General features: G+C 53.4%; 3 protein-coding genes and 1 non-coding gene across 8 annotated transcripts in view; 3 read left to right on the top strand and 1 right to left on the bottom strand.

Annotated features, from left to right (window-relative positions):
• COQ4 (coenzyme Q4) overlaps positions 1–5,220 on the top strand; it is an 11,801-nt gene extending 6,581 nt beyond the window's left edge. Inside the window, exons 5-7 of one of the 3 annotated variants that reach the window (XM_025359453.1) lie at positions 3,310–3,439; positions 3,997–4,090; positions 4,622–5,220. In XM_025359453.1, the coding sequence (XP_025215238.1) occupies positions 3,310–3,439; positions 3,997–4,090; positions 4,622–4,793 (396 nt within the window). In that variant the 3' untranslated portion in view covers positions 4,794–5,220. Of the gene's footprint in view, positions 1–3,309; positions 3,440–3,996; positions 4,091–4,621 lie in introns of those variants that run through there. The other 2 variants (XR_003115924.1, XM_025359454.1) reach the window with 2 other exon arrangements.
• Positions 5,221–12,648: 7,428 nt separating this feature from the next.
• TRNAR-UCU lies at positions 12,649–12,741 on the bottom strand. The gene is made up of 2 exons: positions 12,705–12,741; positions 12,649–12,684 (listed from the first exon to the last, which is right to left on the bottom strand). It is a non-coding gene; the product is annotated as a tRNA-Arg (tRNA).
• A 347-nt stretch (positions 12,742–13,088) lies between these two features.
• On the top strand, positions 13,089–33,904 carry SLC27A4 (solute carrier family 27 member 4). Of its 3 annotated transcripts, none has more exons than XM_025360543.1 (14): positions 13,363–13,425; positions 13,903–14,008; positions 15,079–15,245; positions 17,124–17,518; positions 20,795–20,953; positions 23,060–23,129; positions 23,232–23,323; positions 24,908–25,017; positions 25,295–25,504; positions 25,685–25,811; positions 27,445–27,582; positions 27,790–27,954; positions 28,042–28,188; positions 33,015–33,904. In XM_025360543.1, exons 3-14 carry the CDS (start codon positions 15,085–15,087, stop codon positions 33,170–33,172), a joined length of 1,932 nt encoding a protein of 643 aa, XP_025216328.1. In that variant the 5' UTR covers positions 13,363–13,425; positions 13,903–14,008; positions 15,079–15,084; the 3' UTR covers positions 33,173–33,904. The 3 variants fall into 3 exon arrangements, with proteins under 3 accessions (XP_025216327.1, XP_025216328.1, XP_025216329.1); XM_025360544.1 differs by having other exon boundaries at positions 13,364–13,425; positions 13,898–14,008; XM_025360542.1 differs by lacking the exon at positions 13,903–14,008 and having other exon boundaries at positions 13,089–13,425.
• A 9,252-nt stretch (positions 33,905–43,156) lies between these two features.
• Positions 43,157–63,953, top strand: URM1 (ubiquitin related modifier 1). The gene is made up of 5 exons (XM_025359518.1): positions 43,157–43,253; positions 49,838–49,908; positions 59,738–59,819; positions 61,187–61,235; positions 61,591–63,953. Exons 1-5 carry the CDS (start codon positions 43,219–43,221, stop codon positions 61,657–61,659), a joined length of 306 nt encoding a protein of 101 aa, XP_025215303.1. The 5' UTR covers positions 43,157–43,218; the 3' UTR covers positions 61,660–63,953.
• Positions 63,954–68,588: the final 4,635 nt, after the last annotated feature.

The following is a 68,588-nucleotide window of genomic DNA, read 5'->3' as shown; positions in this document are numbered from 1 at the left end:
GGCTCACTTCCCAGCTTTACAAGCCTGGATAAATCCTTTGACCTTGCTGAGTCTCAGATTCCTCATCAGAAGTAAGAGGACCTCACATACATCTTCCCAGGGCACTTATTGGCTTTGGTAATGGATGTTAAGGCCACTGGCTTTGGAATCCAACAGACTTTGTTTCAAATGCTGACTCAGCCACTTTACTAGCTGTGTGATCTTGGGCAAATTACTTTATCTCTCTGAGCCTTGTTTTCCTTTTTTGTTTCCTTTTTTTTTTTTTATGAGACTCACTCTGTCACCCAGGCTGGAGGGCTGTGGCACAATCTTGGCTTACTGCAACCTCCACCTCCTGGCAATTCTTCTGCCTCAGCCTCCCGAGTAGCTGGGACTACAGGCGTGCGCCACCACGCCTGGCTAATTTTTGTATTTTTAATATAGGCGGGATTTCGCCATATTGGCCAGGCTGGTCTCGAACTCCTGACCTCAAGTGATCCACTGGCCTTGGCCTTCCAAAGTGTTGGGATTACAGACATGAGCCACCACGGCCGGCCTTTGTTTTCTTTATCTATATCTGCAGTAATAACAGTATTTACCTCCAAGATTGCAAGGATGAAATACGATAATATCTGTAAAGGACACCCTAGGTGCCGGCACCTGGTGGATACTCTAGGATCACCTTCAGCTTCACACAACAAGCTAAAGCCATTCTTTGGGAACAGGAAGACCAGGCTGTTCCCACTCTGTATGGGTGCTACTGAGTACTCAGAGGTAGTGGGCAGGTAAGAGGAGGAGAGTTCTGGGGTCAGAAAAGTGCCCAGGACTGGCCTTTTATTCATATGTTCAAGAGATGTTCATTCATCCAGGCCCTAGATCAGGCTACTGGAGGTAAAAGAATAAGCGAAACAGAGCCAGTCCTGCCCGTGTGTAGCAGACAGGCTATTTTGATACTGTCAATAAAAATAAAATGTGAGTGGCTGGGTGTGGTGGCCGAGCAGGTGGATCACAAGGTCGGGAGTTTGAGACCAGCCTGACCAACATGGTGAAACCCCATCTCTACTTTAAAAAAAAAAATAGAAAACATTAGCTGGGTGTGGTGGCATGTGCCTGTAATCCCAGCTACTCAGGAGGCTGAGGCAGAAGAATTGCTTGAATCCGAGAGGAGGAGGAGGAGGTTGCAGTGAGCTGAGATTGCACCACAGCACTCCATCCTGGGCAACAGAGCGAGACTCTGTCTCAGAAAACAAACAAAAAGGCCGGGCGCGGTGGCTCAAGCCTGTAATCCCAGCACTTTGGGAGGCCAAGACGGGCGGATCATGAGGTCAGGAGATTGAGACCATCCTGGCTAACACGGTGAAACCCCGTCTCTACTAAAAAATACAAAAAACTAGCCGGGTGAGGTGGCGGGCGCCTGTAGTCCCAGTTACTCGGGAGGCTGAGGCAGGAGAATGGCGTGAACCTGGGAGGCAGAGCTTGCAGTGAGCTGAGATCCGGCCACTGCACTCCAGCCTGGGCGACAGAGCAAGACTCCGTCTCAAAAAAAAAAAAAAAAAAGAAAACAAACAAAAAAAATAGGCCGGGCGCAGTGGCTCACGCCTGTAATCCTAGCACTTTGGGATCACAAGGTCAGGAGATGGAGACTACCCTGGCTAACATGATGAAACCCCATCTCTACTAAAAAATACAAAAAATTAGCTGGGCGTGGCGGCAGGCGCCTGTAGTCCCAGCTACTTGGGAGGCTGAGGCAGGAGAATAGCGTGAACCTGGGAAGCGGAGCTTGCAGTGAGCCGAGATCGCGCCACTGCACTCCAGCCTGGGCAACAGAGCAAGACTAAATAAATAAAAATAAATAAATGTGAGCACGTAGGTAATGTTTAATATTCTGACAGCTACTTTAATAGCAAAAAAATTAATTTTTTTGCTACTAAAATTAAATTTTGCTATTAAAATTAAGGTGGAATTAATTTTTTGTTTGTTTGTTTTTTTGAGATGGAGTCTCACTCTGTTGCCCAGGCTGGAGTGCAGTGGAGCCATCTCAGCTCACTGCAACCTCCGCCTTCTGGAATCAAGCAATTCTCCTGTCTCAGCCTCCCAAGTACCTGGAATTACAGATGCCTGCCCCCATGCTTGGCTAATTTTTGTATTTTTAGTAGAGATGGGGTTTCACCATATTGGTCAGGCTGGCCTTGAACTCCTCAGGTGATCCGCCCACCTCGGCCTCCCAAAATGCTGGGATTATAACCATGAGCCACTGTGCCTGGCTAGAATTGATTTTAAATATGCATCTTGTTTAGCCCGATATATCCAAAGTATTATTTCAACAAGTAATCAATATTTTTAAATTATTGAGATTTGTACATTTTTTTCATACTAAGTATTTGAAGTCTTGTGCGTATTTTATATATTCAGCACATCTCACTTGGACACCTTTCTTGGCCACATGTGGCAAGCGGCTGCCATACTGGACAGTCTAGGAGACATTAATACTCACACGCACTAAACATCAAGGTACAATTATTCTGAGTGCCACGAAGAGGTGAATGATGCTTCCAGAGACCATAACATGATCCCACTTGGTCTGTAGGTTAGGGGCGGCCTCTCTGTGGTGGGGGGAAGGGATGGGGGACAGGGGACACTTAACCCAGGTCATGAAGGATAAGTAGGAGTTATCACAGTGAAGATAGGGGTAGTGGGAGAGAACACCCCAAGCTGGGAGCAGCTTGTGCTAGGATCAGGGTTTTTGGGGCTTCATTTTTTATTTTTAGAGACAATGTCTTGCTTGAGTGCAGTGGTATAGTCATAGCTCCCTGTAACCTCAAACTTCTGGGCTCAAACAATTTTCCTGTCCCAGCCTCCTGAGTAGCTAGGACTATAGGCACACACCACCACACCCGACTAATTTTTTTTTTTTTTTTTTTTCCAAGACAGAGTCTCTGTCACCCAGGCTGGAGTGTGCAGTGGTGCAATCTCGGCTCACTACAACCTCCGCCTCCTAGGTTCAAGTGACTCTCCTGTCTTAGCCTCCCGAGTAGCTGGGACTATAGGTGTGCACCACCACACCCAGCTAATTTTTGTATTTTTTAGTAGAGACAGAGTTTCCCTGTATTGGTCAAGTTGGTCTTGAACTCCTGATCTCAGGTGATGTGCCCACCTTAGCCTCCCAAAGTGCTGGGATTTACAGGCATGAGCCTCGGCCCCCGGCTAGTCACCAGAGTTTTCTAGTAGGGTATGAGTTTGGTGAGAGTTGTGACAGTGTCAGAGACAGACTGGCAAATGGGGCCCTGAGAACCATCAGGAAGGGTTCTAGGGGGGGCTTATGGTTGTCAGAGGGTCTCCCCAGACACCCGAGCACCCACCCGCTTCGTGGATGATGAGGAGCTAGCGTACGTGATTCAGCGATACCGGGAGGTGCACGACATGCTTCACACCCTGCTGGGAATGCCCACTAACATCCTGGGTGAGTGCCCCCAACCCTGACAGCCTGTCTCCCTGGGGTGGCTTCAGGGCCAGGGCAGGGCTTGCCTATCTCCACCACCCTCTGCATCACCTGGCTTGGTGCCTCAATTTCTGTTTTACTTAGTAGCATCTTTGCCACATGTCCCCCTTCTCCCTCCCACTGGCCCTCAGGGCTCCTGCACTAGTGTAGCAGCAGCCCATCTTCAAGACTCCTGATGTCTTTTGGGCTTTAGCTGCCTCCCTGCTCTGAAACCTCAGTAGCTCCCTAAGGCCTGCAGGAACCATCCTGGAGTGTTTAGCCTGGTTTATGGGGTCATGGGATCCTCTGCGCTGTGACCCCAGGCTTCCTTTCCATCCCTTATTCCCTTCTGTTCACTCTTGGGCCCTCTCCCGTACTCCAAGCCAAGTGCCCTAGGGCCCAGCACAGGCCGGGACTGGGCACAGCTGACCCTGGTAGAGATTAGGGAGGAACAGTTGCCTCTCTTTGCCCTGCTGTGAACACCACTGGCCTTTCCTTCAGATAGCTTGTTCACTTCCCAACCCATCCCTCACCCCCAGGGGAGATCGTGGTGAAATGGTTTGAGGCTGTCCAGACTGGCCTGCCCATGTGCATCCTGGGTGCTCTCTTTGGACCGATCCAACTCAGTGCTCAGTAAGTTTTCAAGTGGCGGCTGGGTCAGGGTTGAGGGTGGTGTCGGGACAGAACTCAGAGGGACAAGGGCTCCTAGAAGTAGGAAGAGCACACGGGCGCCTGCCCTGCCCCTTCTAGTTCTCCAGGAAGTAAGAGTAGAAAGAATGGAGCAGAGATGTGAAACTGGCCTGGGGCAAGGGTCTTCAGGTGAGCAAATAAAGCCTATAAGTTTCACAGGACTCTGGGGTCTCTTGGGCCAGGCCTAAGTGCATGGTCAGAATGATGAGCGTCAGTGGGAAGGCAAGTTGGTGTTAGATTCTGGAGTGAGGGAGCTATGATTTAAACCTGAGCTTCAAGATGTTCAAGATGAGTGGCTTTGGGTTTGAGATTCCACCTCACTGAGCTCTGTTGCCTCATCTGAAAAGCAGGGATAATAACTACCTCCTTCCGAGGTCTTTGTGAGGATGAACTGAGAAAATGCACAAGTGCTGAGCAGTCGAGTGCCTGGCCCCCAGGGACTTGATGTTTTCTTTTTCCTCTGCTGCCCCACAGGAGCCTGCAAGTGCTGGTCTCGGAGTTGATCCCATGGGCCGTTCAGAACGGGCGCAGAGCCCCGTGTGTCCTCAACCTGTACTATGAGCGGCGCTGGGAGCAGTCCCTGAGGGCTCTACGGGAGGAGCTGGGCATTACAGCACCACCTGTGCATATCCAGGGCTTGGCCTGAGTTCCTGAGCCAGCGGGGCCTGGCCTACCTCCCCCATCTACTGCTTCCCTTGGGGGCAGAGGGCTCCCTTGACTACCTTTGTTCCTCTTCTCTGAACACTGACCCTTGGACAACATTTATCATAATTTATCATAGCCACTGCTGAGTGGCCTTGAGGATGAACCCCGCAGGGAGCAAGCAGTACAGTGGCACTCCCAGGGGGACCAGCAGCTGTCCAAGGAGAACCATGCGTGAACAGTATCAGTCGTCTGGGCTCATGCTGGGATGTCGCAGCACTCCTGTTGCGACTCCTTCCAACCAGCCAGGTTTGCTGGGGGCCAGGCTGGGTGTCCTCACGGGAGTGAGGGCTACACCCAATTCCAAAAGCCCGAGAAGAGAGAAGTGGAGGGGGAGGCGAGTGTGTGAATAAAGGCTCCCATCAGGTCAAGTGTCTGCTTGTCCTTTCCCCCAGGGATGCCCCTGACTTTGGCACTCTTGCGACTTCCAAGCACTAGCGCAGAAGTTCCCCTCCCAGCCTGGGCTTTAGCTGCTTGTCCCTCTCCTCTGGCCGAAGTTGGGTGGACGTGGATTCAAATTCCCTGCTCCTCCCTGGTTTTTTTTTTTTGAGATGGAGTCTTGCTCTGTCGCCAGGCTGGAGTGCAATGGTGAGATCTCGGCTCACTGCAACCTCCGTCTCCCAGGTTCAAATGATTCTCCTTCCTCAGCTTCCGGAATAGCTGGGACTACAAGCGCATGCCACCATATCCAGCTAATTTTTTTATTTTTAGAGATGGGGTTTCACCATGTTGGCCGGGATGGTCTTGATCTCTTGACCTCGTGATCTGCCCACCTTGGCCTCCCAGAGTGCTGGGATTACAGGCATGAGCCACCACACCCGGCCAACTCCTCCCTGTTTTCCAGCAGAGGACTTAGGGCAAGTCCCTTCCCCTCTCGGAGTCCCCATTTCATCTCAAGAAAAGTGGAATCCTAAGGCGCTTACCCCCTAGGACTACTGTGGGGGTTTCTGAGAGGACATTCAGAAGATGGACTTCAGAGAAAGGACCCAAGGAGCAGGAGGTGGGGTTTTTTGTTCTTTTGTGTGTGTTTTTTTGTGTTGTTTTTTTTTTTTTTTGAGAGAAGTTCTTGCCCTGTCATGTAGGCTGGAGTGCGTGGCATAATCATGGCTCACTGCATCCTCAATTCCTGGGCCCAAGCAGTCCTCATCTCAGCCTCCCCAGTAGCTGAGGCCACAGGTAGACACCACTATGCCCAACTAATTTTTTAATTATTTATTTTTGAGACAGGGTCTCGCTCTTTTTGCCCAGGCTGGAGTGCAGTGGTGTGATCTCAGCTCACTGCAACCTCTGTGTCCCAGGTTCAAGCAATTCTCCCATCTCAGCCTTCCCAGGAGCTGGGACTATAGGAGCATGCCATCCTGCCCAGCTAATTTTTGTATTTTTTGGTAGAGATGAGGCTTCACCATGTTGGCCAGGCTGGTCTTAAACACCTGACCTCGTGATCCGGCCACCTCGGCCTCCCGAAGTGCTGGGATTATAGGCATGAGCCACCATGCCTGGCCGCCCAACTAATTTTAATTTTTTGTAGAATTGAGGTCTCTATGTTGCACAGGCTGCTTTAACTCCTGGGCTCAAGTGATTCTCCCGCCCTTGGCCTTCCAAATAATACAGATGTGAACCACTGTTTCCAGCCAATCAGGAGCTGTTTTCTTACTGTGTTCATAAGCACAAAAGGCTGCAGTTCATTTTGGAGTGGCAAAAAGGCATTTTCCTTGGGTAAGAGCCAAGGAACAAGGACCGGCTGGATGAAAGGTATTAGAAGAGTGGGTGGCCCTAGCTTGGGATTTAGAACCAGAGAAGCCCTAAGATGGAAGAGGCTTTAGCATTTTTCAGGCCAATTCCTCATTGCTTGAATAGGTGATTGATGGCCCAGAGGCAGGCAGAGAATTGCTTGGAGTAACTAAAACACAGGCCACAGGCCCCCTGGTACGTTTACCAGTGCCTCGGTTTCCCTATCTGATCAGTTTCTAACTGTACTATATGTCTGGCAGTACCATGCACTTGAGATGCATTATCGCATTGACACCTCAAGGTCACCACCCAAGGAGGGAGGTGGTATTTTACTTGTGTTTTACTAATGAGGCAGTAGGAGTAGAGCTGGGGTTGGAACCACGGGTTGTCCGAAAACCTGCTCAGCACTGCCATACCAGGGCCCCAGCCTTCCCTGTGCGTACCACGTCTGGTTCAGGGATCCCAATAGCAGAGGAAGGGCAGGAGAGGCTGGAGGCCCACCTCAGAACCACAGACTTTTCAGGAGGGAAACCTTGTTCTGAGCTTCTTGAATCTCTGCGGGAAAAGGAGGCCATGCTAGTGAGTCCCCATACTTCACCAGTCTCTGCAGACCTGCCAGCTGTTTCTGCAGTTTCCGAGGGTCCTAGACACCCCCACTGCAGCTCACCAAAGTCAACAGTGCCAGGGTGGCAGCGGAGGTCAGACAGATGGCCTTCACTGCCCAGCTGGGTAGCTCACCTGCTCTAGGCAAGCAGTGCCTGGACAACCCTGGGCCTTTATAGCACTCGTGAGATGGACACAAAGCGTCAGGCTTAGCTGGGAATGGAGTCTGGTCTCCTGAGCATAGGGTGGCATTTGTGTTACCAGCTCATGATTGGAGAAAAATCAAACTGGCTATAGGTAATCACCAGTGAGGCCCTACTAACTTCTGCTTAGAAAGTTCCAGTCTCCCATCTCAGTAAACCATGCTTACCTTCATCCTGCTCCCTGAACACACCAGGCTTCTTCCTGCCTTTTGGAACAGCACCATCCCCAGGTTGTTACATGGTGAGCTCCTTGTCATTCACATCTCTGCTCACATGTCACCTCAGAGATGCCTTCCTGGGCTTCTCAGCCATCTAAAGCAGTCCCTAGTCCCCCTCCCCTTCTCTTCATGCTATCATCTGTTTGTTATTTACTTATTTATTTTTTGAGATGGGGTCTCATTCTGTCACCCAGGCTGGAGTGCAGTGCCACGATCACGGCTCACTACAGTTTCGACCCCCTGGGCTCCAGGATCCTTCTGTTTTAGCCTCCCTAGTAGCTGGGCCTATGGATGCGTGCCACCACGCCTAGCTAAATTTTTTTTTTTTTTTTTTTAAACAGAGTCACTCTGTCACCCAGGCTGGAGTGCAATGGCGTGATCTCGGCTCACTGCAACCTCCGTTTCCCAGGTTCAAGTGATTCTCCTGCCTCAGCCTCCCAAGTAGCTGGGATTACAAGGGCGTGCCACCACGCCCAGCTAATTTTTATTTTTAGTAGAGATGGGTTTTTACCATGTTGCCCAGGCTGCTCTCGAAATCCTGACCTCAGGTGATCTGCCCGCCTTGGCATCCCAAAGTGCTAGGATTACATGCATGAGCCACCATGCCCAGCCAAGTGTTTTTTTTCTTTCTTTCTTTCTTTTGGCAGATGGAGTCTCACTCTGTTGCCCAGGCTGGAGTGCAACAGCACGATCTCAGCTCACTGCAACCTCCGCCTCCTGGGTTCAGGCAATTCCCCTGCCTCAGACTCCTGAGTAGCTGGGATTACAGGTGCCTGCCACCATGCCCAGCTAATTTTTTTTTTGTAATTGTTAATAAAAAATGTGGTTTTGGCCGGGCGCGGTGGCTCAAGTCTGTAATCCCAGCACTTTGGGAGGCTGAGACGGGCGGATCACGAGTTCAGGAGATCGAGACCATCCTGGCTAACATGGTGAAACCCCGTCTCTACTAAAATACAAAAAAAATTAGCCGGGCGAGGTGGCGGGCGCCTGTAGTCCCAGCTACTCGGGAGGCTGAGGCAGGAGAATGGCGTGAACCCGGGAGGCGGGGCTTGCAGTGAGCTGAGATCCGGCCACTGCACTCCAGCCTGGGCAACAGAGCCAGACTCCATCTCAAAAAAAAAAAAAAAAAAAATGTGGTTTCACTATGTTGGTCAGGCTGGTCTCAAACTCCTGACCTCGTGATCCCCCTGCCTCAGCCTCCCAAAGTGCTGGGATTACAGGTGTGAGCCACCAGGCCCGGCTGTGTTTTTTTTGGTTTGTTTGTTTGTTTTAATTTTTTTTTTTTTGTAGAGACAGGGTCTTGCTATGCTGGCTGGGCCGGTCTTGAACTCCTGGCCTCAAGCCATCTTCTTGCCTTGACCTCTCAATGTGCTGGGATTCCAGATGTGAGCCACCGCACCCTACCCTTATTTTCTTTAGAGTGCTCACCACTCTGAAATTATTTTATTGGTAGAGCTGGAGGTGGTGACTCATGCCTGGAGTCCCAGCACTTTGGGAGGCCTGGGGGAGGCAGATCACTTGAGCTCAAAAGTTCCAGACTAGCCTGAACAACATGATGAAACGTCATCTTTACTAAAAATACAAAAAATGAGCCCGATGTGGTGGTGCATACCTGTAGCCCTAGCTACCCAGGAGACTGAGGTAGCAGGAGCACCTGAGCCCAGGAGGTCAAGGCTGCAGTGAGCTGTGATTGTCTGGATGATACAAATAAGACCCTGTCTCAAAAAATTAAAAAATTTTAATGCCAGTACTGTGATGAGTGTGACACCAGCACAGTGAGCACTGAGTGAGGGACAACCTATTCCATCTCACTCCCACCTGCCCTCTGTGTGGCCAGCTAGACTGTAAGCAACTGAAAGGCAGGCTGTCCTGTTCTCTCTGTTGCTCTCCCTCTTGCTTCTCCCCCTCAGGCCTGACCCAATGTCCGGTGGTACTGCTTTGGTTTCTCCAGTGTGACAAGCCTGACTGAAGGAGAGCAGATGGCTGGTCACCAGCACCCTCCTGCTAACTCTCACCTGCCCACTCGTATATGACCTCAGTAGTTGATGTGGAAGTACTCATGTTTATACTCACGGATCCCGATGTGGATAAGGTCAGAGCCTCCAATTCATTCTTCCTTTCATTCGTTCAAGAAATGTTGGCCAGGTGCAGTGGCTCATGCCTGTAATCCCAACACTTTGGGAGACCGAGGAGGGCGAATCACGAGGTCAGAAGATTGAGACCATCCTGGCTAACACAGTGAAATCCCGTCTCTACTAAAAATACAAAAATTAGCCAGACATGGTGGCGGGCGCCTGTAGTCCCAGCTGCTAGGGAGGCTGAGGCAGGAGAATGGCATGAACCCCGGGAGGCGGAGCGTGCAGTAAGCCGAGATCGCGCTACTGCACTCCAGCCTGGGCGACAGAGCGAGACTCCGTCTCAAAAAAAAAAAAAAAAAGAGAGCTCGAGACCATCCTGGCCAACATGGTGAAATCCCGTCTCTACTAAAAATACAAAAATTAGCTGGGCGTGGGCTTGGTGGAGCAAGCCTGTAGTCCCAGCTACTCGGGAGTCTGAGGCAGGAGAATCGCTTGAACCCGGGAGGCAGAGGTTGCAGTGAGCTGAGATCGTGCCACTGCACTCCAGCCTGGCCACACAGCGAGACTCTGTCTCAAAAAAACCAACCAACAAACAAAAAGAAATGTTTATTGAGCTGCTGTTATTTGCCAAGCCCTGTGAAAACAATCAGAGATAATCTTCCTGTCTAGATCTTGATGTTGTATGTACTTCATGCTTAATGAGTCTATAAGCCACAATTATAAACATGTAAAGCACTACTGCAAATGCTCCCCACAAGCCGGATGTGGTGGTACGTGCCTGTAGTCCCAGGCTGAGGCGGGGAGAATCCGTTGAGCCCAAGAAGTTGAGGCTGCAGTGAGCTATGATCGCACCACTGCACTTCAGCCTGGGTGATGGAGCCAGATCCTGTCTTCCTGTCTTCCTGTCTCAAAAACAAAACCCTGGCTGGGCGCGGTGGCTCACACCTGTAATCCCAGCACTTTGGGAGGCCGAGGCAGGCCGATCACGAGGTCAGGAGATCAAGACCATCCTGGCTAACACGGTGAAACCCTGTCTCTACTAAAAAAAATGCAAAAAACTTAGCCGGGTGTGGTGGCGGGTGCCTGTAGTCCCAGCTACTTGGGAGGCTGGGGCAGGAGAATGGTGTGAACCCGGGAGGTGGAGCTTGCAGTGAGTGGAGATTGTGCCACTGCACTCCAGCCTGGGTGACAGAGCAAGACTCTGTCTCAAAGGAAAAAAAAAACAAAACCCAATACTCCCCACAAATCTCCACACCGACCCTGTGAGGTATTATGAATTAGTATGTCCCAATTTTTATATATAAGAAGAAAATGAATCTTGACCTTTCAGCTGAGAAGTTGAACTCCATGCCCATGCCCATACCACTGCACATTCTGCCTCCTGATGGTGATACCCATGAAGAATGTGGTGCTGGAATTTACCCAAGTCCCCAAAAGGATGCACGCTGTATTCCAGAAGAAATAGGTTCCAATCCTTATCAGACCAAAATTTCATCCTTATTTTATTATTATAATTTTTTTTTTTTTTTTGAGACAGGCTCTCGCTGCTCTGTTGCTCAGGCTGGAATGCAGTGGCACAGTCTCGGTTCACTGCAACCTCTGCCTCTCTGTGATTCTCTTGCCTCAGTCCCCGAGTAGCTGGGACTACAGACGTGTACCACCACACCCGGCTAATTTTTGTATTTTTAATAGAGACAGGGTTTCGCCATGTTGGCCAGCTGGTCTTGAACTCCTGACCTCATGTGATCTGCCCACCTCAGCCTCCCAAAGTACTGGGATTACAGGCATGAGCCACTGTGCCCAGCTTATTTTCATTTTTTGAGACACAGTCTTACTTTGTTGCCCAGGGTGAAGTGCAGTGGTGCAGTCACAGCCCAAGTTCCAGAGCTCAAGCAATCCTCCCACCTCAGCTTCCTGAGTAGCTGAGAGTACAAGCCAGAGCTACCTGGCTAATTTTTTTTTTTTTTTTTTTTTTTTCTGTAGAGGCAGGGTCTCACTATGTTGCCCAGGCTGGTCTTGAACTCCTGGCTGAAGCGATCCTCCTGCCTCCGCCTCTCAAAGTGCTGGGATTACAAGCTTGAGCCACCACGCCAGTGCCAGAATGTCTTTTTTTTTTTTTTTTTTCAGACGGAGACTTGCTCTGTTGCCCAGGCTGGAGTGCATGGCACAATCTCGGCTTACTGCAACCTCTGTCTCCCAGGTTCAAGCAATTCTGCCTCAGCCTCCAAGGGATCTATTCCAAGTGGCAATTGTGGATGCCCGACATGGATAACAAGAAACCAATTTTTCAGAGGCCAAGAGTCCCAACAGGGCCAAGAATCTGGCCACTTGCCTATGGCTCTGCAGGTGGCATGACAAATAAGGGCATAGGTTTATGGGTTAACTGATTTACTGCAGGGACCAGAGATCATAGATGGTGAAGTTAACTAAGGGCCTCCAAAACCGTGTCCTTTGTGCCAACAGGTGTGCCAGGCTGCTCACAAGACACCATGATATGAGAAAGGATTCCTCTTAGTTACCCGGACACCAGGTTTATGGCTGTGTCGCAGCAAAGTTGGGTGTGATTTATGATTTTCTTTTTTTTTTTTTTTTTTTTGAGACGGAGTCTCGCTCTGTCACCCAGGCTGGAGTAGTGCATGGCTGGATCTCAGCTCACTGCAAGCTCCACCTCCCGGGTTTACGCCATTCTCCGGCCTCAGCCTCCAGAGTAGCTGGGACTACAGGCGCCCGCCACCTCGCCCGGCTAGTTTTTTGTATTTCTTAATAGAGACGGGGTTTCACCGTGTTAGCCAGGATGGTCTCGATCTCCTGACCTTGTGATCCGCCCGTCTCGGCCCCCCAAAGTGCTGGGATTACAGGCTTGAGCCACCGCGCCCGGCCTGATTTTCTTTATGAACTTTATTATATAGGTCCTGGAGTCCTCAAAACACGCAGGTGGAAGTCAGGGAGTAGGAGCCATCAAAATTCGACTCTGGTGGGACTCGAACCCACAACCTTTGAATGACCACACTAAAGCTCAAGCTAGAAGTCCAATGCGCTATCCATTGCGCCACAGAGCCGGCTGCAGAGTGCAGCCGCCCCGCTCACCTCTGCCTGAAATCGCCCTCTTAGCGAGCTTCTAGGTGTGGTGCTGGGTGTTTGCTGAACTCGGCCGGGGCCCGAGCGCGTGCTTCGGGTTTTCGGCTGTGGTGTGGATTGGGGTGCTCTTCCTACATCCGGGCGCTGGGGACAGCAGTGGGTAAGGGCCCGGGTCGGCGGGGAGGAAGGGCCGGGGTGAAGTCCGCCTGTCTCCTCGCGGACTCGGGGGTCGACTCGGGGGTCTCCTCGGCCGGGTGGGGCGGGGCGGCGTGGACTACAACTCCCAGCTTGCCGCGCGGCGGCGCCGCCCGAAGCCGTTGCGCGCGCAGGGCGGGCTGGGGCCGGGCGGCGCCGGGCGCGCTGGGGCTGCGCTGCGCCGCCGGCTCTGTGGCTTGCCGGCCGCGGGGAAGGTGCGGCAGGCGGTTCTGCGGCCCGGCACAGCCGGTTTGGGTTGCGGAAGGCGGGCGGGGGAGGAGCGCGGCGGGCGGGGCCTGGCGGCGGGCGGGGCTGGCGGGGCGGCCGGGCCATGCAGGGCGCAGAGCCGGCTAAGTCCTGCTGAGACCCGGCTTCGTGCGCCCAGGGGCGGCTAATGCCCCTCGCGCTCCCTACTCTGCTGCAACCAGGCCGCATCTGGACGGGGCGTCGCGCGGCGGAGCCGACGCCGGGTGAGCACAGACCGGGCCGGTGGGTTCCCGGGTGGGGAAATGTGCCGGGCCGATTCGGGCGAGGTGGCGGTGCGGACCCCAGGTGGGGGGCGCGCCCTGCGGCGTTGTTTCCCGGACAGACGCACTGTTACGTTGCTGTCTAGGGGCGAGGGCGGTACGCGTGACCCCGGCCAGGGGCCCGAGGGAACTGGTCACCCTCTTCTGGCCTCTTCTTGCCCCATCCGCCATCCTTCCAGGACAGGTTCCTGCCCCTCTGCTGTGGTGGTCTATGGGAGGCCAGAGATCTGAGGATCCTGGACCCTGGAGTTGGGGTTGAGGACTCTGCTTCAGTTCCCCCGCCCCCGGCTTTTGCTTTTCGCGAGGGGGCGGGGGAGATGGTGTCCCAGGGCTTCTTGTGGTCCAGACCATTCCCTTATCCTGGCTTGGAGGCTCTCAGGCCATTTCACATTCGTGACCTTCATCTACTCCCAAGAACAGGAAAACCCGGAGAAAAACAGCCCCATCAGATGTCCCCTTGAGCAAGTCCTCAAAGATCCAGGAATAGAATCCAAGAGTCCTAGCTTAGCCCAGCCCCTGAAGCACAGTAAGTCGTTCGCCTTCCCCTAAGTCCCAGACCCCAAAGATTCATCCGAGTGTCTGTGTGTGTCTGTGTGTTGTGGGGTGGTATCTTCAAGGTCCTCCTCGCCTCCCTCAATCAGCTTTGCCCCCTGGGCGGTCACCTCTCAAGCACCTCCAGGCTCTAACTCGTTTTCTGGGTCGCCCTCTATCGACCAGCAGACGCACTGCGATGCCTGAGCCTGTGGGCAGGGACCGAGCAGGGCACCTTTTCCAGGGAGCTGCCCCTTTGACTTGGCCTGGTCATCCACAGACCCTCCCTGGGTCTCTGGGTGGGGAGTCGAGCCAGATGCTTTTTTTTTTTTTTTTTTTTGAGACAGAGTCTCGCTTTGTCTCCCAGGCTGGAGTGCAGTGGCACAATCTCGCCCCAGTGCAATCTCCGCCTCCCAGGTTCAAGCAATTCTTCTGCCTCAGCCTCCTGAGTAGCTGGGATTCCAGGTGTGTGCCACCATGCCTGGCTAATTTTTGTATTTTTAGTAGAGATGGGGTTTCGCCATCTTGGTCAGCGTGGTCTTGAACTCCTGACCTCGTGATCCGCCTGCCCTGGCCTCCCAAAGTGCTGGGATTACAGGTGTGAGCCCCCACTGCTGCCGAGCCAGAGGCTCTTAGTCGATACCCACCCCCAGGCCATCTGGTTTAGAGACCTTGGATGTCAGAAGAGGGAACTGTCCTGTTTTGGCTAGAAAAGCCTCCTCTCCCTATACCCATTGCACAGAGGGCAGAGACTAAAGTCTAAAATGTGAAAGGGTCTTGCCCAAGGTCACTTGGAGAATGGTAGGCAGAGATGGGACTATGAGACGAGAACCAGCCTCCTGCTTCTCACTCTTGGAATTCCTCACCTCAAGTGCCAAGCCCCTAGCCTGCCCCTCCTAGGCCATGCTTGGAAAGGGACCCCTGTGGTCAGTCACCTAACTCAGTATGGCTGAGCCTTACCACAGGCTGTCCCCTTGGGATCACAGTGGCCTGGCTGTCTGGGCTGGGAGGTAGGAGACCTGGAGGGATGGGTGTTTGAGTCCACTAACTGCTCTGTGTCTGCAGGCCACAATGCTGCTTGGAGCCTCTCTAGTGGGGGTGCTGCTGTTCTCCAAGCTGGTGCTGAAACTGCCCTGGACCCAGGTGGGATTCTCCCTGCTGTTCCTCTACTTGGGATCTGGAGGCTGGCGCTTCATCCGGGTCTTCATCAAAACCATCAGGCGCGATATTTTGTGAGTACCTGGCCCAGCCTTTCCTGGGGTCTCTCACACTACAGTGAGCTTCTGGTCCCCCAAGTCTCCCCAGGCCAGACCTCATGGTCTCTACCAGCATAGGGCAGCTGAGCTGAGTTCCAGAACAGCAACCTCTGCTCCACACCCTTCCCCTGGCAATGGTACCTGGTACCTCCATCTCCAAGGTCAAAGTCTTTTCCCAGGGAATCTCCCTAACTTGAGGCTCCTAGGCTTTGGGCAGGCTTGGCCTAGGACATACATTGAACACCAAGTGTGTTGAGACATCTGCAAGGGGTCCTGAGGACTCTGTAAGTTTGTGAAAGGGTAAAGAGGAACCTTGGGGAAAAGCCCTGCCCTCAGGTTGGCAGGGTTGCGAGATGGCACGGGGGCACTGAGTTCTAGAGCAGGGTCCCTACTCAGATGTCTGGGATAACCTGCTCCCCAAAGAAAGCCAGGTATGCTCCAAGGGACACCCTGTACCAGAAATACTTATTCTCGCTTATTCTCTACTAGGTGCCAGGCTAGCTTTGGGGTCCAGAGAGGAATAAGGCAGACCCCATCTGCCAAGCTCAGATTGGTCAGGAGAAAGAAAGGGACACAGCACATCTATAAACTGGCAGTCCCATGTGGGCAGAGACCCTGGTGCAGAGACCCTGGTGCAGCGTTGCTCACTACTGTGTCCCAGCACCCAGTTCAGTGACCCACACCCAGCACAGGCAGTTCAGCATTTGTCAATCTGGGTTGATTACAAAAGAAGGCACGGAGCGGCACACCAGGAAGGGTGGTAACTGTGGGAGCATGGAGCAAGGAGAGACAGCCTCCAGCCAGGATCCTGGGAATCAGAGAAGGCCTCCTGGAGAAAAACTGGCTGTACTTGAGAGGTGCCTTTGTGGTGGTGGAAGGAGATGAGTCCCAACCAGAAGGCACAGCATCAGCAACGAAGCCATGGAGTCCAGGGCTGGGCACAGTGGCTCACACCTGTAATCCTAGCACTTTGGGAGGCCGAAGTGAGTGAATCACTTGACCTCAGGAGTTCAAGACCAACCTGGGCAACACGACAAAACCCCGTCCCTACCAAAATACAAAAACATTAGCCAGGCACCCTAGTGTGCACCTGTGGCTCCAGCTACTTGGGAGGCTGAGGTTGGGAGCATCATCTGAGCCTGGGAAGCGGAGGTTGCAGTGAGCTGACATTGCATCACTGCACTCCAACCTGGGTGACAGAGTGTGACCCCATCTCAAAAAAAAAAAAAAAAAAAAAAGGGTGGCAGGAGTGGGATGTTGCCAAGTGATTCCACAAAGTTATTGAACATCTACTCTGCCTGGCACAGGACCCAGGGGACAGCGTGTTGTATAAGACAGAAGCCTATCCCAGCTAGGCTCACAGGGAGAAAGACTGGACAGACCAGTAAACTCATTCTTTATTTACTGGGGTCATGGTGGGTGGGGGGAGCAGCTGGACTGTGGGAGGCCCCAAACAAGGAGTTTGGACTTTTACAGGAAGCTCTGGAGACCTAGGAGGTTTCTGCTGGAGCAGCAGGCTGAGAGGGTAGGAGTTGAACTCTGGAGCCAGAGAGGCCTAGAGTTCAAATCTCAGCTCAGCCACCCTCCATCCATGAAGCTTTGAGCAGGCCATGGCACCACGAGAGCCTTGATTTCCTTCTGTGTGAGGGAAGATAGGAATCATACGAACTCTCAGTGTTATTGAGCGGCATCAGTAAGACGGTGCATGTTCCCAGCAGGAGCCGGGAGATGGAAGTGTTGTAGGGGATCTGGCTCATGAAGCATAGGCTGGCGAAGCAGCAGCCTGGGGTAGGGTGTCAGGACCCCTCACTCCCAACCATGGCAGGCACAGCGCCCTCTCTTGCTCACACACAGTGGCGGCTTGGTGCTCCTGAAGGTGAAGGCGAAGGTGCGACAGTGCCTGCGGGAGCGGCGGACGGTGCCCATTTTGTTTGCCTCTACCGTTCGGCGCCACCCCGACAAGACGGCCCTGATCTTCGAGGGCACAGATACCCACTGGACCTTCCGCCAGCTGGATGAGTACTCGAGCAGCGTAGCCAACTTCCTGCAGGCCCGGGGCCTGGCCTCGGGGGATGTGGCTGCCATCTTCATGGAGAACCGCAATGAGTTCGTGGGCCTGTGGCTGGGCATGGCCAAGCTCGGTGTGGAGGCGGCCCTCATCAACACCAACCTGCGGCGGGATGCCCTGCTCCACTGCCTCACCACCTCACGTGCACGGGCCCTTGTCTTTGGCAGCGAAATGGCCTCAGGTGAGCCCCAAGCGGGTGAGGGACAAGCAGGAACCCCATGGGATCTTACACAGACCACAGCTCCCTTCCAGCCCTGCCAAGGCTGTGTGGTTAAGGACACAGAGTGGGGTCAGAGAGCTTAGGCAGTGCCACGAGTAAACTGGAGATCCTGGGAAAGGGACTGATTTCTCTGAGCCTCAGTTTCTTCATCCGTAGTTCCTACTTCATACTGTTTTCAAAAAGGTACTTCAGACTGGGCATAATGGCTCACACCTGTAATCCCAGCACATTGGGAGGCCAAGGCAAGAGGATCCTTTGAGCCTAGGAGTTTGAGACCAGCCTAGGCAACATAGTAAGATCCTGTCTCTACTAAGAAACTTTTTTTGAGACAGGGTCTTGCTCTGTCACCCAGGCTGGAGTGCAATGGTGCAGTCACAGCTCACAGCAGCCTTGACCTCTCAGGCTCAAGCAATCCATCCACCTCAGCCTCGTGAGTAGCTGGGACCACAGACATGCACCACCATGCCTGGCTAAATTTTGCATTTTTTGTAGATACTTAGTTTTGTCATGTTGCCCAGGCTGGTCTCAGACTCTTAAGTTCAAGCAATCCACCCACCTCTGCCTCTCAAAGTGCTGGGATTATAGACATGAACCACCACACCTGGCCCACTAAAAAAGTTTTTAAAAAATTAGCTAGGCATGGTGACATGGACCTGTAGTCCCAGCTACTCAGTGGCTGAGGCAGGAGGATCACTTAAGACTAAGGTTGCCGGGCGCGGTGGCTCAAGCCTGTAATCCCAGCACTTTGGGAGGCCGAGACGGGCGGATCACTGGGTCAGGAGATCGAGACTATCCTGGCTAACACGGTGAAACCCCGTCTCTACTAAAAAATACAAAAAACTAGCCAGGCAAGGTGACGGGCGCCTATAGCCCCAGCTACTCAGAAGGCTGAGGCAGGAGAATGGCGTGAACCCAGGAGGCAGAGCTTGCAGTGAGCTGAGATCCGGCCACTGCACTCCAGCCTGGGGGAACAGAGCGAGACTCCGTCTCAAAAAAAAAAAAAAAAAGACTAAGGTCAAGGCTGCAGTCAGTGGCGATTGTGCCACTTCATCTAGCCTGGCAGACAGAGTGAGACCCCGTCTCAAAAAAATAAATAAATAAAAAATAAAAAAACGCCGGGTGCGGTGGCTCATGCCTGTAAATCCCAGCACTTTGGGAGGCCGAGGTGGGCAGATTTGAGATCAGGAGTTTGAGACCAGCCTGGCCAACACGGTGAAACCCGGTCTCTAATAAAAATGCAAAAAAAAACTAGCCGAGCATGGAGGTGTGCACCTGTAGTCCCAGCTACTCGGGAGACTGAAGTAGGAGAATCGCTTGAACCCAGGAGACAGAGGTTGCAGTGAGCCAGGATCACGTCACTGTGTTCCAGCCTGGGTGACAGAGAGAGGTTACGTCTAAAAAAAAAATAAAAGATACTTTACCTGAAGCACTAGCAGCATGGCTGATGTGAAGTGGCCCCTCAGTACAATGGTAATCATCCTGGTGACTAATTAGGCCATATCTGGCTCATCTGTATAATGGGAACAAAATTAATTCCCCACTGTCCTCACAGAGCCTGCATTTTATTTGCTGCCACAATGGGCACCTGCAAAGTGCTGACACTGCTGCTTTCCAAGAGCAGCTCTAATCTCCATAAAGACCGGGGAAGGTAGGGATCTTGGTTTTATGGATGATGAGCCTGGGGTTCAGAGGGGTTTGTGAGGAGCTCACCCAAGGTCACGCAGTTGGTAAGTGGCAGAACTGGGGTTTGATCTTCAGCTTGACCACAGTGCTCTGTTTTTCCTCCCCACACTGTTGTGTTTGTGGGATAATGAATGGGGAAGTCATTAGGATGCTGAAAGGGGACTGGGCGCGGTGGCTCACGCCTGTAATCCCAGCAGTTTTGGAGGCCGAGGAGGGCAGGTTACTTGAGCTCGAGAGTTCAAGACCACACTGGCCAACATGGTGAAACCCTGTTTTTACTAAAAATACAAAAATTAGCCTGGTGTGGTGGTGCACGCCTGTAATCTCAGCTACTCAGGAGGCTGAGGCACAAGAATCACTTGAACCAAATGAGCCGAGATCATGCCACTGCACTCCAGCCTGGGTGACAGAGGAAACTCTGTTTTGTTTTTTTTTTTTTTTTTTGACATGGAGTCTCGCTCTGTCGCCCAGGCTGGAGTGCAGAGGCGCAATCTTGGCTCACTGCAAGCTCTGCCTCCCGGGTTCATGCCATTCTCCTGCCTCAGCCTCCTGAGTAGCTGGGACTACAGGCGCCCATCACCACACCTGGCTAATTTTTTGTATTTTTAGTAGAGACGGGGTTTCCCCGTGTTAACCAGGATGGTCTCGATCTCCTGACCTCGTGATCTGCCCGCCTCGGCCTCCCAAAGTGCTGGGATTATAGACGTGAGCCATGGCGCCCAGCCGAAACTCTGTCTTGAAAAAACAAAAAAAGATCCTGAAAGGGGGCCAGGCACAGTGGCTCATGCCTGTAATCCCAGCACTTTGGGAGGCCAAGGCAGGAGAATCTCTTGAGCCCAGGAGTTCAAGACCTGCCTGGACAACATAGTGAGCCCCATCTCTATTTTAAAAAGCTAAAAAAAAAAAAAAAAGGAAGAAAAGAAAAAATGGTGCTGAAAAGGGAGAGGGAAGAAGGCAGCCAGGGAGGAGGAGAGGGTTGGGCAAATCAAGAGGAAGCCAGGGAGGTGGGGCCAAGCTGACCAGCGCTGCTCCATGCCTGGGCGGGTGGTTATGTGATGTCTGTGCAGCACACAGGGGAGCCTGAGAGAAGGTTCCCACTCTCGGAAGGGGATGGACAGCCACGGCCTCTGACCCGCACTCCTCCCTTCTATCTGGTGCCCCCACAGAGTAAGTAGTGCGGGACAGTGGGTGGGAGCCCAGACCTTGGTGTGAGGTAGAGCTGGCGTTGCATGCCAGGTCCAGCACATTCTAGCTGTGAGCAGGTCCTCTCATTCTCAGAGCCTCAATCTTCTCATGTGTAAGAGGGACTGTCATTGGTCCCTCCTTCCCAGGGCTGTGAGACCAGGGAATGCAGGTAAAGTGGGCCTACTCTGTGGTTAACCCGTGGCTAATAGAACCGTTGCTGGTGCCCCATCAGCACTGAAGGCCTAGTTGCTTCACTGCCTCTCCTTCTGCCCAGCCAGTCTCCTCAGCAACATGGCCAGCCCTGCTGGGAGCAGAGGTCCTTGGCAACATGGGGTTTTCTGGCCTGCTGACTGCCCTGTCTCCCCACAGCCATCTGTGAGATCCATGCCAGCCTGGACCCCTCGCTCAGCCTCTTCTGCTCTGGCTCCTGGGAGCCCAATGCGGTGCCTACAAGCACAGAACACCTGGACCCTCTGCTGGAAGATGCTCCCAAGCACCTGCCCAGTTGCCCTGACAAGGGCTTCACAGGTGGGCTCCGTCCCCACCCCATAGAGGGGCGCTTACACGGGCCCTGGACAGAGCACTGGCCTCAGTGCCAAAAGGAGGCTTTTCTGGAAACTGGTCGTGTGCCTGGAACATGTCACATCACCTCCCTTTTTCCATCTGGAAAATGGTGACAGTAAACCTGGGCCACTCCAGGGTTACTGTGAAGGTGGCATGAGCTGATGTGTGTCACAGTGCCAGATACAGGGCTGAGAACACAGGAGCTCACAAACTCCAGTTTGATTTGTTGAACAAGCCTTCACTGATGCCTAATGTAGAATCCTGTGGACTCCAGGAACCTTCCTGGTCTGGGCTTTGTTGCGGTTGGGTGGGAGGGTGGGTGAGGAGCAAGACCCTTTGAATATTCATCAAGTGCCTCTTCAGTGCAGGACACCTCGGGATCTCCAGCTGTGATCCTCTCCCAGGGCTGTGCTGCCTCCCTGACCCCGCCTCCAGGCAGCCCCCCTGAGCCTCTCACCCCTCTTCTTTTATACTGTAGCCTACCTGGTTCTTCTGCTCTCTTCATTCCCTTTCCTGTGAAGCCACATTGCCTGGTGGCTCAGAGCTTGGGCTATCGAGTCAGATCCCAGTTTATATCCTGGCTCTACTGCTTCCTTTGTGTGAACCCTGACACTTGCCCTGCCCTTGGAGCCTCAGTTCCCACAGCCATAAAACTGGGGACAGTAACAGAACCTACTCTATGGGTAGCTTTGAGGGTTGAAAAAAATACAGTGGGGCCAGTCCTGAAGCTAGGGTATGGCAGGAGGGGCTCAGTTACTGGTCATTGTCATCAGCACTGTTTAACTTCTCTCTTGTACGTGAATCTGGTCTCTTGGGTGCATTTGTCAGCTACTTCAGGGCAGGGACTCTGGCTGGGTTGCCCCGGTGCCCTCATAGTGCCTAGGGCTGGCAAACAGCAGGCAGCCAGGGAGCGTGAGGTGTCTTGGCAGGCGTTCTAAGCATGTGGAGTCTTCCTGTGGAGGTCCTGACCTCCAGGGAACCTCAAGTCTGGTAGGGCCAAGCCTCGCATAGAAACTCTAGTGTGGGCCGGGCGCGGTGGCTCAAGCCTGTAATCCCAGCACTTTGGGAGGCCGAGACGGGCGGATCACGAGGTCAGGAGATCGAGACCATCCTGGCTAACATGGTGAAACCCCGTCTCTACTAAAAATACAAAAAACTAGCCGGGCGTGGTGGCGGGCGCCTGTAGTCCCAGCTACTCGGAGGCTGAGGCAGGAGAATGGCGTGAACCTGGGAGGCGGAGCTTGCAGTGAGCCGAGATCGCGCCACTGCACTCCAGCCTGGGTGACACAGCGCGAGACTCCGTCTCAAAAAAAAAAAAAAAGAAATACAAAAAAAAAAAACTAGCCGGGCGAGGTGGTGGGCGCCTGTAGTCCCAGCTACTCGGGAGGCTGAGGCCGGAGAATGGCGTGAACCCGGGAGGCGGAGCTTGCAGTGAGCTGAGATCCGGCCACTGCACTCCAGCCTGGGCGACAGAGCGAGACTCCGTCTCAAAAAAAAAAAAAAAAAAAAAAGAAACTCTAGTGTGGCAGTCCCTGTGGAGGGCTGCAGAGTGGGGCAGATCAATGCTCAGCAGTGCGGAAGCTACTCAGCACCCCACTTCCTGCAGCTGACCTCCCTGTGCTCTATGACTTGGGGCAGGTGTCACCTTTATCGGGAAGCCTACCTGGCACCAGCTCCCCTCCTGCAAGCCTGGGCCGAATGTGGCTACTGGGTTTCGACAGGTCCTGTGGCCTCCCTCAGCACTTGCTGCTTAGTATTGGAATTGCCTGTGTCCTCATCTGACTGTTCCACTGAGCTGTGACTGCCAAGAGGGCCAGGCCCATGCCCGTCGTGCTCACTGATGTCTCTCTCCCCGCAGGGCCTAGCGCAGTGCAAGGGCCCAGGAAATATTTGTTGGAATGGATGCTGGTGTTGGAGCTGAGTGGTATCTGAGGTCATCAGAACAGGCTTCCTGGCAAGGGTGTGATGGGAACAGGTGTTGAAGGGTGCACACCTGCAGGTGTCCGTCTGTGTGACCCTGTGCCCAGCCCTGAGCTGTGCCCGACAGCCACTTGCATCTGTTTTCTTTAGATAAACTGTTCTACATCTACACATCGGGCACCACAGGGCTGCCCAAGGCCGCCATCGTGGTGCACAGCAGGTAAGGGGCAGGTGCCCAGGGTGGGGTAGGCACAGGCAGGGCTGGGGAGCCTCCTCCTGCCTTTTCAGGGCCCACTCAGCCCTCGGCCCTGTGCCCTCCCAGGTATTACCGCATGGCTGCCCTGGTGTACTATGGATTCCGCATGCGGCCCAATGACATCATCTATGACTGCCTCCCCCTCTACCACTCAGCAGGTAACTCTAGGGCTGTCACTCAGCCTCCAGCACCTGCCAGGTCCCCAGGAACCCCACCCCTGTCAGGCAGTGTGCTGAGGTACAAACACACAGCTTTGGACCAGGTGCGGTGACTCACACCTGTAATCCCAGCACTTTGGGAGGCCAAGGCGGGTGGATCACTTGAGGCCAGGAGTTCGAGACCAGCCTGGCCAACATGGCGAAACCCCATCTCTACTAAAAATACAAAAATTAACTGGGTGTGGTGACATGTGCCTGTAATCCCAGCTACCTGTGAGGCTGAGGCACGAGAATTGCTTGAACCTGGGAGGCAGAGGTTGCAGTGAGCTGAGATCACGCCACTGCACTCCAGCCTGGGCAACAGAGCGAGACAGTGTCTCAAAAAAAATAAAAATAGGCCAGGCGCAGTGGCTCACACCTGTAATCCCCGCACTTTGGGAGGCCAAAGCAAGCGGATCACGAGGTCAGGAGTTCGAGACCAGCCTGGTCAACGTGGTGAAACCCTGTCTCTACTAAAAGTACAAAAAACAACTGGGCTTGGTGGCAGGCGCCTGTAATCCCAGCTACTCGGGAGGCTGAGGCAGGAGAATGGTTTGAACCCAGGAGGCACAGGTTGCAATGAGCCTAGATCGCGCCATTGCACACCAGCCTGGGTGACAGGGCAAGACTCCGTCTCAAAATAAATAAATACACTTAATTTAATTTAAAAATAAAAATAAACAGGATTAGCCAGGCGTGGTGCACATGCCTGTGGTCTCAGCTACTGGGGAGGCTGAGACAGAATCACTTGAGCCTGGGAGTTTAAGGCCAGCCTGGGCAACATGGTGAGACCTGTCTCTAGAAAAATTTTGTTTTAGGCAGGGCACAGTGGCTGACACCTGTAATCCCAGCACTTTGGGAGGCTGAGGCAGGCAGATCACGAGGTCAGGAGATCGAGACCATTCTAGCTAACACGGTGAAACCCCATCTCTACTAAAAATACAAAAAAAAAAAAAAAAAAAGTAACCGGGCATGGTGGCGGGCGCCTGTAGTCCCAGCTACTCGGGAGGATGAGGCAGGAGAATGGCGTGAAACCAGGAGGCAGAGCTTGCAGTGAGCCGAGATAGCGTCACTGCACTCCAGCCTGGGTGACAGAGTGAGACTCTGTCTCAAAAAAAAAGAAAGAAAAAAGTTGTTTTAAATTGAAAAAAGTATGAGCACACCAGCCTCACAGTGTGTGTGGCAGTGTCCCACGGAGCATCTGGGCCTGTCTCATTTCAGTTTGTTTCCCCAGATACGCATGGTATTGCTGCTGTTTGTAGGGGCTTACAGGAAGACAACTTGAATATAGCTCCTGGCCTCCACGTGCTTACAGTCGGGTGTATATGTGAGTGTAGGAGAGGGGCAGGGACAAGAGTGCAGCACCAGGAAGAGCCTGGGGATGGAAGCCGGGGAGGCTCCTTGGAGGAGGTCACCCAAGGCAGGCAGATGTGAGGTGCAGAGGCCTGCAGGGCAGCGCAGGCCTGCCTGGCTGGATGGCAGTATCGCTGGTTTGGGGAGGGTCTTCATCTCCCTGACCCTCAGGGGCCATCCCTCCGCCTCCAGGAAACATCGTGGGAATCGGGCAGTGCCTGCTGCATGGCATGACGGTGGTGATTCGGAAGAAGTTCTCAGCCTCCCGGTTCTGGGACGATTGTATCAAGTACAAGTGCACGGTGAGCGAGAGTGGGAAGGGTGAACTGTCCCTTTCCCCTCGTTACCCTCTTCCCAACTACACTTCGGGGCATCTATCTTATAGCTGAGGTGGCCAGTCATTCCAAAGGGCTCATTTGTGGCAAAGTCCCCATTGTTCAGATGGGGAGACTGAGACCTGGAGAGTGAAAGGATGGCATGGCCAGCCCCGGGGGAGAGTAGGAGCTTGAGGGATCAGGAGAATCCTAGTGTAGTGAGGGCAGCCTCTGGAGCCTCGAATCACACCAAGTTCACCCCCAGATTGTGCAGTACATTGGTGAACTGTGCCGCTACCTCCTGAACCAGCCACCGCGGGAGGCAGAAAACCAGCACCAGGTTCGCATGGCACTAGGCAACGGCCTCCGGCAGTCCATCTGGACCAACTTTTCCAGCCGCTTCCACATACCTCAGGTGGCTGAGTTCTACGGGGCCACGGAGTGCAACTGTAGCCTGGGCAACTTCGACAGCCAGGTGCGGCCAGGTTGGGGACGGGCAAGGCCGCTGCAGGGATGGCCCACAGAAGGCACTGGACGCAGAGGGGAGGGCAGAGTTCCAGCGTGAGATTGTGGGTGCTGGAGTCCCACCTCCCCCTCATTGTCCAGTTTTGGGCCCATGGTGAGAGAGCCCAGGCCCAAGTCTTGGCCTTCGCAGGTGGGGGCCTGTGGCTTCAACAGCCGCATCCTATCCTTCGTGTACCCCATCCGGTTGGTACGTGTCAACGAGGACACCATGGAGCTGATCCGGGGGCCCGATGGCATCTGCATTCCCTGCCAGCCAGGTCTGTCACTTGGGGGTGAGAGAGGGAGGGATTGGCCTGGGAAGGAAGGAAACCAGGTGTGTGTGGATGGGAAGCCCTTTTCTGACCAGTGGCCATCAGTTAGCTCTGCTCCTAGGGCTACAAGTTACTCATTTCTTTGTGTATCCATCCATTCATTCGTTCACCGTTCTATCTGTCCATCAGTCCATTCATTCATTTTCATTCATTCATTCTTTTTTTTTTTTTGATATGAAGTCTTACTGTCGCCCAGGCCGGAGTGTAGTGGCATGAGCTTGGCTCACTCTAACCTCTGCCTCCTGGGTTCAAGCAATTCTCTTGTCTCATCCTCCTGAGTAGCTGGAATTACAGGCTCACGCCACCATGCCTGGCTAGTTTTTCTATTTTCTTTTTTTTTTTTTTTTTTTTTATTTTATTTTAACGGAGTCTCGCTCTGCCGCCCAGGCTGGAGTGCAGTGGCCGGATCTCAGCTCACTGCAAGCTCCGCCTCCCGGGTTCACGCCATTCTCCGGCCTCAGCCTCCCGAGTAGCTGGGACTACAGGCGCCTGCCACCTCGCCTGGCTAGTTTTTTGTATTTTTTAGTAGAGACGGGGTTTCACCGTATTAGCCAGGATGGTCTCGATCTCCTGACCTTGTGATCCGCCCGTCTCGGCCTCCCAAAATGCTGGGATTACAGGCTTGAGCCACCGCGCCCGGCCAGTTTTTCTATTTTCAATAGAGATGGGCTTTCACCATGTTGGCCAGGTTGGTGTCGAACTCCTGACCTCAAGTGATCCACCCACCTTGGCCTCCCAAAATGTTAGTATTACAGATGTGAACCACCATGCCCAGCCTCATTCATTCATTTTCATATTGACTCCAAATGACCCTGAGTCCAGGCTGCTTGAGATTTATTCTGGCTCAGCTCCTTAGCTCTGTGTCATGGGCGAGTATTCAGCCTCTCTGTGTCTAAGTCCTCTTATCTACAAACTGTGCCTATGGCAGCACCCGCCCGTGGGGCTGGCCTGAGGATTATGTTTGGTAAAGAACATAAAACTCTGAGTGGGGCCCGGCATGGAGCAGGGGCTTGGGGCACTGGCTTCGTTAGGCTGTCCCCAAGGAGCCTGACCTATGTTCATCTTCCCATCAGTTTCAAGAACAGACATTGCTGGCTCAGTTTGTCCGACCTGCCAAGATGAGCTCTTGGGCTGGGGGAGGTGGGGCATTTCTGTGGCAAGCAGCGTGACTCAAATCAGATCAAGACACAGAGTATAGGCTGGGAGTGTTGGCTCACACTTGGAATCCCAGCACTTTGGGAGGCTGAGGTGGGCGGATCACCTGAGGTCAGGAGTTCGAGACCAGCCTGGCAAACAGGATGAAACCCATCTCTACTAAAAAATTTTTTTAAAAAATTAGTGGGGTGTGTTGGTGTGCGCCTGTAGTCTTAGCTACTCTGGAGGCTGAGGCAGGAGAATTGCTTGAACCCAGGAGGTGGAGGTTGCAGTGAGCCAAGATCGCACCACTGCACTCCAGCCTGGGCAACAAGAGCGAAACATCGTTTCAAAAAAAAAAAAAAACGACACAGGGTACACCTGGTGACAGGACGGGTGGGAGAGGCTGCCTAGGGCAGATCCGACCCTGCCTTCCCCACCCCAGGTGAGCCGGGCCAGCTGGTGGGCCGCATCATCCAGAAAGACCCCCTGCGCCGCTTCGATGGCTACCTCAACCAGGGCGCCAACAACAAGAAGATTGCCAAGGACGTCTTCAAGAAGGGGGACCAGGCCTACCTTACTGGTGGGTCCCCAGCCCTTCATAGCCCCTTCCTGAGGGTTGGGGGAGGAGGGGACCTTCTCCCACCTCCAGAGGACACCTTCCCAGGACTTCCCCAGTCCTGGCCCTTGTGGTCAAACAAATCCTTGGGCTCCAGCGAAGCCTCCCTGGTTTGAGTGCTGGACTCCGAGCTGGCCAGGCCCAGCGCTGCCTCATCCGGCCCCTCCCTAGGTGATGTGCTGGTGATGGACGAGCTGGGCTACCTGTACTTCCGAGACCGCACTGGGGACACGTTCCGCTGGAAAGGTGAGAACGTGTCCACCACCGAGGTGGAAGGCACACTCAGCCGCCTGCTGGACATGGCTGACGTGGCCGTGTATGGTGTCAAGGTGCCAGGTATGTGCAGGCAGACGCAAGGTGTGGGTGGGGAGGCATCATCCAGGGGCACCACCAGCTGCTCAGTGTCTACCCTGCCACCCCCAGGAACCGAGGGCCGGGCCGGAATGGCTGCCGTGGCCAGCCCCACTGGCAACTGTGACCTGGAGCGCTTTGCTCAGGACTTGGAGAAGGAACTGCCCCTGTATGCGCGCCCCATCTTCCTGCGCATCCTGCCTGAGCTGCACAAAACAGGTGTGTCCCGCCCCTGCTCTAGCTCTCGGATCCCAGGTCCCTTCCCGTTGCCTTCTGGAGAGACCCGGTTGGCTGTCATTTGACCTCTGCACACAGCCTGGCCGGGCAGTTGGTAAAGTGACCTGCCCATGTAGAGGTGAGCAGACGGGGCCGGCAGAGAGGACACACATTGTTCCTTAGTAGAACAAATATTAGGTGCCAGGCACTGCGCTAAGCGTCAGGATACAGGTGGTGAGCTCTGACAGGATGTTTGCCTTCTTGGAGTTTTAGAGCAGGAGAGTGGCTGGTCTAGGACAAGGCATTCCAAAGGTAAAGAGTGGACCACATAATCTGTCATGAGATTAGAGTTAAACAGATAAAAAGAAGAAAAATGAACCACAGAGCAAGCTGATAGGAGAGCAAAAAGGAGGACGCTTGGGATGAGTAGAAGGCTCCTCTGAGGAGGGGATGGTTCAGCTGAGACCTGAAATATGGGGGTGGGAGGCACTCTAGGCTGCAGGAATAGACACTGTAAAGCCACTAAAGCCGGAAGGAGCTTGGGTGCTCGAGGAATGAAAGGGGGCCCCCAAGGCTGGAGCCAAGTGAGAGGGGCAGGCAGTGGCATTGAAGTGGGAGAGAAGCCAGCAGGGGCCGGAAGTCCAGGGCCTTGCAGGCCAGGATAGGAGTCGGGACTGTCCCGGGGGTAGTAGGGAGCCACAGAAGCATCTCAGCAAGGCTGGGTGCAGTGGCTCATGCCTGTAGTCCCAGCACTTTGGGAGGCCAAGGCGGACAGATCACTTGAGGTCAGGAGTTTGAGACCAGCCTGGCCAACATGGCAAAACCCCGTCTCTACTAAATACACAAAAATTAGCTGGCCGGGCGCGGTGGCTCACGCCTGTAATCCCAGCACTTTGGGAGGCCGAGGTGGGCGGATCATTTGAGGTCAGGAATTCAAGACCAGCCAGGCCAACACGGTGAAATCCCATCTCTACTAAAAATACAAAAAAAAATAAAAAATTTAGGCTGGGCACGGTGGCTCACACCTGTAGTCTCAGCATTTTGGGAGGCCAAGGCAGATGGATTGCCTGAGCTCAGGAGTTCGAGACCACCCAGGGCAACATGGTGAAACCCTGTCTCTACCAAAAATACAAAAAAATTAGCCAGATATGGTGGTAGGTGCCTGTAGTCCCAGCTACTTGGGAGGCTGAAGCAGAAGAATAGCTTGAGCCCTGAGGTGGAGGTTGCAGTGAGCCGAGATCGCACCAAAAAAAAAAATGTAGCCAGGCATGGTGGTGGCCACCTGTAATCCCCGCTACCTGGGAGGCTGAGGCATGAGAATCACTTGAACCTGGGAGATGGAGGTTGCAGTAAACCGAAACCATGCCACTGCACTCCAGCCTGGGAGACAGAGTGAGACTCTCTCTCAATATATATAAAAAAAAAAAATTAGCCAGGCATGGTGGTGCATACCTGTAATCCCAGCGACTCAGGAGGCTGAGACAGGAGAATTGCTTGAACCCAGGAGATCCAGGAGGCACAGGTTGCAGTGAGCTGAGATCACGCCACCACACTCCAGCCTGGGCAACAGAGTGACACTCTGTCTCAAAAAAAAAGAATCTCAGCAGTTGGGAACCTGGTCAGACTCACGCTCTAGAAAGCTCTCTGGCTGCTGTGTATGGAGTGGGAGAGGATTGCAGGCAGCCCTGAGGGAGCTGGGAGACGAGGGAGGGCTGGTTGCAGTTGTCCAGGTGGGAGGTGGGCCCCGGGCCTGCAGTCGCCCACAGGACAGCACCATCTTTCTATCTGTTGGCCCATTGGTGGCTCTCAAGAGTTCCCTGGTGGGCAGGAAATGCTGAGGCTCATGCCCATACCTGCCCATGCTTTCCTCAGCCCTTGGTGCCCCTTCTGAGCACCCCCTGGCTGCTCACCCTTGGAGCACATTTCCCTGGCCACCTCCCATGTTGTCATCATGTCAGTCCTGCCTTGATGGTGGACACTCCCTAGTCAGTGTGGCTTCTGCCAAACAGTGGGTACCTGGAGTGCTTAAAGCATTGGGGAGGGTTTAGGACTTCAGTGTGGTTCTGAAGGATGGAGACACTGTGGCCAGGCTAATGGCCAAGACCAGGAGCTTCCAGAGGATTGGGCAGCACCACACTTCTGGCCAGGACAGGCAGGGAGGCTCTCAGACCTTGTGTTTCAGATGCACTTTGCTGCAGAACAAACCACCCCCAAACTTACTTGCCCCAAAATGGCTTGAAGCAGCCACTTCATTTATTCATAATTCTGTGGGTAAGCAATTTAGGGGTTAAGTGCAGCTGAGCAGTTCTCTTTTTGACCTTGCTTTGGGGTCACTGAAAGAGCTGTCATCACTTAGTAACTTAGCTGGGGCAGGAGGCAGTTAGATGGCCTCACCCAGGTGTCTGGCTCTCGACTGCTTGCTTCTGCAGCGCTGTCCAACAGAACCTTCTGCGGCGATGGAAATGTTCTAGGTTTCTGCTGTCCAACACAATAGCTACTAGCCTGGCAGTGCTACTGAACACTTGAAAGGTGGCTGCTGGCTGGATGCCGTGGCTCACGCCTGTAATATCAACACTTTGGGGTTAAATTTTGTTGAATTTAAATTTATTTATTTATTTATTTGAGATGGAGTCTTGCTCTGTTGCCCAGGCTGGAGTGCAGTGGCGTAATCTCAGCTCACTGCAACCTTTGCCTCCTGGGTTCAAGTGATTCTCCTGCCTCAGCCTCCCCAGTAGCTGGGATTACAGGCACGTGCCACCACACCTGGCTAATTTTTGTATCTTTTTTTTTATTAGAGATGGGGTTTTGACATGTTGGCCATGCTGGTCTCGAACTCCTGACCTCAGGTGATCCGCCCACCCTGGCCTCCCAAAGTGCTGGGATTACAGGCGCGAGCCACCATGCCCGGCCTTATTTAATAATTGAAATGTAGATAGCCACATGAGGTCATATTGGACAGCGCCAGTCTGGGCCCTCACCTGGGATGGCTCATCTCTGCTCCACATGGCCTCTCACCCTTTGGAAGGCTAGACTAGCCCCAGGGCACCCCTAAGTGGGTAGAGGTGGAAGATGCAAGGTCCCCCGAGGCCTAGACTCACCCGGAACTCCTACAACATTGTGTTTACCACCTTCTGTTGGTTAAAGCAGGTTGTAAAGCCAGTCCAGATTGAGGCCAGTGGAGGCTGAAAAAGAGCTCTTGCCAGAAGTGCCAAAGCCACATAGCAGAGGTGTGTGTGTGTACAGGGAGGGGAGGAACCTGTAGCCATTTTTGGTAGTCTGTCTCATCCAGGTTCCAACCCCACTTCTACCACCCTGAGCATCAGTCTTCTCATCTGTACAGGATTAATACCATTGATTGGAAGATGCGGCCAGGCGTGGCAGCTCATGCTTGTAATGCTAGCACTTTGGGAGGCTGGGGTGGGTGGACTGCTTGAGCCCAGGAGTTCAAGATCTGCGTGGGCAACATGGCGAAACCCTGTCTCTACAAGAAATACAAAACTTGGCCAGGCGCAGTGGCTCACGCCTGTAATCCCAGCACTTTGGGAGGTTGAGGAGGGTGGATTATCTGAGGTCAGGAGTTCGAGACAAACCTGACCAACATGGTGAAACCCTGTCTCTACTAAAAATACAAAAAATTAGCTGGGCGTCGTGGTGGGCGCCTGTAATCCCAGCTACTTGGGAGGCTGAGGCAGGTGAATCGCTTGAACCCGGGAGGCAGAGGTTGCAGTGAGCCAGGATCGAGCCACTGCACTCCAGCCCTGGTGACAGTGCAAGACTCTGTCTCCAAAAAAAAAATAAAGAGAGAGAGAGGCCGGGCGCGGTGGCTCAAGCCTGTAATCCCAGCACTTTGGGAGGCCGAGGCGGGTGGATCACGAGGTCAGGAGATCGAGACCATCCTGGCTAACATGGTGAAACCCCGTCTCTACTAAAAATACAAAAAACTAGCCGGGCGTGGTGGCAGGCACCTGTAGTCCCAGCTACTCGGAGGCTGAGGCGGGAGAATGGCGTGAACCCGGGAGGCGGAGCTTGCAGTGAGCCGAGATCGCGCCACTGCACTCCAGCCTGGGCGACACAGCGAGACTCCGTCTCAAAAAAAATAAATAAATAAATAAAGAGAGAAATACAAAACTTAGCCAGGCACAGTGGTGAACACCTATAGTCCTGGCTACTTGGGAGGCTGAGGTAGGAGGATTACTTGAGCCCGGGAGGTGGAGGTTGCAGTGAGTTGAGGTAGCATCATTTCACTCCAGCCTGGGTGATAGAGCGAGACCCTGTCTCAATAAAAAAGAAAAAAATACCATGAATACTTTATATACGAGTAAGAAAATATGTGCTGCTAATTATACTAGTTCAGAGATGTTAAAATCTGTAAGCACGTCCATGTTAGAATCCAGAGAATACGGTTGAGCACCTGCCCTGTGGGGCTGATGTACAGATGAAATGAGCTCACACTGTTATCTGGTCGGTACTCAAAGGGAGACATCACAGTCAGAAGACCTCAGTTCTGGTCCCCACTCTGCTGTCACTCAGTATGTAATACTAGGCAAATAACTTCCCTTCTCCAGGCCCGTTTTCCCATCTGCAAAGTAGGAGTGGGTGGGTAACTAGCAGCTGTCCCCAGGCCCCAACTTTGCCACGGCTGCTCTATTACTTTAGGTAATAGGTCGAACATTCTTTGCAAACTGTAAAGGGCTATGCCTCCTCCTCCCCTACTTTCCTCCCGTGGTTTGTCCTCTAGCCCCACTGCCTGCCTTCCTCAGCACTGGTGGTGGGGTTCCTGGGAGCTCAGGCCCCTGCCCTGCACTGAGTCTTCTTCCCTGCTCTCCCAGGGACCTACAAGTTGCAGAAGACAGAGCTACGGAAGGAGGGCTTTGACCCGGCTATCGTGAAAGACCCGCTGTTCTATCTAGATGCCCGGAAGGGCCGCTACGTCCTGTTGGACCAAGAGGCCTACAGCCGCATCCAGGCAGGCGAGGAGAAGCTGTGATTCCCCCCATCCCTCTGAGGGCCGGTGGATGCTGGATCCGGAGCCCCAGGTTCCGCCCCAGAGGGGTCCTGGACAAGGCCAGACCAAAGCAAGCGGGGCCTGGCACCTCCATCCTGAGGTGCTGCCCCCTCCATCCAAAACTGCCAAGTGACTCACTGCCTCCCCAACCTTTCCAGAGGCTTTCTGTGAAAGTCTCATGTCCAAGTTAACGTCTTCTGGGCAGGGCAGGCCCTCTGATTCCCAGGCTGAGATTGACGGGTCTTCTCAGGATGATGTCTTGGGTCAGGGTAGGGAGAGGACAAGGGGTCACCAAGCCCTTCCTAGAAAGCAGGGAGCTTATAAATGGAACCAGGGTAGAAGTCCCCAGACTCAGGAAGTCAACAGAGTGGTTAGGGACAGTGGTCACATCTATCCGGTGGCCAAAGAGAATTGTAGCCCCAGAGCTGCCCAAGTTCACTGGGCTCCACCCCCACCTCCAGGAGGGGAGGAGAGGACTGGACATCTATAGGTGGCCCCTGATGCCCATCTACAGTAGGAGGTCAGGACCGCGCTCCTGGTCTCTCCCCACTCCCCATCCTCCTCCCTGGATGGCTGCCTGGCTGTCCCTCAGGCATAGCCTTTCAGTCCTTACGGGTCTGTGTCACCTCCATGTCAGTCTTGGCCTGGCTATGAGAGAAGGAGGAATGGGGGAGGGGGCTCAGGGACCAATAAATTCTACCTTGAGTCCTCCTAGCCTGTGTGCAAGCCACCCAAGCCCACCCTGACCCCAGAGCCCTGCAGCCCCCCTGCGGCCTACTCGATCCCCCACGCCAGCCCCCTGGCCCATTCACCCACCTCATCTGTTCATTCACCCATCTAACCTGAGGGTGCGGCAGGTGAGATGCCACAGCCCCTGTCTCCAGTGTGCTGGTTCTGCTGGGGCAGTGCCCATGTCAGTCTGGCAAGGCGTTTCACAGTGTGGGCTTGAAAGTCCAAACCAGCTCTATCACTCTTAAGTGTGTGGCCTTGGGGAAATGACTCAGTCTCCTCACCTGTGAAATGGATTCATCGGTTAAGAGGATTCAGAAGCTAAAAGTGCCGTCACGAGTAAGGGGCTTGAGAGGAAATTCACCTCAGGCAGGACTCTGACTCTGCCTGAGGTGCATTTTCCCAGTTGTTTAGGGGCGGGAAAGATATGCAGGGGTGGTGGCTGCTGTGAGAGCCAAAGCAAGGCTGCCCGGCAGCCTGGACAGAGGCCAGGGAAGCTTCCTGGAACAGTCAACACAGCTGCCCTACCAGCAGTGCCAGTGGAGAGCCAGCTGTCTCCTAGGCCCCGATGGAGGAGTCACACCCAGGCTGGAAACTCACTGCCCAAGCGGAGGGGGTTCCAGTACAGCCCAGGGCGGTGGGCAGTGCAAGCCCCTGGGCCTTTATCTCCACTATGGGCTTTCTAAGGAAAGAACCAGAACTTGGAGGTTTTCAGTTACATGGCCAACATCTCGCAGGAAGTAGAGGGGGCTGGAATGGAGCCCATGCCCTTCCTGCCACACCACCCTGCCTCCTGATGCAGAAGGCGAGGGAAGCCAGAAAGCCTCCATTCCACGCATGCCTGCAGAGCTGCCTCGGCCACGCCCCAGGCCAGCAGCTGACAGTGCAGGCGGAGGGTGGCCAGGCTGAAAGCTGGGGTGCCTCCTGGGGGAGTGCACTTGGCAAGACAGAGGAATCCAGTGCCTGTCTTGGGAGAATTTGAGATGCAGAGGCCGAACTGGAGTAGGGGGCCTTGCGGAGCGATGCCGAGTGGTCATGTGGCAGGTATAGCTGCCGTGCCTGAGTGTGATCAGCAGAGGGCGTGTGGAGCTTGGAGAATCCACTCCTGGCCGAGGAAAGCATGGAGAGGCTGATTCCCACCTCACCCGTGAGCAGGTCCCCAACTTAGAGGACCCTGTGACAGGCCTCCGAGGGCCTTTGGTCGGTTTTCCGAGGGCCTGGACTTGGTTGGCAGTGCGGCTTTGTGTCTTTAACCCTCAGTAGTGAGTTCTCCACAATGAGAAGAAGGAGCTCCCAGAGCGAGGCATTCCTTCCTCCAGGTTGAACATAGTCACCTGAAGGCAGTATGCAGTGGTGGTGAAGAGCTCTGGCTCTGGAGTCGGACAGGCCTGCATCCAAATCCCAGCTCTACCACTTGCCAGGCTAAGCCTCAGTTTCCTCTCCTGTAAATGGAGGTCAGGGAATCCCTATCTTGGGATAGTTGTGAAAATTCAATGAGATCATGCACGAAAATTTCAGCACTGGGCCTGGTGCTGGTGTCTGCTCAATGCGTGGTAATTAAAAGAGAAAAGGGTGATATATTTAGATGTTAAAACCCCACTTAGACTAGGCTAAGTTTCCCACTTCTGCCCTGGACCCCACTGCAGCCCCTCCATGATGGACAGGGACTGGTGAGCCTGTGACCCCTTCAGCTCTCGGGTCTGCATCTGATCATACCTCAGCCATGGCCATGTGAGTCGTCTCCATGCATGCAGCAGGTGCTTATTACATGCTTGTGACGTTAACTGACAAAAATAGCTACTGTTTCTCAGGCATTTCCTGACATTTATATAGTGCCCCCACAGTTTACAGAGCACCCTGTAAGTTCATCTATGGAGCAAAATCTTTTTTTTGTTGTTTTTTTTTGAGACAGAGTTTCGCTCTTGTTGCCCAGGCTGGAGTGCAATGGCACCACCTCGGCTCACCGCAACCTCCATCTCCTGGTTTGAAGCGATTCTCCTGCCTCAGCCTCCCAAGTAGCTGGGATTACAGGCATGTGCCACCACGCTTGGCTAATTTTGTATTTTTAGTAGAGACAGGGTTTTTCCATGTTGGTCAGGCTGGTCTCCAACTCCAGACCTCAGGTTATCCACCCACCTCGGTGTCCCAGAGTGCTGAGATTACAGGTGTGAGCCACCCCGCCCGGCCCTATGGAGCAAATTCTAAAGTGCAGGGAGGGCAGGGAACTGCCAGATGAGCAAGATAGAGACCTGGGTCCCAGATCTGCCCTCAGGGAGCCACCGTCTCCAGAGAGGGGGATGGTGGGTAAAGAAGCAAAGGCTGTATGCTTAGCTGCACCTAATCCAGCACCCAGGCTGGGCGTATCTTGGTCAGGGAGGGCTTTCAAGGAAGACTGTTCGAGATGGAGGGAGCAACCAGGTATGCAGAGGTCTGAAAGTCCAGGGCCAATTAAAGAAGGGCAGGCAGGCCGGGCGCAGTGGCTCACACCTATATCCCAGCACCTTGGGAGGCCCAGGCGGGCAGATCACTTGAGGTCAGGAGTTCAGGACCAGCCTGGCCAACATGGTGAAACCCCATCTCTGTTAAAAACAAAAATTAGGCCGGGTGCAGTGGCTCACGCCAGTAATCGCAGCACTTTGGGAGGCTGAGGTGGGCAGATCACAAGGTCAGGAGATCAAGACCGCCCTGGCTAACACGGTGAAACCCCATCTCTACTAAAAATACAAAAAATTAGCCGGGCATGGTGGTGGGTGCCTGTAGTCCCAGCTACTCGGGAGGCTGAGGCAGGAGGATGGTACGAACCCGGGATGTGGAGCTTGCGGTGAGCCGAGATCACGCCACTGCACTCCAGCCTGGGTAACAGAGTTAGACTCCGTCTCAAAAAAAAAAAAGGCCGGGCGCGGTGGCTCAAGCCTGTAATCCCAGCACTTTGGGAGGCCGAGACGGGCAGATCACGAGGTCAGGAGATCGAGACCATCCTGGCGAACACGGTGAAACCCCGTCTCTACTAAAAAATACAAAAAAACTAGCCGGGCGAGGTGGCGGGCGCCTGTAGTCCCAGCTACTCCGGAGGCTGAGGCAGGAGAATGGCGTAAACCCGGGAGGCGGAGCTTGCAGTGAGCTGAGATCCGGCCACTGCACTCCAGCCTGGGCGACAGAGCCAGACTCCATCTCAAAAAAAAAAAAAAATTAGCCTGGCATGGTGGTGGGCGCCTGTAACCCTAGCTACTCGGGAGGCTGAGGCAGGAGAATCGCTTGAAACCCGGAAGGCAGAGGTTGCAGTGAGCTGAGCACTCACGTCACTGCACTCCAGCCTGGGAGACAGAGCGAGACTCTGTCTCAAATAAATAAATACGTAAGTAAGGGCAGGCAGCAAGGCTGCAGGGTTAGGGAGAGGGGTTAGAGTTGTTAGAATCCTTTGTGGGCTCTTCTATTTGCACGCCTCCAGAGAGGAGCAAGCTTTGTTTGCAGGTCCGAGTATCAAGTCAAACCCACTTCCTTAGATTCCCATTAATGGCCACAATGTATGGCACACTTCTATGTGCCAGGCCCTGTGCAAAGCGCTTTAGGTGCATGATTTCATTAAATCCTCCTATTCAAAGCAGGTACCTTTTTTTTTTTTTTTTTTTTTTTAACGCCCCCAAAGTGGGTTCTTTTTTTTGGGTTTTTTTTTTTTTTTTTTTCTTGAGATAGAGTTTTGCTCTTGTTGCCTAGGCTGGAGTACAGTGGCCCAATCTCAGCTCACTGCAATCTGCACCTCCAGGTTCAAACCATTCTCCTGTCTCAGACTCCCAAGTAGCTGGGATTACAAGCACCCGCCACCACGCCTGGCTAATTTTGTATTTTTAGTAGAGACGGGTTCACCATGTTGGTCAGGCTGGCCTCGAACACCTGACCTCAAGTGATCCACCCGCCTCGGCCTCCGAAAGTGCTGGGATTACAGGCGTGAGCCACCGCACCCGGCCCAAAGCAGGTACATTTTTATCCCCATTTCACAGATGAGGAATCTGAGGCTCAGAGAGGCAAAGTCTCTCCAAAGACCACAGAGCTTGTGAATGGCAGAGCTGGGAGGAAAGTCACCTTCCCTGAGCCTCAGTGTTCCCATCTGCAAATTCTCTGCTCCTCCAGGAGAGGCTGGAAGGGGCTAGCCTCGCGCGCTCCCGGAGGTCCAGCCGCCCTCGGGACAGGCAAGTGGCTACCCAGGCCACTGCGTGGTGTATCACTTTCAGTTCCTGGGAAGAAGGTTAAATACCTCCGAGGGGCCCATTGAGGCTGTGGCAGCAAAGGAGGGGGTGACCGAGTGACTTTCAAAGGGGCCTGAAATGCGTAGCCAGCCCCTCCCCCCGAGGAGGGGGCCCTGCTTCCTCCTGGTCTAATGATATTCTGGGCTCAGCCCTCGTCTTTGGCGGCAGTTTAACCCGAGCCGGGGCGGATTTCTTTCTCACTGATCTCAGCTTGACACCCAATTAGCACAAGAATGGGAGGAGGAAGCCTGCGAGAGGCGCCTCCCAGCCTCCCGGGGCGCGCGAGGGGAGCAGGCGGGAAGACAAAGGACAGCAGGCAGGGGGGCACCCGCGCCCTCGCCTCCCCCACCTACCCCGCCATTGTCTCCCTACGAGCTTCAGAGAGGACGGAGGCCTACGCCCGGGCTGGCCGGCCTGCTGGAGGGAACAGGGAATGGGGCCCAAGCCCCTGTTTTGTGTGGACCCAAAGGGAAAGCATTTGGGTGAGGCTAGTCCAAGGGGAGGCAGTGAGGTCAGTGCATAGGGGCAGGGATCCCGAGGGTACTAAAGCCTGGGGCTGAGGCCTTACGGGTGCTCAGGCAAGCCACCGGTTCGCAGTCTTGGTGCTCTCATCTGAAAAGGGGATCGTGAAGAGTCCCTGTGAGGAGACAATTAGGGGGTGCTTGCAATGCACCTGGCAGGTGCAAAGTGGGCGTGCAATAAATACTCTGAAAGATTATGGGTGTTACGATAATATTGTTACTAACTAAAGGGTGGAGTGGAGTAGGCTTGGGTCAGAAGGAAGGACTTTTATCAGTGACAGCTGGGCATCCAGAGTGGGCTGGCTTACCCAAAGAGCTCACCAATCTCTGGACTCTGCCAGGAGAAGCTGGAGGACCACCTGGGAGATTCTATTAGGGAGGGAGTGTCTTTGGCCCTGCACATAGACTCGCAACACCTCCTTTAGACTTGGGCTTCCATGTGACTTCCTGTGGGAAGCCTTCCGGGACCCCAGGACTAGGTTGGGGACCTCCTCTGGTTCCCACAGGCCCCGTGTTCTCCCTCCATAGCATGGATTGCTCTGTGTCTATGTGGTCTCCTTAAATATCAGCCCCAGGAGGCAAGGAGACCCACAGGTTTTGGGGTTTGTTTTGTTTTGTTTTGAGATGGAGCCTGGCTCTGTCGCCCAGGCTGGAGTGCAGTGGCACAATCTCGGCTCACTGCAACCTCCCCTTCCAGGGTTCAAGCGATTCTCCTGCCTCAGCCTCCTAAGTAGCTGGGATTACAGGTGTGCTCCACCACGCCTGGCTAATTTTGTATTTTTAGTAGAGATGGGGTTTTGCCATGTCCAGGCTGGTCTCGAACTCCTGACCTAAAGTAATCCACCTGCCTCTGCCTCCCAAAGTGCTGGGATTACAGGCGTAAACCACCATACCTGGCCTACCAACAGGTTTTGTTCATCATTGTTCCCAGCAGCAACACTGGCCCTGGTGTGTAATAGGTTCTCAGTGAAGGTTTGTCCGGTGGATGAAGCTCTTCAAATGCTCCCAAGTGCTCCATTCCAGCTCTGGGAGGCAGCTTCCAGGTCAGAGGACACTGAGGTGGGTTGGAATCAGAGGCTGTAAAGAGCTCTGTATGCCTTCTAGGTAGGTCCTTAGCTTGTTGGCAAAGGGAAGCCATTAAGTGACTGATATCACTCATTCATTTACTCATTCAGCAAGCTCTTGGCAAACTCCTATAGAGTACAGAGTTCCACACTACCTGCTATAATCAAAGATGAATCAGGAAAAGTCTCTGCCCAGAAGGAGCTTAGATTCCAGTAGCAGAATCTTAGAATATGTTTGCAGAGAAGACCTTAGGAGATCATTTGGTTCCAAACCTCTTCACAGAATAGGGAAACTGAGTTCCACAGAGGGGTGGGTCACATGGCATGGTGACGGTGAAGCCTTTCTGTGTACCACAGGACTCCTCTGCTTTCCGAGGACCAGGGCAGTGTCTCATATGTCCTTGTTTTATAGGAACAGGGCGTGGCACATTGAAGGGGCTCAAAGCTGTCCATGGAGTTGATGTGTACAATGAAGCCAAGGCCAGAGGAGGTGGGAGGCAGGCAGGCCAGAGAGGAAGCAGGTGCAGGTGAGGTGATGAGCTGGGGGGTTGGGGAGGCATGCCAGATTAGAAGAGAGACTCAGCCAGGCACAGTGGATCATGCCTGTAATCCCAGCACTTTGGGAGGCTGAGGTGGGCAGATCAGGAGGTCAGAAGATCGAGACCATCCTGGCTAACACAGTGAAACCCCATCTCTACTAAAAATACAAAAAATTAGCTGGGTGTGGTGGCGGGCACCTATAGTCCCAGCTATTCAGGAGGCTGAAGCAAGAGAATGGTGTGAACCCGGGAGGCAAAGCTTGCAGTGAGCTGAGATCACACCACTGCACTCCAGCCTGGGGGACAGAGTGACACTCTGTCTCAAAAAAAAAGGGAGACTCATCCAAATTTGGTGACTGTTTTGATATGAGGGAAAATTAGGATAATTTGGGTGTTGGGTGTTTTGGTGGGTGGTAGTGGTATTCCTGAGATGGGGAACACAGAGAGAACCTGTTTTGTTTTGTTTTGAGAGGGAGTCTAGCTCTCTTGTTGCGCCACTGCACTCCAGCCTCCCAGGTTGAAGCAGTTCTGCTTCAGCCTCCCAAGTAGCTGGGATTACAGGTGTGCACCACCACGTCCGACTAATTTTTGTATTTTTAGTAGAGATGGGTTTCACCATATTGGCCAGGTTGGTCTTGAACTCGTGACCTCAAGTGATCAACCTGCCTCGGCCTCCCAAAGTACTGGGATTACCAGCGTGAGCCACTGCGCCCAGCTGAGAGAACCTGTTTTAGGAAAGAGGCACTGTGCCAAGAACTTATTCAGTCCTCACTACAACCCTATGGGGTTGGGATGTTATTATTCCCATTTTAAAGATGTGGTAACTGAGGCGCAAAGCTGTTAAGGGACTTGCCCAAAGACACAGCTAGAAAGTAGTAGGACCTAGATATATTAATTTTTAATTTTTATTTTTATTTGAGACAGTCTCACTCTGTCACCCAGAGCTGGAGTGCAGAGGTGTAATCAGCTCACTGCAACCTCCGCCTCCCAGGTTCAAGCAATTCTTGTGCCTCAGCCTCCTGAGTAGCTGGGACTACAGGTGTACGCTACCATGCCTGGCTAATTTTTATATTTCTGGTGGCGATGGGGTTTCATCATGCTGCCCTGGCTGGTTTTGAACTCCTGGCTTCAAGCAATCCATCCACCTTGGCCTCCCAAAGTGCTAGGATTACAGGCGTGAGCCACTGTGCCTGCCCAACTTCATTCCATTTCTGCCCTGGGCTTTTTTTTTTTTTTTTTTTTTTGAGACAGTCTCACTCTGTCACCAGGCTGGAGTGCAGTGGCTCGATGTCAGCTCACTGCAACCTTCACCTCCCAGGTTCAAGCAATTCTTCTGCCTCAGCCTCCCGAGTAGCTGGGACTACAGGCACGCGCCACCACATCCAGCTAATTTTTGAATTTTTTTTTTTTTTTTTTTTGAGACGGAGTCTCGCTGTGTCCCCCAAGCTGGAGTGCAGTGGCGCGATCTCGGCTCACTGCGAGCTTCGCATCCCGGGTTCACGCCATTCTCCTGCCTCAGCCTCCTGAGTAGCTGGGACTACAGGAGCCCACTACCGCGCCTGGCTAATTTTTTGTATTTTTTTTTAGTAGAGACGGGGTTTCACCGTGGTCTCAATCTCCTGACCTTGTGATCCGCCCGTCTCGGCCTCCCAAAGTGCTGGGATTACAGGCGTGAGCCACCGCGCCCGGCAATTTTTGAATTTTTTTAGTAAAGACAGGGTTTCACCATGTTGACCAGGATGGTCTTGATCTCTTGACCTCGTGATCTCCCCGCTTCAGCCTCCCAAAGTGCTGGGATTACAGGCGTGAGCTACCGCACCCAGCCTGCCCTGGGCTTTTGCAACTGGGCTTGTCTCTTTCCTTATTCCCCTCAAATCATCCTCCACATTGCAGCCAGAAATGATGTTTTAAAACACAATTCTAAAATGCCACTGTCTCCCAAAACCCTTCAGTAGTCTTCCACTGCTCCTAGAGACTGGAATGTTTACCTGCTTACAAGGCAGGGGTTGGCCCCTGCCCACCTTTGCAGTTCCATCTCTAGATGGATGAAAGGCTCCCTAGCTTCCACTTTCTTCTCCCTTCCAGCATGTTCTCACTCAGAGCCTCTGGGCCTTTTGTCCTCCTCACTGGAATGCTCCTAGAGGTTTCTCTCCCCTCACAGCCACCTGGTTTACTCAGGCTTTAGAGCTCAGCAAGTCCAGTCTACTCAGTTTTCCTTTTGAAGTTCCTATAACTTCGGTTCCTTTTTTGAGGTTGTACATATCTTAGTATTAGCATGCTTATTTGGTTACAGTTAGTCTCCCCGCTAGACTGTGAGTGCCTTAAAGGCAGGAACCTTGCCCGTCTCCTTTACCACTAGCACCCATCAAAATGCCTGGCACAGGGAGGCAATGAACAGCTGTTGAACGAGTGATATCCAAATCGACAGCAAAGGAAGCGGCTGGATAGCGAGTCGTCCGCTCAGGAGAGATTCTGGGTCGGAAATAAAGATCTGGGAGTCACTTATAATTCAAACCAGACGAGTGGATGGGCTCGCCCAAGCGGTGTGTAGACTGGAGAGATTCTAACTCATGCAAGATAAGCAATTACGTGGCTCACAGTCACGTCGCAAAGATGCTGGGGGCTCTCCTCCGCCTGCTTGTGGTCCCGTACAAGGCGCTTCCCACCCTGGGTCTCTGAGCCCAGTCGGTGAAAGACGGAGGCAGATCGATTCACAGCCCCAACAGCGCCGAGGACCTTCCCCCGCCACCCCTTCCCCAAGTCCGCCACCCCTTTCCCTCCCCTCCCCTCCCCTCGGTGACTTCCTCCAACAGCTGACGAAGCTGTGTCCCTGGGCACCGCCTCTTCCGTCCGCGGCGCCCGGAGACGCCCGGAAATTTGCGAGCGCGCCGGAAGTTGAGAGGAGTTTCCTGCGAGCTCGGCTTCCTCAACATGGCAGCGCCCTTGTCAGTGGAGGTGGAGTTCGGGTGAGTCACAGAGCTGGGGCACCATGGGGATAGATTGAAGTCGTCGGGCTCGGAATTCCTTTCCTTCTGCCATGGGGCCTGACACGGCCGAATCACTGGGTGTCCCAGTGCCCGCTGTGAGCTACGCCACCCGCCTAGGAGAGTCTGAGAGGCCAGTCTCCCTTAGCGATGAGGCCGCATGTCGGGAAATAGAGGCGCACATTGGGAGGGAGATGCTCTCTGTTTACGCCTTGGTGCCCTGTGCTCCGTCGGAGTCGAAGGTCGTGACTCTTAGCAGGCAGCCTCTGTATCTTCTTTTCCATTCCTGTGTCGGACCAATCCCATCTGTTTGGCATCTGCATCTGAGCTCCTAGAACCAAGAAGGACCACCCCTCCACCCACTGATTTCATTCTTTGGGCAGCAGTTTCTTTTTACACAGTTATTAAGGTCTTGTTTCTCGTGGGATGTAGTGGCCAGGGCGGGAATTTTTTCTTTTTCTTTCCCAAGACTTGGGGATACTAAACAGACCCGAGCCTCCTTCAGGACAGTCAGTAAACTTCTGCAGAACTTGAGTGCCTTCTGCAGAACCTGAGTCAGGTGGCGATATGGGGACACATAAGAAATCACACTGAAGGGAACTAACACGGACAGTATAGTATACACAAGACGAAAAATGGAGAAATTGGGACACACACCAGTTACCAAGGAAACACAGAGCAGGGAGGAAGTCTACTCAAGGCACTATTTTGTGCTTCCTACAAACAGGTTTATCATATGGTTTCAAAGCTGAGAGAAACTGCAGAGTTTAGAGAGAAGGCAAAGAAACTGACACCTTGAAAGATGGGTGGTGTACTTTCCAGAATCACTTGAAAAGAGGGAATAGGTGTGTATGTGGGTGTGTGGGTAGATAAACAAGCCAAGGTTTCTATGTGAAAGGCAAAGTCTGGGATGGGAATCTAAAACCTCTGCCCAGTGCCTTTCTTCTCATTGGATGCCTCCTGTTTCTTTCATGTTTTCTCTTAATTGGGTAGTTCATTCACCAGCCATTTATTGAGTGCCTACCATGTGCCAGGCAGCAAGCCAGACACTGAGGATACAAAGATAAATAGAAGTCTGTCCGTGCCCTACAGCGTTCAGCATTTCTGCCCCTTAGAAGGGGGGTAAGTCTCATGACTAAGTGCATTTTAATTGATATTGTCTGGCTGCTTGGATCCAATTAGAACTGTATTGGTCTGGACTCCTCACTGTTTTGCCTCACTGACCCTTGGCCAGCTACACTTCCTAAAGCCTGGGATTCTAGGAGGATCCCTTCTTCCTTAATAGCCCTCAGCAGAGCTGGAAAGAGAGAAACCACAGGCTGCTATGTTAAGATTTATCTAGGCCAGGCATGGAGGCTCATGCCTGTAATCCCAGCACTTTGGGAGGCTGAGGCAGGAGGACTACTTGAGCCCAAGAATTCGAGACCAGCCTGGGCAACATGGGGAGACTTCATCTCTACCAAAAAAAAAAAAAAAAAAAAAAAAAAAATTTATCTATGGACAACTTGCCTTTCATTCTTATGTGTCCGACATGGTCTTTGTTTATCAAGAATGTCTCTGCCAGGTACTGTGCTAGCTCAGTGGGGAAGTCATGTGAGGAAGACCGGACCCTTGCTCTCCAGAGCTTACACACCAGCACAGTTGCCCTTTTTCTGACCCAATCATCTCTAACTTCAGTCTCCCTTACCTCCAAGATTGGAGTAATGACCCCTGGCAAGGCAGGACAACATTCCTCCACCCACCTTCTGTCACCTCCTATCACAGCACAGCGTTCCATGAAAATTGCAGCTTCTCAGGAAGCAGGAATGCCCAACATGAGGCTCAACCCAGGCTCCTCTCTTTGTCCTTGTGCTGATGCATGTTTTTGCCCTGACCTTTCTTTCATTTCCTATGTATCTTAGCAGACGTGATTCACCCTTTATCCAGAACTGGAGCAAATTTGCAAAGGCGAACACGCCCATCATTTTCTCCCTTTTGTCCCTTAGTGGCCCCACTCCCACTTCAGTCCTGGAAGGGTCTCCCTCCTGAGCAGATACAGTCCTTTTGGCCCCACTAGCTCCTCCAGAGACCCTCTGGAAGGCCCTTCACTCCTTCCTTCTTGTCAGTGACCAGGTCTGCCACCCTTTGTCTTCCCCCTGAACTGTTCTCAGCAGAGCAATTTCTCAGGTCACGCAGGATTCAAAGTATGTAATACAGTTGTGTTTTGTGTCCCTGTGGTCCATGTTGTAAAGGCCCAGATGTGAAATTCTCTCTGTCCCACCCCTCTTCCTCCTTCCCAAGTTGGGGAGGTGTTGGCAAAAGGAGGGAATGTCATTGAAGTCCGAGAAGAACTGGGAGAAATGGGCATTTCCTTTCTTTTAGCAGATATTTGTTGAGTGTCTACTGTGTGCCAGGCCCTGTTTTAGGCAGAGCTCGCAGCCCAGCAGGTGGAGAGGAAGTAAATAAACAAAATATATATGTACATGTATATGTATGTGTATATACAGAAGATTAAAAGATGAAGATACATTAGAAATGGTGAAGGCAGTTTTGAGAACATCTATACCTGTCACTGGTATCAACAAACACATCCACCAAGAATTGAGGGGTGGAAGGAAGATGGAGGTATGTCAGTTGAGTTTGAATAGCAGATCTTATAAGAGAGTCTGGCCTTGGGTCTCTCCTGGGATAGAACAATCCCCTTGTCTGCCTCCCTGAATCACTCTTGAGGCTGGACATGCACCTTCCCCCACTCCAGATGTGCTGACAGCAGAAATGCCAACCCCTCCCTTGAGGGCCAGTGAATTCAGCAGTGACAGGTCACTCTCTGAGCGAGACTGGTTCTCCCTTCATCCGCTTGTAAACGGAAAAACAGCCTCGGCCTCTGAGCCTGGCACCACCAGGTTTGGCCAGTCTTGGTTGTTTGCCTGAGTCCCAGTGCCTTCAGTTCCCATCCCTCTTCTCTGACCCCCAACTCCTGAGCCCCTTGCCTGTCACCCTCCCCCACCCCAGCTGCTGCATGTGCCAACCCCCACCCAGGAGAAAACGAGGCTCTTGGAAGGGGATAAATGGAGGCTCTGTGCGGGCTTGCAGCTGAAATGGCCCTGTGCGCGGCCACAGATGGGCCTCCTCTCCCCCTCCACATTTCTGCATCAACAAAGCGTGACCTTGTTTGGATGACAGTCGCCCCATGTTTTCCCCATGACAATGCTTGCCTTGCCTTTGCTTCCCAGTAGGCTGTCTCAGGACATCTCTGTTCCCTGAAATTGGGAAGGGTGGTGGGGTGGAAGACCTCGCATCCTTCAAAAGTCTGGTAAGGCCTTTTCAGTTAAGATCCACAAGAAGTCTGAGATGGGAATAGGGAGACCCAGAGGGAGAAGCAGCATGGGGCGCTGAAAGAGCCCTGGCGCTCATCTCAGAAGCCTCAGCTGCTGGACTTGGCTCCAGTCACCTCTGCAGTCCCCGCCTTCCCTTGGCCAGGTGCTGGGACACAGAAATGAACCAAACTCTGCCCTCAAGAGGCTTTCTGACCTTTGGGAAGTCCTGTTTTTTTTTCTGACCAGTCTGCTGGTGCTAAGCAGGAATCAGTTAGACTCAAATTATAATAGTTCAGCCCCTGCCTGTCTAACCTTGGACAATTTAGTTGCTTAACCTCTCTAGACTTGAGTCTACTTTTCTATCAAAGTGAGTTAATAATATCTACCTCCTCCCTTCTTCCCTGGGACTCCCTGAGGATGAAATGAGATGAGGAACATCTTATAAATGGTGAGGCGATGTGAACAGTTGTTGTTAGTTGATGCCAGGCCCTGTGGACTCTCTCAGCCTCGAGCACTGTGATGTGCCCACCTGGTCAGCAGCAGGTGGCATGGGCAGGAGCATTTCAAACCGTCATCTGGCCAGAGGAAACCCTTAGATCACAGGATCTCCAGAGTGCCTCACAGTGGCTCCTCAACATTTTTCCATATGGAAAGACTGAAGCTTAAGCTTGAGTCAAGGCCGGGCATGGTGGCTCACGCCTATAATCCCAGCACTTTGGGAGGCCGAGGCAGAAGGATTGCTTGAGCCCAGGAGTTCAAGACCAGCCTGGGCAATATAGTGAGACCTCATCTCTGTTATAAAATATTTTTTAATTATTATTAGTTTTGAGACAGGGTCTCACTCTGTCGCCCAGGCTGGAGTACAGTGGCGTGACCTTGGCTAACTGCGCCTCAACCTCCCAGGCTCAAGTGATCCTCCCACCTCGGTCTCCCAAGTAGCTGGGGCTACAGGCATGCACCACTATGCCCAGCTAATTTTTGTATTTTTTGTAAGCACAAGGTGTTGCCATGTTGCCCAGGCTGCTCTTGAACTCCTGGACTTAAGCAATCCCCCCTCCCCTCTCAGCCTCCCAAAGTGCTAGGGTTATAGATGTGAGCCACTGTGTCTGGCCCCCAAATTATTTTAATAACAGGGAAAAAAGATTGAGTCACACATCTAAGGTCTCAACATAGGGAGAGGTGGAGCCTGGGCTTCACACTGGGGCCAGCAGCTCCAAAGGCTGTGTTCTGCACCTGTGTGGTAAGCTGCCTCTCTAGAAGGCAGAGGAGTAAAAAGAAGAAAACAAGAGTCTGCAAATTTGGGTACTTTATTTTATTTTTTTAATAATTAGAGACAGAGCCAGGCATGATGAGTCACAACTCTAATCCCAGCACTTTGGGAGGATTGCTTGAGCCTGGACAACATAGGGAGACCCAGTCTCTACAAAAAATAAAAATAAAATTAGGCAGGTGTGATGACACGTGCCTGTGGTCCCGGCTACTTGGGGACTGATGTGGGAGGTTCGCTTGAACCCAGGAGGTTGAGGTTGCAGTGAGCTGAGATCACGCTACTGCACACCAGCCTGGGTTGACAGTGAGACCTTGTCTCAAAAAATAAATAGTCCAGGCGCGGTGGCTCACACCTGTAACTTCAGGAGGCTGAGGCAGGTGGATCACGAGGTCAGGAGTTCAAGACCAGTCTGGCCACAATGGCAAAACCCCGTCTCCACTGAAAAAAAAATACATAAATTAACCAGGTGTGCTGGCACGTGCATGTAATCCCAGCTACTCTGGAAGCTGAAGCAGAAGATTGCCTAAACCCAGGAGGCAGAGGTTGCAGTGAGCCAAGATCGCAGCACTGCACTCCAGCCTGGGCGACAGAGTGAGATTCCGTCTCAATAAATAAATAAAATAAAATAAAATAATAAAATGAAAATAGGCCAGGCACAGTGGCTCATGCTTGTGATTTCATCACTTTGGGAGGCCAAGGCAGGGAGATTACTTGAGCTCAGGAGTTCAAGACCAGCCTGAGCAACATGGCAAAATCTCATCTCTACAAAAAATACAAAATTAGCTGAGTGTGATGCCATGCACCTATAGTCCCAGCTGCTTGGGGGTCTGATGTGGGAGGATTGCTTTTAAGCCTAGGAGGTCAAGGCTGCAGTGAGCTGTGATTGTGCCACTACACTCCATGCTGGGTGACAAAGCAAGACCTTGTCTCAAAAATAAATAAATAGATAATTTGCCGGGCACCTAATAACAATAATAATAATAACGTAGAGACAAGGTCTTGCTATGTCACCGAGGCTGTGTTTCACTGAGGCTCATCTCAAACTCCGGGCCTCAAGCAGTCATCTCGCGTCAGCCTCCCACAGTGCTAGGGTTACAGGTGTGAGCCGCCACACCTAGCCGGTACTTGATTATTAGTAAAAATTATATCCTACTTTACCACATTAGAAGTCATATTTAGGAATTAGTCACTGGGTCTGGGCAGAGTGGCTTGTGCCTGTAATCCCAGTGCTTTGGGAGGCTGAAGTGGGAGGATTGCTTTAGTCCAGGAGTTTGAGATCAGCCTGGGTAACACAGCAAGACTCCATCTCTACAAAAAATTTAAAAATTAACCTGATATGGGCCGGGCTCAGTGGCTCATGCCTGTAATCCCAGCACTTTGAGAGGCCAAGGTGGGCGAATCACCTGAGGTCAAGAGTTTGAGACCAGCCTGGCCAACATGGTGAAAACCTCTCTCTAAAAATACAAAATTTAGCCGGGCATAGTGGCTCATGTCTGTAGTTCCAGCTACTCAGGAGGCTGAGGCACAAGAATCGCTTGAACCTGGGAGGCGGAGGTTGCTATGAGCTGAGATCACACCGCTGCACTCCAGCCTGGACAACAGAGTGAGACTAAACAAAGTGAAATATAAATATAAATATAAATGTAAATATAAATATAAATATAAAAAGTAGCCTGATATGGTGGCATGGTGGCATGCACCTGTAGTCCTAGCTATTTGGGAGGTTGAACAGGAAGGTCTCTTGAACCCAGGAATTCAAAGTTATAATGAGCTATGATTGCACTACTGCGTTCCAGCATAGGTGACAGAGTGAGACCCTGTCTCTAAGAAAGAAAGGGGAAAAAAAAGAATTGGTCACTGCACCCAAGGTGTTTCTGCACCTTAGTCTCTGCTTCTCTCGGGCTTCATTACCAGCCCTATCCTCAGTTTTCCATCTCCACTACCTCTTCCTATTTGCAGGAGCTCACCTAGCTGTCTTTTTCTCTGGTCCTCCTTTGCAGAGGTGGTGCGGAGCTCCTGTTTGACGGTATTAAGAAACATCAAGTCACTTTGCCCGGACAGGAGGAACCCTGTGAGTACTGGCTTTCTGAACCCCTCTCTTGGGGCCATTGAACAGGAGTTGGTCCATGGGGAACACTCAGCCTTGTTCAGGCCTGTGTTCTGTACCCGTGTGCTAAGCTGCCTCTCTAGCAGGCAGAGGAATAAAAAGAGTCTGCACGGCCGGGCCCAGTGGTTCACGCCTGTAATCCCAGCACTTTGGGAGGCCAAGGTGGGCGGTGAGCACAAGGTCAGGAGTTCCAGACCAGCCTGGCCAACATGGTGAAATCCCGTCTCTATTAAAAATACAAAACTTGGCCGGGCGCGGTGGCTCACGCCTGTAATCCCAGCACTTTGGGAGGCTGAGACGGGCGGATCACGAGGTCAGGAGATCGAGACCATCCTGGCTAACACGGTGAAACCCCGTCTCTACTAAAAAATACAAAAAACTAGCCGGGCGAGGTGGCGGGCGCCTATAGTCCCAGCTACTCGGGAGGCTGAGGCAGGAGAATGGCGTGAACCCGGGAGGCGGAGCTTGCAGTGAGCTGAGATCCGGCCACTGCACTCCAGCCTGGGGGACAGAGCAAGACTCTGTCTCCCCAAAAAAAAAAAAAAAAAAAAAGGAAAAAGAAGAAAATAGGCCAGGCGCAGTGGCTCACGCCTGTGATCCCAACACTTTGGGAGGCTGAGGTAGGAGGATTACCTGAGCCCAGGAGTTCGAGACCGGCCTGAGTAACATGGCAAAACTTGGTCTCTACAGAAAAATAAAAAATTAGCCAGGCGTAGTGGCATGCACCTATGTTCCTAGCTGTTTTAGAGGCTGATGCTGAAGGATTGCTTGAGCCCAGGAGGTTGAGACTACGGTGAGCTATGATCACACCACTGTTCTTCAGCCTGGGTGCCAGAGTGAGACCCTGTCTCAAAAAAAAAAAAAAAAATCAGAATATGTATGGGGAGAAAAAAAGAAAATGGCCAAGTGAGATTTGGCAGGATTCTTCTGGAACTGGAGACACATCTGCCAGTAATCAATTATTATTGCTCAGATTCACTGGCTGTCACACCTTTCTGTCCCTCCCTCAGGTTGGAGAGCAGTGGCATAGGGTGGGGTCTGTCTGCCACACTTGGAGGCTGGGGGACACTTATTAAGGAGCAGGGCACTGCCCACATTGAGCTGGGAGGGGGTATGTGGCTGGGGTTTAGTGTCAGGATTGTGTGTGCCTGGTCAAGGAAGACATGGGGTGCTAAAGGTGACTGTTTCTTAGTTTGGCAGATGGCCATGCAGCCTTGGGAGGGCACACAGTGCTCTCAGAAGAGGCTTCTGAAAGATTTCAGTCTCAAAGACCTTGCCTGGAAGTTTATTAAAATATCACAAGTTATTATTTATTTCCTCTGGATTTTGTCTGACATGAAAACCCACAAATTTCCTTTTTTTTTTTTTTGAGATGGAGTCTCGCTCTGTCTCCCAGGCTGAAGTGCCGTAGTGCAATCTCGGCGCACTGCAACCCCCACCTCCTGGTTTCAAGTGATTCTCCCACCTCAGCCTCCCAAGTAGCTGGGATTACAGGCAGGCACCACCACACCTGGCTAATTTTTGTATGCTTTTTTGTTTTTTGAGACAGAGTCTTACTCTGTCACCAGGCTGGAGTGCAGTGGTGTGATCTCAGTTCACTGCAGCCTCTGCCTCCTGGGTTCAAGCAATTTCCCTGCCTCAGCCTCCCGAGTAGCTGGGACTACAGGCGCACGCCACCACGCCCAGCTAGTTTTTCGTATTTTAGCAGAGACAGGGTTTCACCATGTTGGCCAGGATGGTCTTGATCTCCTGACCTCGTGATCTGCCCGCCTCAGCCTCCCAAAGTGCTGGGACTACAGGCACGTGCCACCACGCCTGGCCAATTTTTGTAAGTTTTAGTAGAGACAGGTTTTCACCATGTTGGCCTGGCTGGTCTCTAACTTCTGACCTCAAGTGACCCGCCCACCATAACCTCCCAAAGCGTTGGGATTACAGGCATGAACCACTGCCTGGCCCACAGATTCTCATAATTCAAGCCCCATTTCACTCATTCTTTGACTGAGTACTCAGCAGTGTCAGGTACAGTAGAAAATACTTTATTTGACTGGGCACAGTGGCCAGCACTTTGGGAAGCCAAGACAGGTGAGTCGCTTGAGCCCAGGAGTTTGAGACCAGCCTGGGCAACATGGTGAAACCCCGTCTCTACAAAAAATATGAAAATTAACTGAGTATGGTGGTGCATCCCAGTAGTCCCAGCTATTTGGGAGGCTGAGGTCAGAGGATGGCTTGAGCCCAGGATGTGGAGGTTGCAGTGAGCTAGTAGCGTGCCACTGCACTCCAGCCTGGGCAACAGACCTGAGGCTGTCAGACCCTGTCTCAAAATAAGAAAGTACTTTATGGCCGGGCACGGTGGCTCAAGCCTGTAATCCCAGCTCTTTGGGAGGCTGAGACGGGCGGATCACGAGGTCAGAAGATTGAGACCACCCGTCTCAAAAAAAAAAAAAAAAAAGAAAGTACTTTATTCTTTCATGTAGCTGGCAAATCTATGTCTAGTGCCCTCTTTGTGCCATCACTGTACTAAGTTACTGGATATTCATTAGTGAGCAAAATAGATGTGGTCCTTGCCCTTATAGAGTTAGCAATGTAATGGGAATAGAGCCAGGGAATAAACAAGTAAACAAATGAATGTATAACTGCATCATTACAACTTTTAGTAATTGGCATGAGGAGAACAAAAGAGTACTGGGATGGGACTAATAGGTGGTCACCAGAGGTCTCTTTAAGGAAGTAACATACCAAGGCTGGGTGTGGTGGCTCGCACCTGTAATCCCAGCAATTTGGGAAGCCAAGGTAGGCGGATCACTTGAGGTCTGGAGTTCGAGACCAGCCAGGCCAACATGATGAAACCCTTTCTCTACTAAAACTACAAAAATAGTTGGGCATGGTGGCAGGCACCTGTAATCCTAGCTACTCGGGAGGCTGAGGCAGGAGAATCGCTTGAACCCAGGGAGCGGAGGTTGCAGTGAGTTGAGACCACACCACTGCACTGCAGCCTGGGCAACAGGAGCAAAACTCCGTCTCAAAAAGAAAAAAGGCCACCAGGCACGGTGGCTCACGCCTGTAATCCCAGCACTTTGGGAGGCTGAGGTGGTCGGATCACGAGGTCAAGAGATCGAGACCATCCTGGCCAACATGGTGAAACCCTGTCTCTAGTAAAAATACAAAAAATTAGCTGGGTGTGGTGGCGGGCACCTGTAGTCCCAGCTACTCGGGAGGCTGAGGCAGGAGAATCGCTTGAACCCTGGAGGTGGAGGTTGCAGTGAGCTGAGATCACGCCGCTGCACTCCAGCCTGGGGGACAGAGCAAGACTCCATCTCAAAAACAAAAAAACAAATAAAAGGTAGAAACCAAAATTTAGAGAAGTTAGGGGTCTCACCCCAAGTCATAGTTATTTAAATAGCAGAGCTAGGATTCAGAACTAGCTTTCAGGCCACTGAATTTCAGAGTCCTGGCACTTTGCCACTAACCCCATCACCATCTAGCCCAAGAGGCTCCCTGAATCACTCTAACATCTTTTTTTTTTTTTTTTTTTGGAGACAGAGTCTCACTCTGTCGCCCAGGCTGGAGTGCAGTTACGCAAACTCAGCTTACTGTAAGCTCCACCTCCTGGGTTCACACCATTCTCCTGCCTCAGCCTCCTAAGTAGCTGAGACTACAGGCACCTGCCACCACACCGGCTAATTTTTTGTATTTTTAGTAGAGACGGGGTTTCACCATGTTAGCCAGGATGGTCTTGATCTCCTGACCTTGTGATCTGCCTGCCTCAGCCTCCCAAAGTGCTGGGGTTACAGGCGTGAGCCACTGCGCCCGGCCCCACTCTAACATCTTATATTTTCCAATGTTTACACTTTCCTTAATTTATGCATGAGTTCAACAGCTACTTATTTCAACTTTCATGATAACCTCAAGAGATAAAAGAGACCCCTGAAAGAGTAGGAGGGAGGGACCCGAGGCCTGTCCAGAGTTACCCAAGTAGGGAGGCTGGGCTGGGACTCAGATTTTTTTATCCCTCATCTTCCAGGCACTGTTCAGGGAACAGGCAGGGGCCTATCCCCACTCTGGGAAGAAAGGAGGGGAGTGGGAGGGAAGGCACAGTGGCCCACTTAGTCTTTGGTCCCTTGGCTGTGAGTCCCTACACCTGGTTCCTGTTGTGCCCAGAGGCATGGGTCACACAGCAGACCCAGGGTAACCTAGGTTGGTGACCTAGGTCACCAACAAAGCTGGTTAGCAGCTGCCAGGCCTCACCCTGGCACATGTGAGCCCAGCTGGGGGTCAGGGGCCTGGTGCTGCTAGGAGAGTCTTACCCTTCCCCCAAGTCCGTGCCCAGATATGTCATCTGGCAGCCTTCCCAGCCTAGGGGCTGCCACTTGGCCAAGCGAGTCTTGGTGGTTCCAGCAGAAATAATAGCAGCCGTAAGATTTCGGAATGTGACAAGCCTCACAAACTAGGGAACTCGTGGCTCCTAGGCCAGGGGAGAGCTTCGAAGCCAGTCAGTTTGGGAGAAGTGATGAGCAAAAGGCCTGAGGGAGTGAGACTGCGAGAGAGGAAGCCTGGCCCGCGCAGTTGCTCTTCACTTATGCCAGCCTCTTTCTTCCCCATCTGTTAGATGGGAGGTCGGGCTCGTTTTGTACATTACTGAGCTGGTTGTCTCTTTGACATCTATAAGAAGAGTTTCTTCAAGATCCAAGTATACACAATTCTGTGAAGCAGAGTGTGCTGACCCAGTAAGAAGCTATGTGAGACGAGGGATGTCTTAACAGCCATCTTGCTGAAACGGGCCAGCCAGGCACCCACCAGCTTAGGGTACTGCGGCTGCTGAGAGTTGGTCTCTATGACTCAAACATCCCTTTAACCCAAGGCCCCCTGCCCAGGCCCCAAGAGTAGACTTGGCCGCCTCACCTTTCCCTGCCTGTCTTCCTTCCCCTGCCCTGCCATTGTGCCCCCTCCGCCTGTTCCACTTGCGTTAAAGGGTGGCTGGTGAGGGAGGGCAGGAGCTGCAGGAGCTCCTGGGTGCTTTAAACTGCTTAGCATGCATTTCACAGCCTCTCTGGGGCCAGCTGTTCCTTTCTCTGCTCTCAGGGCCTGTTTGCTGATCCCCTCTCCACCTCCCTCCTCCCCACACCCCTCCCAGTCCCTGTGCAAAATTGCTTTTGAAAAGATCCACTTTCTGCTTAATTAAACAATGAGGAGGTCCCCTCGCACATCTGTAAACCTCCTTCTGCGGCCAGTTTAGCCCACAAACTGCTCCATTCTTACCCCCATTCACTTGTAAATGGCCCCTCTGATGTTCCCTCCACCCCCTCTCCTCTGTTACTCCCCCCTTGCCAGCTCTTTCTTTTCCCTTTTCAACTGAGGCCTGGGGTGGGCTCCCCGAAGAGCTCGACTTGGAGCCTGGTGGACTTGGTGGGGACAGAGGCGGTTTAACCTGTGGAAGAGAAGACTTAGGGGATCCTTTCTTCCATATCTGAAGGGCCATCCTGGGGAAGAGGGGGTACATTTGTTGGCATGGTCCCCGTGGACCATTCAGGCCCAGTGGGTGGGAATGACAGGAAGACAGATTTCTGCTTGGGAGAAAAGAGCTCTTAACAATCAGAGTCGCTGCACAGAGGAGCTGACCTCCTGTCCCTGGAGGTGTTCAAAGAGAGGCTGGACGAGGGTCTGCTACACACTGGATGAGGGTCAGTATCAGAGACGACTTTGAGGTTGTTCCCTTTCAGTCCCGCGAGGCTGAGGCTGACACCTTTTGGGGCTCTCCCACAGTGGGCAGTCAGTGTGCCCCAGAGTAGGACAAGTCCACTGGGGCGAGGGTGGAGCTTGAGTCGGTGCTCTCCACAATGGGTATCCTCCCTTTGGCAGGAGCCTTTAGAAGGTACTGGAGCCCAGAGGATGAGGAATCTGAAGTCACTGTGGGCTTACAGCTCAGAGCAGCCATCTGTTGAGCGTGTCCTGTGTATGTGACACTGCCAGGCCTGCCATGGGCATTGTGCCTTACATAATCCTCAGCAGCTCTTGGCATTTGGATTATTACCCCTGCTTGTCAGAGGATGACCCTGAGGCAGCAAGGTGAAGTGATTTCCCAGCCAAGGCCGTTGAGCACACAGCACAGGTCCTCTGGCTGTAGACTCAGAACTCAACCACTCCATCATAGAGCAGCAGCTCTCATCACCTGCTCTGTCCCTGATGGGCAGGCCAGGTGCCAAGGCATCCTGCACTGGAAACCTTGTGTTATGTGCCTGTCTCCCTCCTCTGGTGCCGTGTGCCCAGGGGCAGCCTGGCTGCCAGCACCTCTAGCCTCAGAGTGTCATTCCTTCCACCTGGGTTGTCCTGGGAGCATTAGCCAACCCCAACATCTTGTGGGTTCAAACATCTAAAATAGAAGGAAGGTCAGTATCTAGGACCCCTCACTACTCTCCCAGTCCCCTTATTCCCTTTCCAGCCTCTGATGGGAAGATACTGGATGCCACAGAAAACCCCAGCCAGTCCCAGCACTATCTGATTCATGGTTGGTTCTGCCCTGCCCTCTAAAGCTGGGGTGCCAGACCACTGGGCAGAGTGTGCAGAAACCCAGAGAGTGCGAGGGGTATAGGTTCTTCCTCTGGATCCTAGAGTAATTACAGCATTGATATGCAGGTTACAGTGCTGAGAGATTTCTATATATCGTCTTATTTTATCCCCCACAATGACCCTATGAGACAATGTTAACATCCCCATTTTACAAAAAAAGGAAGCTGAGGCCATTTTACAAAAAAAAGGAAGCTGAGGCTCCAAGAATTCCTTACCCAAGGTCATAGAACTAGGAAGTGATGGAGTCCAGCTCAAAACCAGGCCTGTCTGACTCCAGGGTCCATGGTTTTAATCTCTTTCTCCCTCCCGCCTTCCCTCCCTACCTCCCCAGTTGTCCACTCAAGTAATGGTAATGGTAGTGCCATACGTTTGAGCTGGATTGTGATTCGAGTGTCACATCAGAGACACATGGAAGCACAGGCCTGGGCAGTGGGTCCTGGTTCCCAGGAAGCACATACCTAGGAGATACCACCGAGGTTCACTAAGAGGGAGAGGCCCCTACGAGAGCAGGCCCGTTCTCAAGGCCTGGCCCCATCTCCTGCTGAGCTTCTTACCTTCTCTGTTCTGCTACCTTCAACCTGCCCATTCCATCCTGCCCCAGCCTTCCCATGTGTTATCCTTCTGCCCAGAATGCTCCCCACCCCACTCATCCTTCAGACCTGAGCTTCACTGTTTAACATCCTCAGCCAGGCCTTTCCTGATCCCAGATGAAGGAGATAGCATGTGTCACAACTAATTAATATGGTCTGTCTCCCCTGCTGGCCTCTAGCTCCATGAGGGTAGGGAGCTCTGTGTCCCTCTTGCCCACTACCATCTCGCTAGCACCTTGCACATAGTAGCTGCTCAATAAATATTTGTCTCCTGAGTGATCACATGGGATTCCAGGAGGGAGACCGCCCCTAGTAGGAGAGGGAAGACAAGAGGACACAGAGTGGGAAGGTGAAAGTGAGAGTCTCCAGCCCCCATCTATCCCAGAGTCATCCATCCCCAAGCCACCAGCCCCTGACTCTGCTTAACCCTTCCTCCTCCCCTGGGCGCCTTTGGAAGCCGACCATCTGGCTTGGAGGCTATTTGCATATTGTCTGTGCCTCAGCAAGCCTAGCAAGATGTCCCTGGGGGTGTGTTTCAGGCCAGGCCGAGTGGCCCTTGCATCCTGCGAAGGGAGCCATGAGTTCCCCCTCTCCCCACCCCCAAACCCAGGCATGGGGGAACAATACGGGTGGTGATGCGGTAGCCTCACCATGGTAACAGGCTATCAAAAATGTGGGCAGGCCTGGGTGGGGGGTGGGCAGAAGAGGGAGGGAGTGACCTCAGCAAATAGGAGCATCATGATAAATGAGCCAGCACCGGGCAGCAGACTCATCCCCCAGCTCATCCCTCTGGGACTCCATGCTGGTGCCATCGTTCAGATGACCCCACCATGACCACTAGCCCTTCCCCCACCCCCAGGCCTATCCAGAGTGGAGCAGAAGCACCTTCCCTTTGGAGGGAGCCAGGACTGTCTCCTAATTGAGTCCGGGTTCCACGCAGGCCAGGCACTGCCTAGACCCTCTCGCTGTCTCCACACACACAGGCACACCCCCACCCGCCAGGGCTGGCTGATGGATGTGTCAGACCCCGGTGGCTCTATCGAGCGGCCACAAGATGTATGGGTTGGCGGCCCACCAGACAGTGCCAAGATGGAGGCCAAGGGGATTCAGAGCCAAGGGGAAACCTCTGAAACCCAGATCTCAGGGAGGAACCCAGCCAGGAGTCCAAGTGGGCTGCAGCTCGTTGGAGGCAGCCTTCTCCCCATCCCATGCCTGCTCCAGGGACCATGAAGACTCCGATCTGCTTTGTTTAAAAGGAGACATTAAAATGGAAAGGCGGCAGTCTCAGTCCATGGACACTTTGCCCGTGGCCCTGTGCTCTGCTGGCATACGAGCCAGGCAAGTTGGCACTGAGCAAAGTGGACCATCCAGGCTGCAGGCCTGTCAGAGCGAGGGTGGCACGCGTGCCAGCCAGTGTGCCTTAACTCCCTGCCCAAGGCTGGGGCTGTGTGTGTGTGCGCCACGCTGCGGGCCTGGACGGGGCAAGGCAAAGTCTCCCTGAGTCCTAGCAGCCTCTCCCTTGCCTACACTCCAGGACTCTGGACTCCAGGCAGGAAAACCAAGGCCCCACCTGGGCCTTCTCCAGCATAGCCCTGAGCTTTGTCTCAGGCATTAGTCCAGGACAGCAGACCCCTCTGGACACTGACTCAGGATGGGGGTGGTTAACCCCAACCCCTCTGCTGGCTTCCCAGAAGCAAGTTGTCTCCCTAGGACCTTTATCCTCAAGTTGTCTAAGGGAATGAGAAGAAACTCCGCAGCCTCAGGAGAATGGCCCTGTTTCAGGGGCAGACAGTTGAGGACCATAGGCTTCGAGGTGTTTATAGAACCACATTCCTGTGTGCTGTGGCTCGATACTGCTGCCCCTAGGAAAGGAGAGGTGACCCTGGAGACAGGTGACTCTGAGCCTCCACATGACATACAGAGAGACTGGTGGCTCTCCTAGAACCACAAGGAGGCAGATCTCAGTGTTAGCTGAGCAGGAGAGGCCCTGTCACCCGAATCTCTGGCCACCGCTGGCGTGGAGGGCTCTGGAAGCGTGGGGTGGTGGCAGGGGAGTAGAGCGGGGATTTGTCAGCATCCCTGGCTGGTGAATGATCCTCCTCTCTCTCTGCCGGAGGAAATTAACTGATGTTATCAGCTCAGCAATTGTTTTTTTCCCCTCACAAAGGGAAATATATGCAGACCCCTCCAAGAGCAAAGCCGAAGCCTTCCCATCTGGGACTGGCTGGAGAGAGAAAGGTGGAGGGGGCTCTTCAGAGTCCTCTCAGCAGTCCAGCCATGGCAGTTGGAGACTGGCTTCCAGGACTCGTGGTTAGGGGCTTGTCTCCTAACCCTTTAGATGTGACAGTCCTCCTGCCATCTGCCTTGAATCCCTTCACTATAGGTAAATCCCATTGCCTCTTCTCCAGGACTTCAGCAGTGCCATGTGCAGCTGTCTCTGAAGATCCACCTGGCAAGTCACCGGCCTGTCCTAACCTGTTTCCTCACCTTTGGAATGTACAAGTTCATGGGCCATCACAGCCTGGTCTAAAAAAAGCCCTCTAAACCCCATGTGTATTTCCTTCTGGGCCAGGCAAGGCTCTGGGGGGACAGGTGTCATTTGAGTTTGACAAGAGTTTGTTCTGTGCATTCCTCTCCAGGGGACATCCGGAACCTGCTCGTCTGGATCAAGAAGAATTTGCTAAAAGAGCGGCCAGAGTTATTCATCCAGGGAGACAGCGTGTGAGTCCCATTCCTCCCTTCCCTGAAGAGGGTGGAGGGAGGGACGGATATCTGAGCCCCCACCCTCGGGTTCAGTTCTGGCCTTCTCTGAATCCGATTCTCCCCTTCCTCCTCCTTGACTCCTCCAGAAAATAGTCTGAGATCTATTTTCAGTTTTCTTGTTCCTAAAACCAAACTCTTGAGGATTTTTTAAATCCCAGATGAAAGGAGCCTGGTGAATTTCTCAGAACACTTGGATTCTGCCCTCTGGTTGCCACAGACTTGCTGTGGGACCTTAGACGACTTACTTCACTTCTCTGGGCCTCAGTTACTCTCTACACAGAAAGTGCTGAGGAAAAAATGTGGCTAGTACAACTGAAGAGCTAAATATTGTATTTTATTTCATTGTAATTTAAATAGCCACATGTGGCTAGTAGATTACCATATGGTGCAGCACAGGTCTAGAATTCCAAGGAGTCACTGACTCTGTGCATGCACACACCCATGCACATGCACACACACTCACTGGGGACACCCCATAGAAGCCCAGAGCAGTCTCCTTGGAAAGGACCAGGTTCCAGTTGCCAAGAAGTTACTTCTAAAACAAGGCCCGTCCCCCTTGTGAAAGGTGGCCGGTGCAGTTGTGAGGCTCGCTTATTTGCCTCGAAGCATAGGTCACTGTGAGGTCCTAGGGGATCAGCCCTCCTTCAGGTCATGGTCCAGTGGTCCTGGAGGCCACCTCTAAGGCCAGCAGCGCTCCTTGGGCCATTACCAGTGGGAGCCAGGCTAAGTTGCCTGACCAAATGCTGACCTACGCTGCCTTATGCCAGGCAGGACTGCACATGAACATTGCCATGTGGCATGGCAACTGATTCAGAAGAGGCAAAACAGCCTCCTCTCCAGGATGTGCATGCAGAGACCTAAAAAAAGCTGAAGTTCTTTTCCAGGGCTAATGAGAGTAAGGTTAGACCCCTGGAAAAGTCCCACTAATGATTACCGTGACAGTGTGGCAAGAACTCCACACATACCAGCTGATTTCGTTTTCGTGTAGGCCTTGTGGGACAGACACTATCACTTATCCCATTTTCAGATGAGGAACCTGATACTCAGAAACAAAATGACCTGCCTACGGTCTGGGTGGTGGTGCTGGCTGGCATTTGCACCCATTTTCCATCTGGCTACAAAGACCATGCATGACTGTCTGACCTGGTTTCCTTCACACTCAGACCAGCCTCCCCTTCCTGGGAGATCTTTAGCCAGACCCCAGGAGGAAGGCTCCCCAGCACACTCTCCTGCTCTCCTGCAGCCCAAAGCTCTCAGCCTCTCTTCCTCTGTGCTACTGCCTCCTGCTTCTCACTCCCTGCTACTCACCACTATCTTTCCCACAGGCGGCCAGGAATTCTGGTGCTGATTAACGATGCCGACTGGGAGCTACTGGTCAGTACCTTGGGTGACATCCCTCCCCCAGCCCTTGCCCTTGCTGCTTCAGTGGGAAAGCCTTGGGCCTCTCTCAGGCACATATAGAGTGGCTGGGTAATCCTCCGCCCCACTCCAGCCCCACACTGAGGCTGCTGGAGTCTCTCACTCCAGGTGAGGAAGGGATGGGTAGCTGGGGACGTGGGAGCAGCCCTCCATCCTGAAGATTTGCAGGTTGAGGTATAGGATACCCATTTTTCTGGTACAGTCTGTCTCTTCCAGAGCAGCCAGTCCTCAGCCCCTGCTCTCCCAACTCCTGGGGTGGAACTGGGAAGGTAGCCCTGAGGGTCTCCCACTCCCCTCTGTCCCGCACCAGGGTGAGCTGGACTATCAGCTTCAGGACCAGGACAGCGTCCTCTTCATCTCCACTCTGCACGGCGGCTGAGGGCCCTTCTCTGGGCCTGGGCACCCTTAGAGGGGAGAACGAAGCAATCAGACATCCCCTTGGGCCCTGCTTCCAGGTCTCCCTGTCCCCCTTGCCTGTCTTCTTCCCTGCTCTGTCCCCCAAGCTCCCTCCAGGCAGGGAAAAGAGGCCAGGTGCTAAAAATGAGCCTTTCTCAAGCACGTGAGCAGGGGAAGGCAGACAGGCACCAGAGCCCAGCACTCCCTTTTCCAGCAGCTGTGATGGGGGAGGGTGCCCCTCTGGTTTGTCAAGAGTGGAAGGAGGCTCTGTGGCCAGGTGACCTGGCTGCCTTCCACTCCTTGTACCTCAGTCTAAACATGGAGTGGCCGCTGACAAGGTGCTCCAGCCCCAGAGCCAGCATCTTCATGGGGAAGATGAATGGACCTGAGTAGCTGAAGGAAGGCCCCTCCCTACCCAAAGATTGGAGGCTTCTCAGCCTCAATTTCCCTGTCTGGACAGCTGAGGGCTCTGCCTGTCCCCCACTGCTATCAGTATGGAACCCCAGCTGGGGTCCCCTATTCAGTGCTGACTCCCCCCAGCCAGCAGCTGCTCCTCCAGCCACACCCCTCCTTCTGCTCCCCCCACCCCTAGCCCTTGACCCTGGCTGGCCTACCCCCCTCCACAGGCCACCAGATGGGCTCCTGAGACCCTCCCCAGGCTGCTTACAGCTTATTCTGCTGGGGGTAGAGATGAGGGGAGGGAGTAAGTTAAACCTTGGAGTAGCAAGTAGAAGCCTGGGGGGGATCTGTGTGCCTCAGTTTCCTCCTCTACAACTGAATATTTATAGTGGCTGAAAACTGGGGAGATACCTGATGGTGCAGATGTCCATTTTCTCTCCCTTCCCACCTCCTGCAGGAAGCAGGAGGGGGCAGGCAGCACCTGGTAGGCAGAGTGGTTTGCTCCCCCTCCCCTTCCCTTCTGGAAGTCTTGGGGCCTCAGTGCTTGCAACAGCCGGCCTTGTGCAAATAAAAGACTAGGTTGTTTACTAGCCTTGCTTGGAGCTTCATCCTTGGAAACAGGTGGCACCTCATATCCCCCCAGCCATGGTCTGTGATACAACCTCTCCATCCTCAGCCTAGAGCCTCAGAGCTACCCTTCACCCTTCACCCAAAAGAGGGGTGGGGGTGAACACTCAGACAATCTGAGACAGGGTAGTCTAATAGAGCCATCTGGAGAAGGGGGTGGCAGAGTCAGTCTGTGCTGACCAGTCTGCGTCCCAGCACGCATCCCCACCCGTCTGTCCAAGGCTTTGTCCCACCAGCTGCAGCCAGCAGCCTCAGAACCCAGAATGGGGGTGGCATAGATAAGACTGCTGAGCCCCCTTTCTGTGGTCTTTCCTTCCCATGACCTGGAGAAAAGAGCTTTGTTTGCTGGAGGGAGACCCCCAAAAAGAATTAGGGTGCTAACATCCCATCAAAAGCGTCATCCCACCCAAAATAGTGCTTTTCATTCTATGTCAGTAATTTAAAGTGGAATTTCTCACCTCTCACCCTGTGGAGATGGAAGTGGCAAAAGGTTGTCCCAGCAGTGTTGGGGGACGGGGTGTATACATCATTCTTTTGGGGATGGATGACCTGCCGGCTGGTGGGCTTTTCTCCAGCACTACTGCAGGTAGAAGCCCTCTGGGCTTGTGTGGAGTGGGAGCAGCCGTGTTGGGACTATGGGGAGGAGCTGGTCTGGGTGCAAATTAAGGCTAGTGTTGGGGTCTGAGTGCTGTCCAGAAAGGCTGTGTGACCAGCCCTCACTAGTTCCTGAGGTCAGGGTCTCCATGTTAGGGAACAAAGCAGGAGACTTGGAACAGCCCCTACCGCTGCACTTTCAGAAGGTCAGCCTGTCCCATTCTTGTAACCTGGAGGTCCCTCCCTGTCTCCACCCCACTGAGCTGCAGGAGCAGCCCATCAGTGCACCTGATTGGAACACCCCAGATTGCAGGTCCTGGAAACTGGGCGCTAGGATCCGTTTCTCTGGCTGCAAAGAGTGGGAGGCCTGATGTGGGATATCCCTTCTCCCACCACACCCCAATTAATGCTGAAGAGTAGGGCAGGAGGAGGTGCTGGGAAAACCGCGTTTTTTGGCACATGGGGGTGCAAGCACTGTGGTTGAAATTGGCCATGGCCAAGGCACTCCAGACGATTTCAGGTCATTTTTAGCCCCAGGCTGGAAAGGGGTCAGGGGACAGGTGACCTGGGCTCAGCCAGCCCCCAGCAGCTCCCAACCGCCCCTCTCCCAAGCAACTCCTGGTCCCTGCTTTTGAGGAAATAAACAAATAAAACCCCGCTATCTCCGAAGATTTTTCTTTAATGAAAAGGATTCGTTTTTCCAAGTTCTATTTCCAAAGCCAAGGCGATTGCCGGGCTGGAGCGCATCGTTGGCGACGCTTGCCCGTCGGACCCTGGCAGCGGCTGGAGGAGGCTCAGCCTCTCGGTCCGTCCGGAGGGCTTGCGGGAGGGGTTGGTTTGTTTGGGATTTAGGGGTTGGTTGAGGATTTGTTTTGTTTAGGTAGAGAGTATTGGGGTGATAAGTTAGAACAACTGCGAAACGAGTTAGCGGGCGCATTCGGCCGGCCTCTTTCACCCCCGACTTCCTGCGGCTTGGGCTGAGGGCGGACCACGTTCGGCCCCGCCGCTGCGTGCAGGCTTCGTTCCGGCCGAAATTTGAAAGGAGTAAAAACGACGCGATCGACTGGAGGACCCTGCCGGCCGGTACTGGTCACCCGCAGAGGAGAAGGAAGAAGGACGAGGATGCGGATGGCGGCGCTGGTGGCAGGGACCGGCGTCCCTGTGCGCGCGGGCTGGGACCGCGATCCTCGCGCTGGGGCCAGCCAGCCGCCGCCCCGAGAGGTCTCGCCTGCGCTGAGCTCCGTCCCTGCGGCCCCCGCCCCTGTTGCGCCCGGAGCTCAGCCACAGATGTCCAGCCACAATTCTCGGTTGGCCGCAGACTCGTACAAGAATTGCGTTTGGACAATCAGTGGCGAAGCCCCTGAGTTCAGGGCCCTGGTCTCCTGCGGGGTTCCGCTTCGCTCCTAAAAAGCGCCAGACCAGGACATCTCGGAGCTGCGCGTCGGACCACCTCGCAGGCGCTCAGCAGCGGCTGCCCATCTGGCGGTAAGGTGGACTAGCAAGCACGCGGATCCTGACCCTGTGCGGGGATCCCCATCGCCCCTGGCGTGGCTCCTTCGATCGCGGCCCGGAGTCCCCAGAGTGGCCCGCGTTGGGTCTCAGCGCCGCCCCAGGTCGAGGGGGAATCTCCTCTGTCAGGCCTGGGGAACCCCGACTCCCCTCTCCCTGCCCCCAGCCTGGACTCTCCGGGAATCCGGGAGGCAGGACCCCCAGGCCGGGTGGCGTTTCCGAGCCCGGGGTCCGGGTTGCTGGATTCGTGGGTCCCCCGCCCCCGCCCAGCCCCGCGCACGCACCGGCTCGGGCGCTCTCCGCTTTCCTGTGGCTGAGTCGCGGCCGGGGCGCCTGCGGTGGCGGTGGCGGCGGTGGCCCGGGCGGCGGAGAGTGCTGGAATGCGCCGCCGGGTCACCTGCAGCGCCCGGGGAGCCGGACTGGGAGCCGGCGGGCTGCCGAGGCGCAGGGCTGAACCCGAGCGGGCGCCTCTGGCGGCTCGGGGCCGGGGCGGGCTTTTAGTGGGCCGCTCCAACAATACGGGCCTGGCGCGGAGAAAGGGGCTCGGCTGCAATTGGTACTGGATTTGAATAACGCCACGGGGCCATCAATGGTCATTGTGTCGGCGGGTAATGAATCTCCGCTGTCTCTCGGGCTGGCCAGGCAGCTGCAACCTGCGCTCAGGCAGCTCTTAAAGACATAGCGTGCCCCTCCCCGGGGGCCGCCTCCCCCTCTGCACCGGCCGGACCCCTCGTCCTCCCACCCCCACTCGGCGCCCTCAACTCCCAATGCCCCGCCTGCTCCCTCGGCCTGACCCCTTTGCCCATCGCCCCCTCCCTTCTCCTGGGCCAGGCACCAGCATCCCGGTCCTGCTCTCCCCTGGACCTGACTCAGGCCCCGGCCTTGGCTGAGCAATCCAAGAGCACCCAGGGCACCCCAGAGTCTTTTACGGCCCATCCCTTGTCTCCCAGCTGCATGGAAACCGAAGGCCTCTGGAGCCCCCCTCCCTAGGACCCTGCCCAGGGGCTTTCACTGGAGGGTGAAGGGGAACAGTCTGGAAGTCAGAGGGTCACCCCCTGAGAAGACCACGCTGAAGGATAAAGGAGAAGGGGGTACAGTCCCCACCCCTGGGCTGAGGATGCCATCCCTGGAGACCACACCCCACCCGGGAGCTGGAGCCTACCCCCTCCCCCCACCAAGGACCAGAGCTTGATTCCCAGGCTCCAGCAGGCTCCTGGATACCTCGGGGCTAGCAGCAGGGGTGGGGGGAGAGGAGCAGGTGGGTATGAGAGGGGCGTGGAATCTGTGAATGCTTGTCTTGTCACTGTCTCTTCCATTGGGCAGTCCACCCATCCCGGAGAGCAGGGGCTCTGTCCAAGGTCTAATGCAGCCCCAGCCCCACCCCCGGCCTGGTGTGGCAGAGAAGGTTCTCAGTCTACTGGGTAGATACATAGCCAGTTTGTCACCCCTAAAGCCCAGCCTGTCTTTCCCAATGAACCTCACACCCTAAAGCCGGAGTGTGTGGTCATTTTTCCCATACAGCCTGCCTTCCATTCACCCCAGGGTTCTCCAAGCACCCAAAATACCCTTGCCTCTGTCCTGGCACACCAAGCTGCCTTGCTTTGAAATGCTCTCCTGTCCTCACAATCTCTGGGTGGCCTTGCCACGTGCCCGGCTGAATTGTGAATATCGGTTTGTCTGAGTCTCCTCCCTAGGACAGGAAATGGGTCCTACGGATCTTTGTGCCTCCAGGGCCTAGTCCAGTGCCCTCCCCCCAACCAATCATTAAATATCTGTGGGTGGTTGCACGCATGCCCGGTGACTTCAAAATGAGTCACATAGACTTCTTGGAGTTTCTTATAAAAGTTGAAAGAATGTTGCTTGTGGGGAGTAATTCTTGCAGCCCGGGTTTTACAGGGAGGGAGCCCTGCTGACCAGATTCCAACTCCTGGGAATGCTCCATTTGGTAATAATAACAGCAAAGAGTGTATTGTGTGCCAAGCACTAAGCTCTCTGAAGGTAGTAGCTCACTGATTCCTTACAATAAGCCTGGAAAGTAAGTGCTGTTATCAGCTCCATTTCACAGATGAAGAAACTGCAGAGCCATCCTTCCTTAGGCTCCTGCCTGGGGCTTCCAGCTGGAGAGGGAGGGGGAGAATTCTGGAGGTCAGAGGGTCACCCCCTGAGAAGACCATGCTGGAGGATAAGGGAGAAGGCATGCAGCCCCAATCCCCAACCTCCAGAGACCGCACCCACTAGGGATCTAGAAACCCAGAGCTGTGGGACTTATTGCACACTCTAGTTTCCCAGACTTTATTTAGCAGGTACAGAGGGGATGGATGTAAATGCACACTTAAAACGACGGGATCCAGGAGACACTCTGTGTCACCTTATAACATTATAATCCAGTCCCAGCCCCACCCCAGCCTGGCATGAACACAACCAAGATAGAGTGGGCAACAGTAGTCTCTGATTGCCGGGTGCCATGGCCCACGTGCATAATCCCAACACTTTGGGAGGCCGAGGCTGGAGGCCAAGGCAGGAAGATTGAGAGACTTGGTCTAAAAAAAAAAAAAAAAAACCAGCCTGGGCAACAAAGTGAGACCTCCAGCTCTACAAAAATAAAAATAAACATGATTTATTTATTCATTTTAAGAGGGAGTCTTGCTTTGTCGCCCAGGCTGGAGTGCAGTGGCACAATCTCAGCTCACTGCAATCTCCACCTCCTGGGTTCAAGCAATTCTCCTGCCTCAGCCTCCGGAGTAGCTTGAGATTACAGGCACCCGCCATCATGCCTGGCTAATTTTTGTATTTTAGTACAGACGGGTTTGTTTTTTTTTTTTTTGGGGACGGAGTCTCGCTCTGTCACCCAGGCTGGAGTACAGTGGCGCGATCTCCGCTCACTGCAAGCTCCGCCTCCCGGGTTCGCGCCATTCTCCTGCCTCAGCCTCCCGAGTAGCTGGGACTACAGGCGCCGCCACCTCGCCCAGCCAATTTTTTTTTTTTTTTTTGTATTTTAAGTAGAGACGGGGTTTCACCGTGTTAGCCAGGATAGTCTCGATCTCCTGACCTCGTGATCCGCCCGTCTCAGCCTCCCAAAGTGCTGGGATTACAGGCTTGAGCCACCGCGCCCGGCTCAGACGGGTTTTTACCATGTTGGTAAGGCTGGTCTCAAACTCCTGACCTCAAATGATCCGCCCTCCTCAGCCTCCCAAAGTGCCAGGATTACAGGCCTGAGCCACCGCACCCGGCCAAAATAAACATTTTTAAATAAAAATGTAAAAAAGAGTTGGGGGCTGGCCGGGCGCGGGGGTTCACACTAGTAATCCCAGCACTTTGGGAGGCCGAGGCGGGCAGGTCAGGAGACCCGAGACTGAGACCATCCTAACACGGTGAAACCCCATCTCGACTAAAAATACAAAAAATTAACGGGACGTGGTGGCACGCGCCTGTAGTCCCAGCTACTCGGGAGGCTGAGGCAGGAGAATGGCATGAACCCAGGAGGCGGAGTTTGCAGTGAGCAGAGATCGTGCTACTGCACTCCAGCCTGGGTAACAGTGCCAGACTCCGTCTCAAAAAAAAAAAAAAAAAAAGGAAAAAGCGTTGGGGGCTCCCAAGCTAGGTCCTAGCTGCCTTCTAGGAGAAGGGCTTTTCTGTCCCCAGGGTACGTTAGAGCTTTTTTTTTTTTTTTTGAGACGGGCGTCTCCCTATGTTGCCCAGGCTGGTTCTCGAACTCCTGGGCTCAAGGGATCCTTTCACCTCAGCCTCCCGAGTAGCTGAAATTTGACAGGAATGTGCCACCAC

Source organism: Theropithecus gelada, chromosome 15 (genome assembly GCF_003255815.1).
Source record: "Theropithecus gelada isolate Dixy chromosome 15, Tgel_1.0, whole genome shotgun sequence".
NCBI classification, from domain to species: Eukaryota; Metazoa; Chordata; class Mammalia; order Primates; family Cercopithecidae; genus Theropithecus; species Theropithecus gelada.
This window is presented reverse-complemented; position numbering and strand designations above follow the sequence as displayed.

Bases quoted from the DNA above. Each gene is read 5' to 3' on its own strand.
- SLC27A4 (XM_025360542.1), top strand. From the start codon at position 15,085: ATGCTGCTTGGAGCCTCTCTAGTGGGGGTGCTGCTGTTCTCCAAGCTG. The intron at 15,246-17,123 runs GTGAGTACCTGG...GCTCACACACAG, and splicing joins ACCATCAGGCGCGATATTTT to TGGCGGCTTGGTGCTCCTGA. The intron at 27,583-27,789 runs GTGGGTCCCCAG...GCCCCTCCCTAG, and splicing joins GGACCAGGCCTACCTTACTG to GTGATGTGCTGGTGATGGAC.
- URM1 (XM_025359518.1), top strand. From the start codon at position 43,219: ATGGCAGCGCCCTTGTCAGTGGAGGTGGAGTTCGG. The intron at 49,909-59,737 runs GTGAGTACTGGC...ATTCCTCTCCAG, and splicing joins GCCCGGACAGGAGGAACCCT to GGGACATCCGGAACCTGCTC. The intron at 59,820-61,186 runs GTGAGTCCCATT...TCTTTCCCACAG, and splicing joins TTCATCCAGGGAGACAGCGT to GCGGCCAGGAATTCTGGTGC.